This window comes from Cherax quadricarinatus, chromosome 12 (assembly GCF_038502225.1).
Source record: "Cherax quadricarinatus isolate ZL_2023a chromosome 12, ASM3850222v1, whole genome shotgun sequence".
Taxonomy (NCBI): Eukaryota; Metazoa; Arthropoda; class Malacostraca; order Decapoda; family Parastacidae; genus Cherax; species Cherax quadricarinatus.
In genome coordinates this window covers 33,820,773-33,892,861 of record NC_091303.1, presented here as the reverse complement: position 1 = coordinate 33,892,861, position 72,089 = coordinate 33,820,773, and positions in this window count along the sequence as shown.

Below are 72,089 nucleotides of genomic sequence, written 5' to 3'. Positions count from 1 at the left end.
TGTGCTCCTCTTGTTACCTTTACAACTTTGAACAAGGATACATCAGACTTTTTCTCTTCTAACATACCTTTCACTTAAACTAGAAACAGTACTCTGAGGTCAGTGGTCAGTACGCTGAGGTCAGTGGTCACCTGCGGTCATACCTGCTCTTGGGAGTTAGCGTGGGCTGTTACCAAGTACATGGCTTGTTGTAGTGTTTTAGAATCTCAGGTTCAAGTGTTGAAGAAGGAGATTCCACTTCTTCAGGAGGAAAATAGGAGGCTGAAGCTTCGTATAGATGAGTTTGGGAGCGAGTGTGAGAAGGATTTAGCTGGTAAGGAAGGAATGGTCACCTGCAGTGATAGTGGCAGCTGCTTTAAGTGGCAAGTGGTTCACAGTTCAGGAAGAAGGAAGATGAGGAGAGTTAATAGAGAAGATGTGAAGGTATGAAATCGATTCTCTGTTCTCCAAGATGAGTGTACTTCAGTGGTTAGTGGGGTTGAAGGTACCACTTATTCCCCTGCTAATCAATGAAAGAATAGTTTAATAGTAGGCGATTCTCAGGTATAAGATATATGGACCGTGCATTTTGTAACAGAGACAGCAAGGTCAGACAGAGAGTGTGCCTTCCTGGAGCTGGTGTTGGTGACATAGTCAGCAGGTTGGATAATATTATGGTAGGTAATGGGAACAAGCCCATTATCTGTCTTAGTGCTGGGAGTAATGACATTGGGAAGGGCAGGAGAGAGGAGCTGCTGGATAAGTACAGGTCAGCCATAGAAGTAGTTAGGTCTAAGGGAGGGATCCCAGTCATATGTAGCATCTTGCCTAGAAAGGGAGTGGGCAATGAATGAATGTCTAGAGCAATTAGTAAAAATTGCTGGCTAGACAGGTACTGCAAGGAACTTGCAATCCCATTCTTTGATAACTGGGACCTATTCTTTGGCAAACATGATATGTATGCAAGGGATGGGGTTCATCTCTTTGGGGATGGAGTGGTTGCATTAGCCAATTCAACTGAGAGGGTAACTAATGACTTATCTAGGAATTTAAACTGATAGATTATAGAGGTATGGGTGTTTGCGGGAAACAATCAGGCTGCAGCATTAGGGTTAAAAACAGCAGTTATTACCGGGATATCTCAGGGATATGTTTAAAAGACAATATTTAAAATAAAGTTGCTAGTAATGGCAAATCAATTGATCAACAAAGAGAGATAGTAGAGGGCAACGAGTGACTAGCTCCCTTAAGGTTTACTATACAAATAGTAGGAGTCTAAGAAATAAGATAGATGACATAAGATTACTTGCAAGTGTAGGTAATATAGATATTATTGGTATAACAGAGACCTGGTTCAACCTGAAAGATAGAGAAATGCTTTCTGAATGCAACATACAGAGTTATAAACTATTCCACACTGATAGGATCAAAAGGAAGGGTGGTGGTGTGGTGATGTGTCAGAGAAAATTTAAATTGTCTTAGACATGATATAAGATTAGAAACATCGAACACAGAATCTGTGTGGCTACAGTTTCTCGAGGGACGTGAAAAATTATTTTTGGGTGTGATTTATAGGCCTCCACACCTTGATAGGGAGGGCAGTAAGCTGTTATGGAACGAAATTCATAAGGCATCTAGATATGAAAATGTTGTGATAATGGGAGATTTTAACTTTAGACAAATTGATTCGAACAATATGACAGGAAATCTAGAGTCTAATGACTTTCTTGATATGGTTCAGGATTGCATTTTAGAACAGGTTGTGACAGAACCAAGTAGAGGAAACAATCTGCTTGACTTGGTTCTTGCCAACAAAGATTCACTAATTAATAATCTTGAGGTTAATGATGAGCTTGGGGAAAGTGATCACAAATCACTTAGTTTCAATATATCATGGAATTACCCATATAACTGCAATAAAATCTGTGTCCCAGATTTTCGCTTGGCCGACTTCGTGGGACTGAAAAATTACCTGGGTGGGCTAAATTGGGATGTCCTGACTATGGGTCAGGTAGGTGATCTTGGTTGCCAATATGACGTTTTTCAGAGCATAGTTCTAGCTGCCCAGACAACTTTTGTTCCGAGTAGGGAAATTAGATGAAACAAAAATGATCCCAAATGGATGAACAATAGATTAAAACATCTCATTGGTCAAACGAGAGGCATATATAGACGTATCAAAAGAGGGGATGGGCTGTTAAGAAATCAATATATTCAATTAAAGAGAGAAATAAAGAAAGGAATAAGAAAAGCAAAAAGGGATTATGAGGCAAAGGTCGCAAGGGATTCAAAGACTAACCCAAAAGGGTTCTTTCAGGTATACAGAAGTAAGATTAGGGACAAGATTGGCCCACTTAAGAGTAACTCTGGTCAGATCACTGACAGTGATAAGGATATGTGTGAAATTCTCAATACCTACTTCCTCTCAGCTTTCACCCAGGAAAATACTAGCGATATTCCTGAAGTAATAGATTATGTAGAACAGGATGATAATAAACTATGTACGAGTGACATGGTCCTCAGACAAATAGAGAAATTAAAACCTAACAAATCCCCAGGCCCTGATGAACTGTTTACAATTTTGCTAAAGGAATGTAAAAAGGAACTTAGCATTCCTTTGGCTAATCTTTTTAACATATCGCTACAAACTGGCATAGTGCCTGATAAGTGGAAAATGGCAAATGTAATACCTATTTACAAGGCAGGTGACAGGTCCTTGGCTTCGAACTATAGACCAATAAGCCTTACCTCCATAGTGGGAAAATTTATGGAATCAATAATTGCCGAAGCAATTTGTAGCCATCTTGACAGGCACAGATTGATTAATGAATCTCAACACGGTTTTACAAAGGGGCGTTCCTGTCTTACGAATTTACTAACTTTTTTCACTAAGGTGTTTGAGGAGGTAGATCATGGTAATGAATATGATATTGTGTATATGGACTTCAGTAAAGCTTTCGATAGAGTTCCACACCAGAGGCTATTGAGGAAACTTAAGGCACACGAAATAGGAGGAGAAATTTTTTCCTGGGTAGAGGCATGGCTGAGAAATAGACAGCAGAGAGTTTGCATAAATGGGGAAAAATCAGAATGGGGGCAGGTCACAAGCGGTGTTCCTCAGGGGTCAGTGTTGGGCCCGTTGATGTTCACAATTTACATAAACGACATAGATTAGGGAATAAATAGCGACATAAGCCAATTTGCTGATGACACCAAAATAGGCCGTCCAATTAATTCTAATGAGGACACTAGAGCACTCCAGGATGATTTGAATAGACTGATGCAATGGTCGGAGAAGTGGCAGATGCAGTTTAATATTGACAAATGCAAATTCTAAATGTTGGACAGTTAAATAACCATGCCACATGTAAACTAAATAATGTAGATCTTAATAATATTGATTGCGAAAATGATTTAGGAGTTCTGGTTAGCAGTAATCTAAAACCAAGACAACAGTGCATTAGTGTTCACAATAAAGCTAACAGAATTCTTGGCTTCACATCTAGAAGCATAAATAATAGAAGTCCTCAGGTTGTTCTTCAACTCTATATATCCTTAGTTAGGCCTCATCTAGACTATGCTGCTCAGTTCTGGTCACTATTACAGAATGGATATAAATGCTCTGGAAAACTTACAGAGGAGGATGACAAAGATGATCCCATATATCAGAAATGTTCCCTATGAGGATAGACTGAGGGCCCTGAATCTGCACTTTCTCGAAAGGCGTATAATTAGGGGGCATGTGATCGAGGTGTATAAATGGAAAACAAGAATAAATAAAGGGGATGTAAATAGCGTGCTGAAAACTTCCAGCCAAGACAGGGCTCGCAGCAATGATTTCATGTTGGAAAAATTCAGATTCAGCAAGGATATGGGAAAGCACTGGTTTGGTAATAGAGTTGTGGATGAGTGGAACAAACTCCCGAGTACAGTTATTCATGCTAAAACGTTGTGTAGTTTTAAAAATAGGTTAGATAAATACATGAGTGGGTGTGGGTGGGTGTGAGTTGGACCTGACTAGCTTGTGCTCCTGGGTCTGGTGCAGTGTTCCATCCTTGAGTAGAGGTGCCCAGACTGGGTGGGTCATTGGGCTAATCCGGGGAGGGTTATTGGTCTACTCCGGGGGGGGAGGACATGGACCTGCTCCGCATGGGTCAGTAGGCCTGTTGCTGTCTTCCTTCTTTCTTATGTTCTTATGTTCTTAATTCTGGTCCTTGTGATACCCCAGCTCAGTACGCACTGAATTGTGCACTTAGACTGATACTTTTCCCTTCCAACTGGAGTTCCCATTAGTCCCTACGCTGTTTATTAACAATTAAAGAGATTTAGTTAGAAGAACCCAAGTATCTTGCTGATATGCTTGTATATTTAACAACTGACTCAGAAATACTTATGCGAATTTTTGCGGACCTTATGAGACTGACTGAGCCTCGTACTGTTGAGGAAAAAATCCTTTGCAGAAATATCCTTTTCTTGTGTAGTTCCCAGACTCAATGGTTTCCAATGTCTGTTGAGTCAGGAATATGTTCATGTTTTTAAGTCGCAGCTGACAGTACATCTCTTGTTTTATAGAGCTCAAGATACTAATGATCAGACTGTCGCTCTTAAAAACATTTTTTTTTATCGTAGCGTTACCTATTTTACATGCGAGCCGTTGTGAATTTATCGAAATAATAGGCGCTCAAGAATTGTAAAATTCAAATTATCATCATTATTATTATTATGTTTTCTCTTATCCTCATGAAATTATTCCAACGCCCCTTTCTCTCTCTCTCTCTCTCTCTCTCTCTCTCTCTCTCTCTCTCTCTCTCTCTCTCTCTCTCTCTCTCTCTCTCTCTCTCTCTCTCTCTCTCTCTCTCTCTGTCTCTCTATCTCTCTCTCTCTCTCTCTCTCTCTCTCTCTCTCTCTCTCTCTCTCTCTCTCTCCGTCTGGCACCATAAATTTTCTGGTTCATTCCACCGAGCTGACACTCCCAGGCCGACACACCATTAGTATTCCTCAGGTAAACGTTGAAACTTTCCCGACTTCTCGGCGCTGACGGGATGAAGCAGCCCAGGCCTTCCAACACGCTAAAACTAATTTTATAAATGACATTCAAGCACACGGAAAATTTCAACTTTAAGAGGTGAAAGCATACACACAGGCTAGCACAGAGATAATATATATATATATATATATATATATATATATATATATATATATATATATATATATATAGCGTATATATATATATCATATATATATTCATGTTTAAAATGTATTTTGTTTATTAATAAATGTTCACATAGAATAAAAAATATATAGGGGGTGGTAGGAGAAGAAAATATTCAAACAGCTCCGGGGAGAACCTTGAGTTTTCTCTGAGGTACGTTTATTGTCTTCTCTGAGGATGAGGGTCCCCATTCCAGCTATAGAGGTGGTACTTCCCTATATATTATATATATATATATATATATATATATATATATATATATATATATAAATATATATATATATATATATATATATATATATATATATAACCTGCCTGAGGACAATGCAGTGGTAAAATTAGATTTGAAGAATGCATTTAATCCCCTATAAAGAGACGTGGTATTAGCAGCTGTACAAGAACATCTCCCTGATCTCTTCCCTTTTGTTTCAGCTGGATACAGAAAGGAATCAATGCCCCTGTTTGGAGAGCATGAAATCACATCATCAGAGGGTGTCCAGTAAGGGGATCCTCTCGGACCATTTCTCTTCTGTATAGCGGTTAGGGAAATCACAGTCAGACTGACCAGTGAGCTACACATCTGGTTCCTGGATGATGGCACACTAGCAGGTACAAAGGAGTCCCTTCTAGATGATCTTACACAGATGATGACACGGGGACAGGAAATGGATCTCATCCTGAATCCATCCAAATGTGAAATCATCTCAGTTAATCAACTAGTGATAGATGCAGTGAGATCAAAACTACCAGGAGCGTCAGTCATTGCCCCCTCAAATAGCGTCATGCTTGGAGCATTTCTGGGGATGATACCATTGACACAATTCTCAGGGAGAAACTGGAAGAGTTGAAGGGAATGGAACAACGAATAGGCAATCTTGACATCCACGATGCCTTGTACCTTCTCACAAAGTGCTTTAGTCTGCCCAGGTTGACATATTTCCTACGATGTGCACCTTCATATGATAACCCTATACTGCATGAATATAACAGCATCCTGAGGCAGATTTTTTCTGAAGTTTTTAACCTTACTTTAGAAGATGGGCAGTGGGACCAAGCCACACTTTCAATCAGACTAGGAAGCACTGGTGTCCGTAAGTCATCACAGACTGTGCTACCTGCTTTTCTGTCCTTATGCGTTGCATCCAGATAGCTTGTAGCAGCGGTTCTCCCTGATTGGAGTCCAGGACCAGAAGTTCATTAATAGAGCCATGATCTGGGATAATCTAACCAGACCTGCTCCCCGTCCCCCAGCAACTACAAACCTGTCGCACTGGAATGGCCCAAAAGTGGAGAATATAGCCTCAACAGTGATTCAGAGTGTGTCAGGGAAGGAAGAGCCCGCCTTCTGGCAGTGAAAGCTCCTCATGTAGGGGGCTTTCTGTTGGCTGTTCCCAGCTTTAGCCTTGGCACACGCCTCGACCCACAGACCATCCGAATTGGTGTTGCCCTTCGACTTCCGCCCCTATTCTCGCCGAAGAGTGGTGTATTTGTGTTTGTGGCAGTGAAGCAGCAGACCGGCACACAGACCATGGTCTTGTGTGCCGTAAATCCGAGGGAAAGATTGCAAGACATGAGGTTAATAGCATTATCAAGAGGAGCCTCACAACAGCCGGATGCCCAGCAGTAAGGGAGCCACCCCAGTTATGCAGATCTGATGGCAGCCAAAAGCGTCCAGATGGTATCACCCTTCAAACCTGGACAGACGGCAAGCAGGTGGTGTGGGACTACACATGTACATCTAATTTCGCTTATACCTATCTTCAATACTCCAGGGAGGACGGAGGGGCAGCTGCCAGCTTCAGGGAGTCTTAAAAGTCTAAAACATATGGAGAACTTGCCCATCATTATATGTTTGTTCCCATAGACTCGGAGACCCTTGGCTGATGGGGAAAGAGTGCATTTAAGTTTCTTAAGGAGCTAGTCAAAAAACTCATCAGGGTAACTATGGATCCCAGGGCAGCTAGTTCTCTATTCCAGCAACGCAGCACTGCTGTTTAGAGGGAAAAGGCCTGCTGTATTTTGGGCACGCGCCCCAGCTCTGAGGAGCTGGATGAGATTTTCGCATTATAATCAGTGACAAACAAGTAACAATATGTACTAAACATGTTATCTCTCACACCTCATGTACTGTATATGCCATCATTAAGTCAACAATGTATCTCTTATATCTTTTGTACCACATTATGTAATAAAATATACTTATTGGTAAAAAAGAATAGAAATATGGGGTGGTAGAGGAAGTGGAATATTCAAATGGCTTCTTCCTTGAAGCCTTTTTATCCACTTCTCCGAGGCTATGGGCCCCACAACTTACACCAGAGGTGGACTTATATATATATATACATATATATATATATATATATATATATATATATATATATATATATATATATATATATATATATATATATATATATATATATATATATATATATATATATATATATATATATATATATATATATATATATATATATATATATATATACACATATTATGGTGGGGGCCTAAATGCTAAAGTGGGAAATGCTGTTGTGGAGTGTCAGGGGTAAATAATAATACGCCTTTAATTGAACTTTACATACGTTTGGTAATAGGTAATACATAATATAAGAAAAAGAGGATAAAATAAGTATGCAAGATATGATAAAGGGCAAAATGAAAATAACTGGATTATATGTTGTTGGATAAAAGATTAATGGGTAGACTTCAGGATCTTCATGTTTATAGAGGGGCAACAGACATATCAGAGCAATGTATTAATATTGGTAGAATTACCGACAATATGTTACGTAAAAAGACACAAATGTCACATTAGTTGTATTTGTGTCCTTTTACTTAACATATCACAGCATTATTTAGCTGTAACTAGTTAGAGTAAGAGGTAGATGGAGCAGAGGGCAAATGGCACCAGCAGTAAGAGAGAGGTGAAAGTTTTTATAAACTAAGGGAGGAAGAAGTTAGGTTGAGATATGAGCAACTACTAGGAGAAAGGTGGGATGATGGGCTGGAAAGTTTTAAAAATGCTGTGACAGAATGTGGGACAGAGGTTTGTGGATATAGGAGGGTGGGTGCAGGAGGAAAGAAGAATGATTGGTGGAATGAGGAGGTAAAGGGTGTGATAAGGAAGAAAAAAATTGCTTACGAGAAGTTTTTACAAAGAAGAAGTGATACAAAAAGGATGGAGTATATGGAGAGCAAAAGAGAGGTGAAGAGAGTGATAAGGGAATGTGAAAGTAGAGCAGATGATATAGTGGGTGAGGTGCTCTCAACAAATCTTGCTGACAATAAAAAGAAAAAAAATTGAAGCGAAATAAATTGAAAAAAAAAAAACTAGAGAGCGAATGGATTTAACAGTTAAAAATAAAATAGGAGAGTTAGTAGATGGGGAGTTGGAGGTATTGGGAATATGGTGGGAATATTTTGATGAAGAGAGGGAGGCAGTAATTTCATGCATTGGCCAGGGAGGTATAATATCTTTTAGGAGTGAAGAAGAGCCAGATGTGAGTGTGGGAGAGGTGCTTAAGACATTGCATAGAATGAAAGATGGTAAAAATAGCTGGAATTGTTGGGATCATGACAAAAATATTAAAAGCAGGTGGGGATATAGTTTTGGAGTGGCTTGTGTTTTTGTTCAATAAATGAATGAATGAGGGGAAGGTCCCTAGCGATTGGCAAAGAGAATACTTAGTTCCTTTGTATAAAGGCAAAGGGAACAGAAGTGAGTGTAGAAATTATAAGGAAATAATCCTACTGAGTGTGCCATGCAAAGTGTATTGTGGAGTTATTGCTGTAAGAATTAGGGGTAAGAAGGAAAGCAGGATCACAAATGAAGAAGGATGCTTCAGAATGGGTAGGGAATGTGTATGTTGAAACATATAAGTGAACTATATTTAGATAAAGGCAGGGAAGTTTTTGTTGCTTTTATACATTTAGAAAAGGCATATGATACTGTGGATAAGGGAGCAATGTGGCCGAATTTGTAAGTGTATGGAATATATAGTAACTTGTAAAGAGTTTTATGAGGATAGTGAGGCTCAGATTTGGGTAAAAGTAGGTGTTAGACAGGGATACGTGATGTCACTTTCGTTGTTTAACATATTTATAGTGGGGGTTGTAAAAGAAGTAAATGTTAGGGTGTTGGGGAGAAGGGAGGTATTAAATTATGTGGAATCAGATACTAAATGGGAGTTAACAGACACTTTTTGCTGATGATACTGTCCTTTTGGGAGATTCTGAAGAGAAGTTGCAAAAGTTAGTGGACGAGTTTGGGAGGGTGTGTAAAGAAAGAAAGTTGAAAGTGAACATTGTTACGAATGGTGCTGCAGAAAAAAAGTATTTTATAAAATAATGCTCTATAGTTCCAGGATTGTACTGAATCTGGACGCATATTATTCCTGGTCAGTCAGGCAGTGGCCAGGAGACAGGATCAGATGAGATGTTTGTGAGTTAATAGGAGACGGTGACGGAGTGAAGTCATCATGTTTGGGTGATAGTGTGAGTAGGTAATTTTGTTAAGTTTTTTAGTGTATACTATAGCTTTGGTAGTGTTTAAGCTCTCATGTTTTTTGTAAGGTCCTAGTGTGTGCAAGGGCCTATGTTTTGGAGAGTATTTAATGTTTTAACTGTAGGCTAAGTAACCTGCAGAAAGGAGGGGGTGTTATGTCTCACCTGTGTGATGTTGGTGTATGGACTGTTGGACCACAGGCAGAGGTACGGTGTTGGCGGTGAAGCCTCACCATGTTTGGGTTATGAATAGTGATCCTGTGTGTTTTGTGTGTTTTCTCCAGGACCCACCTGTTTTATTTTTTGGATCACCAACTAGGGTGACTCCAGGGTTCCTTGGAATGACTGTGTAAGTGAAGGCCTGGGAGATCCACCTTCAGATGGGTCAATGGTGATGACTCCAGTGTGTTTTTCAAGGTCACAGTCCCACTGAATAATTTTATATATGACTTACTACCCAGGTTTGGAGTCTGGTAATTTTCTCTCCCGTGTTTTCCAGTTTCTCCCAGTGGTGTGCTTTGCATAGCCAGTTTTGCTCTCATTGTATATTGCTATGAGACACAGAGTTGATATTGTCTTTTCTTTTTTAATATGTACACTAAAATTTTGCACTGTTTCTGGAGACTGGTTATACATTTTCATAATTTGCACGTTTTATTTTTGCAAACAGAGTTGTGTGCTAATGAACACTTCTGATGTTTTTCTCAGTTTATCATACGTATCCTTGTATATATATCTTGCGTAAACTTTTTATATAACATGTACAGAGGTACCCCAGTCAGCTCTTTAATTGTCTGTCATGTATTCTTGTTGTTATTGTTGATTCGCCGGTATTCTCCCGGCCTGGGCCTCTTCCAAGTGGTGGCCCGGCCTTGGCTCCTTGTCGAGGGAGTGTCTGAGACCTAAGTCTCCCAGGGGAGGAGGCACAAGTATCCCCTCATCGTTGGGGCCAACTGTCCCCAGACATAGCCACATTCCCCACCCTCACGGGCTCGTAGGGAGAAGCTAGGCCTCTCTGGTCTGCCATCCCTGTCTCAAGGAGGCCAAGGGAATGACAGTCTTGTGAGCTGCAAACTTTGGCTCAGGCACATACCCTGCCCTAGAAGGGCTGGGCATGGTGTCGATCTTGTTGTGTCATGTATTGAAAATGCATCACCGTAGGTGTTTGGCCAATGCACAAATAACCCGCACATAGAAGAGAGGAGCTTACGACGACGTTTTGGTCCTACTTGGACCATTTACAAAGTCACACTGTGACTTTGTAAATGGTCCAAGTCGGACCGAAACGTCGACGTAAGCTCCTCTCTTCTATGTGCGGGTTATTTGTGTAACGTTCCAGTCACGGTATTGTGCCTTTTTTGTGTTGTAATGGTGCATTTTCCTGTTTGTTTCAGAGTGCAGCTATAAAGCATGACTGTGACTCATTTAGCGTAAAACCTGATCACTTTTATGTCAAGCAGGTTTCACACGACTGCGGATTAGCAGTGCTCATTGTACAGTTACGTTTTCCGTTAATAAATGCTTCTTCTGTTTTTCTATGTACAAGTCAATTGCATCAAGATAGTGCTTGATGCAATTTTCTTACTCTTTGGAGCACATTGTGTTTCCCCAGACCTAGGGTTCATTTCCCATTTTCCTTGACTAGTTGCACCCAAGTGGGTTCAAGCTAGCTCCACTCTAGGGGAGGGGATGCTCCATAGTTCCGGGATTGTACTGAATCCGGACGCTTATTATTCCTGGTCAGTTAGGCAGTGGCCAGGAGACAGGATCAGATGAGATGTTTATGAGTTAGTAGGAGACGGTGGTGACGGAGTGAAGTCATCATGTTTGGGCGGTAGTGTGAGTAGGTAATTTTGTTATTTTTTTTAGTGTATACTATAGCTTTGGTAGCGTTTAAGCTCTCATGTTTTTTGTAAGGTCCTAGCGTGTTTAAGGGCCTGTGTTTTGGAGAGTATTTAACGTTTTAACTGTAGGCTAAGTAACCTGCAGAAAAGAGGGGGTGTCATGGAGCCTCCCTGTTTATAAATGTTCATTTTATTCACTAGTACCAATGTTCTAGTGAGCTAATGTAAACTGGAGTTAAGGTGATGTTGTAGTGGAGTGTATATATATATATATATATATATATATATATATATATATATATATATATATATATATATATATATATATATATATGTATATATATATATATATATATATATATATATATATATATATATATATATATATATATATATATATATATATATATTATATATAGGCGAGTTTTCGTGTCTTTCCTTATAATAATAATTAATATTGTTTAACACGTGAGTGTATGCTGACCCGAGAGTTGCTGTGCTTTTCAGTGTCATTTAAATGCCCTTAGACAGCAGATTGAGCAGCCATTTAGGAGCCAGAACATTTTATTTAAGTTACGATACCGAAGTCGTTATAAACATGGATAAGAGCAAAGTAGTGAGGGCATCAAATGAGATATGTAAGGAAAAATTTGATATCAGATTGGAGGGAGGGAGTATGGAAGATGTGAATGTGTTGAGATATTTGGTAGTGGATGTGTCGGTGTTGCAACCCCTGAATGGGTTACAATGTATATATATTACATGTATATTACCTTTTCATGTAATTTTATATTGCTTATATTTGCGATAATAGCTAAATCGTAAATATATTGCTTTATATTATTATTTGAGTTAGTTACGTTGTTAGGTAGGATGTAACATATTATTATGTGCTCATAGTTTAAGTCTTGATTGTCTAACTACTGTATTTATCACTTGTGGCTCGTTACTCTGCCGGCTTCTCACTGCCGGCTTCTCACTGTCCACGGAGCTATCACGTGATCGAGGGGGGTGTACTCACCTCGCCTGAAATATTCAGTCTGGTCTAGACTCGCTTGGTGGTTTGACGTATTCCTGACAAGTGCCTAAATCTCCCTTATTGGCTCTTGTTGGAAGATCGTCTCTTGCCTCATTGTTGTAGGCTCTAAGGGACTCTGTTCACAGAACATTGTATAGACTTAGTGATTTTCGACGTTGTACTGAGGTTGTGTGTTGCATAGACGCTCTGAGCAACTCAGGTCCTGAGCTGTAGCTTCTGACCTAACTTGCACTGGTATCTGTGTACTATCACAGTCGGTGATTTTCTTATGCTGAACTTCAATTCAGTATTATGGGAGCTTGGTGATCTGCTGATGGTCCCTACTTAGTGTCGTTATATTATCTCCTTGTTCCTGATTCTGTGTCGCAGTCGCTTGTTATATTGCTATTGGGCTTAGCATTCTTTTTATTGTTCAAGCAGGCTGTTCTGACTGCCATTTGGTCAAGAAGTTAGTTTATTTGAGGACTTTGTCAGTCACTTGTTTAAGTCTAGTCGAGTCATGAGACACAGTGAACTACTTAGAGCACTTACATACATACACACAAACTTATTTGTATATTGTATTATTAAATGTTTATGTACCAGACGGTACTTAAGACATAAAAATGTGATATGTGCTTTCAGCACAATAATGCTGTACACGAGAGAAATGATTAATATTTTGATTACTGTGATTAATTTAATTTAATTTAATTTAATATACGTCTAGACAACTTAATTAATAAATTTATTAAATTTTAATTTCTCTAGTTAGTAGCCTACCAGTTGTAATCCTGAAGCACTATTGAATCATACTGAATTCTAATGGATAATTGGACAAGGATACTGACTAATTGTTACGAAAACCCAGTAACAGGCTGGATGCTAGAAGGGCAGTCCTTTCTAGCATTCACTGGAGATCTCTAAGCTTTTAGAATCGCGTTTTTTGTAACAGTCGGCGGAGGGGTATATAAAGTACAAGGTAAACCGTAGAATTGATGAGAAAAAAGGTGGGTAGTGCATCGAGGAATCTATGGAGAAAAAAAAACGATATCTATGGACGAAAAGGAGGGAATGTATGGGAATATAGTGGTACCGACACTTTTATGGGTGTGAAGCATGGGATGTGAATGTTGCAGCAAGGAGGCGGCTGGAGGCAGTGGAGATGTGTCTGAGGGTAGTGTGGTGTTAATATTATGCAGTGGAGCTGAGAATCAAAGCTGCACAGAGAGCGTACAGCCGCATTTGAAGCTTTAAGTCGGAGCAGTGAGTGAAAGCTGCCTTTACACACGAAGCGAAGGTAGGGATGAAAGACTACAGGCTGCTTTTGAGAATGAGCTAATGAAGGAAAGAGTAGGTGACTCTTCTTAGGTTATGAACACACACATACCTCACAACCGCCTTGCACTGTTGAAGTGAAGCCAACCTAACACAATACCGCAGGTGAAGCAATTGATGTGGAGTGGCAAACACGATGCTCTTGTGGCCAAGGTAGGTCTTTTCCTTATGCTTGGGATGAAGGATCTTACCTGATCCCAATGGACTCAGAGAAAGATTGACAGTTACCATACAGTTAAGACACAATATCTGGGCATCTTTATTGTAGTCGTTTTGCCATCCAGTGGCTTTATCAATACAGATTCTAGGACATAACTAGAAGACAGTGCAACCATGTACAAAAGATGAGGTAATCACCGTGGCTGTAGAGATTCTGTAGCACAGACAAGGAGTCTGGCGCTTATACGCGTCAGTGGATAGGGATGGGTAGCAGACGAGAGCATAGTCACTGGTAGGCGGAATTCCCCAGTGGAAGTAGGTCATACCCAAAGGGATGGTTTAGTTGTAGCCGTAGTTGTAGTAGCCGTGAAGAAGGTCATGTAGATGTCCTCTGAACCAAGATCCCTGATGTTGCAGTGTCTGACAAGCTGTGCAAGAAAGGTGTACAATACTGACATGATGAAAGTTAAGACACATGTGCAACATCTGGGTATCTTTATTGTAGACGTTTCGCCATCCAGTGGCTTCATCAATACAGATTCTAGGACATAACTAGAAGACAGTAGAACTATATACGAAAGATGAGGTAATCAGTCCCTCAGCCATGGAGTTGGTGTGAAGATCACCGTGGTTGTAGAGATTCTGTAGCACAGGCAAGATCACTGGATGGCTAAACGTCTACAATAAAGATACCCAGATGTTGCAGATGTGTCTTAACTTTCATCATGTCGGTATTGTATACCTTTCTTGCACAGTTGCCATACAGTGAAATACTTATACAGTAAGCTGGAGGCCTTTAAAGAAATTAGTTTGAAATAAAAATATTCCTAAACAAAGGTCAAAAGTCAAGATAAGTAACAGATGTAAAAAGACACGATCCAGCACCAAGATAAACTGAGGAAGGAGTCAGTCACCTACAAGCCACAAGGAAAGTTTCAAGTGGTGGCCAACACTCTGCGCTGAAGCAACATACTTATGCAAATCAGCGTAAACAGAGGCAAACGACCTGCAGTACAGTCATTGACACTGGGGTTAATATATACAAGTGAACTTTTTCTTCACATATTTCTTTCCAAGTTCAGATACCGTAACTTCTTGCCTCCAGAGCTTAGTTACAACTGAATAGTTTCTTAAGAACATAAGAACATAAGAATGTAGGAACACTGCAGAAGGCCTACTGGCCCATACGAGGCAGGTCCTTATCAAAACGACATCTACCTAAAGCTAGCCAAGAAATAACTCCCGTACCCCATGACACCAATCAAACCCAGCCCCTCCCACTCATATATTTGTCCAGTCTCTTCTTAAAGCTACCCAAGGTCCTAGCCTCTATCACCCCACTGGGAAGACTGTTCCACGCATCTACAACTCTGTTAGAAAACCAGTACTTACCTATGTCCTTTCTAAATTTAAATTTATCTAACTTAAATCCATTATTCCTGGTTCTTACCTGGTTCGACACCCTCAGTACTTTATTAATGTCTCCCTTGTTTATGCCCGTCATCCACTTATACACTTCAATGATATCTCCCCTCATTCTACGCCTCTCCAGAGAGTGGAGATTTAAGGCTTTAAGTCTGTCTTCATACGGGAGGTTCCTTACACAGTAAATCATTTTAGTCATTCTTCTCTGTATGTTCTCTAATGAGTCTATGTCCATCCTGTAGTAAGGGGACCAAAACTGAGCAGCATAATCTAAATGAGGCCTCACTAGTGATGTATAGAGCTGAAGATTGAGACACTTATGCAGCATATGGGAATCTTTATTCAGGAAACGTTTCGCCACACAGTGGCTTCATCAGTCCAATACAAAGAGGAAGGAGTAAGGAGAGGAGGAGTATGAGGTAATCAGTCCCTCAACCTGGAGTCGATGTGTTCAGTCCATCAATCTTGTAGAATGTACAGCATAGGGCCGTAGACGTGGCTTATATACTGTAGTGAGGTGACTTGAAGCAGACGGAGGCGGGATCATAGTGGTACCATCCACTAGTCGAAGTAGGTCTTTGTCCAAAGGTTGAACAAGCGTTGAAGAATTCTTTGTAAGAAGATCCCATGATGCTGCAGTGTCTGACAGTTGTGATGAATGGTTTGAAAAACCGACAAGTTGAAGATTGAGACACTTGTGCAGCATATGGGAATCTTTATTCAGGAAACGTTTCGCCACACAGTGGCTTCATCAGTCCAATACAAAGAGGAAGGCGTAAGGAGAGGAGGAGTATGAGGTAATCAGTCCCGCCTCCGTCTGCTTCAAGTCACCTCACTACAGTATATAAGCCACGTCTACGGCCCTATGCTGTACATTCTACAAGATTGATGGACTGAACACATCGACTCCAGGTTGAGGGACTGATTACCTCATACTCCTCCTCTCCTTACTCCTTCCTCTTTGTATTGGACTGATGAAGCCACTGTGTGGCGAAACGTTTCCTGAATAAAGATTCCCTTATGCTGCATAAGTGTCTCAATCTTCAACTTGTCGGTTTTTCAAACCATTCATCACAACTGTCAGACACGGCAGCATCATGGGGTCTTGTTACAAAGAATTCTTCAACGCTTGTTCAACCTTTGGACAAAGACCTACTTCGACTAGTGGATGGTACCACTATGATCCCGCCTCCGTCTGCTTCAAGTCACCTCACTACAGAATATAAGCCACGTCTACGGCCCTATGCTGTACATTCTACAAGATTGATGGACTGAACACATCGACTCCAGGCTGAGGGACTGATTACCTCATACTCCTCCTCTCCTTACGCCTTCCTCTTTGTATTGGACTGATGAAGCCACTGTGTGGCGAAACGTTTCCTGAATAAAGATTCCCATATGCTGCATAAGTGTCTCAATCTTCAACTTGTCGGTTTTTCAAACCATTCATCACAACTGTCAGACACGGCAGCATCATGGGGTCTTGTTACAAAGAATTCTTCAACGCTTGTTCAACCTTTGGACAAAGACCTACTTCGACTAGTGGATGGTACCACTATGATCCCGCCTCCGTCTGCTTCAAGTCACCTCACTACAGTATATAAGCCATGTCTACGGCCCTATGCTGTACATTCTACAAGATTGATGGACTGAACACATCGACTCCAGGCTGAGGGACTGATTACCTCATACTCCTCCTCTCCTTACGCCTTCCTCTTTGTATTGGACTGATGAAGCCACTGTGTGGCGAAACGTTTCCTGAATAAAGATTCCCATATGCTGCATAAGTGTCTCAATCTTCAACTTGTCGGTTTTTCAAACCATTCATCACAACTGTCAGACACTGCAGCATCATGGGATCTTCTTACAAAGAATTCTTCAACGCTTGTTCAACCTTTGGACAAAGACCTACTTCGACTAGTGGATGGTACCACTATGATCCCGCCTCCGTCTGCTTCAAGTCACCTCACTACAGTATATAAGCCACGTCTACGGCCCTATGCTGTACATTCTACAAGATTGATGGACTGAACACATCGACTCCAGGCTGAGGGACTGATTACCTCATACTCCTCCTCTCCTTACGCCTTCCTCTTTGTATTGGACTGATGAAGCCACTGTGTGGCGAAACGTTTCCTGAATAAAGATTCCCATATGCTGCATAAGTGTCTCAATCTTCAACTTGTCGGTTTTTCAAACCATTCATCACATGTATAGAGCTGTAAAATAACTTTTGGACTTCTGTTACTTATACTTCTTGAGATAAATCCAAGTAATCTGTTGGCCTTGTTGCGCACACTAAGGCACTGCTGTCTTGGCTTTAGATTTCTGCTTACCATGACTCCCAAGTCTTTTTCACATTCTGTATGACCAAGCTCTACTTCACCTAGATTATAGCTTCGAGGGTTATTTTCATTACCAAGGGCAAGTACCTTACACTTATCCACATTAAACTTCATCTGCCATTTTTCAGACCAAGACATTAATTTGTTCAAATCGTCCTGGAGTTCATTGTTATCCTCCTCAGAGTGAATTATACGGCCTATCTTTGTATCATCAGCAAACTTACTCAAGTCACTAGTAATCCCTTCATCAAGGTCATTAATGTAAATTATGAACAGGAGAGGGCCTAAAACTGATCCTTGTGGAACGCCACTAGTGACTAATCCCCATTCAGATTTCACTCCATTAATGGTAACTCTCTGCTTTCTATTGGTAAGCCATGCCTCAATCCATGCTAGAACTTTACCTCCTATACCACGAGCTGCCACTTTTCGTAAGAGTCTCTTGTGAGGTACTCTGTCGAAGGCTTTACTAAAATCCAAATAAACAATATCATATAAAAGGACACAAGTCCTTATCACTGTCAACTGCCTCAAATGTTCTTTTGAAGAACGTCAGCAAGTTTGTCAGGCAGGAACGACCTCTCGTGAATCCATGCTGAGATTCATTTATCAAGTTATGCTCTTCAAGGTGACTTCTGATAATGTCAGCTATAATTGATTCTAATAACTTGCCCACTATAGATGTCAGGCTTATTGGACGGTAATTTGAAGGAGTGGACTTATCCCCTGATTTGAATATAGGAACCACATTAGCCATCTTCCACAACTCTGGCACAACACTGGTAAGGATGGACGCATTGAATACATTTGTTAATGGCTGACTAAGCTCCATCTTGCATTCCTTAAGTACCCTTGAAAACAACTCATCGGGTCCCGGGGACTTATTTTGTTTCAGTTTGTCTATCTGTTTAATAACCATGTCCCTCGTGACAGTAATATTAGTTAACTTAAATTCATCAGGAACTAAATAATTGTTAATTACTGGAATCTCATTTACATCTTCCTGTGTAAAAACTGACAAAAATTAGTCATTAAATAAGGAACACATTTCCAGTTCATTATCCGTCAGCTGTCCATTCCCAGTTTTCAGAGGTCCTACTTTTTCCTTCACCTTCGTCCTATACACTTGAAAGAACCCCTTTGGATTAGTCTTTGATTCATTAGCACTCTAATTTCATAGTCACGTTTAGCCTTTCTAATCGCCTTTTTTACTTCTCTTTTAAGCTGAACATATTGGTCAGTAAGGTTAACCTCTCCTCTTCTGATGCGCCTATAAATTCCCCTTTTCTCCCCTAATAGATGCTTTAGCCTCCTGTTAACCCATTTGGGATCGTTATTATTAGACCTAATTTCTCTCTGGGGAATGTATATACTCTGGGCACTGTGTACATTATTAAGAAAACAATCATAAAAGCAGATCCCTTCATATTCATAAGTATGATTATCGTCAATAAAATCATTAGCTAGATAACCCCAATCAAGATTAGACAGATGTTCCCTAAGTCCATTATAATCGGCAGAACGAAAATCAGGGATTTTTACTGTATTATCATTATTCTTGCATTCCCAATTAATGCTAAAAGTGATGGATTTGTGATCACTTGCGCCAAGCTCTTCAGTGATCTCCAGATTATTCACGAGTGTTTCCTTATTTGACAAGACTAGGTCTAGCAAATTATTACCCCTGGTAGGCTCAGTTACGCTCTGTTTCAGAAAACAGTCCTGAACTGTTTCCATGAAGTCACTGGACTCTAGATTACCTGTCAAAGAATTCCAGTCAATTTGACTAAAGTTAAAGTCCCCTACTATGACTATGTTACTGTGTCCAGAAGCCCTAACAATTTCGTCCCAAAGAAGTCTCCCTCTATCGTGATCCAAGCCTGGAGGTCGGTATATTACACCTAGAATTAGTTTTTCTTGACCCTCCACGAACTCTACCCAAACAGACTCTGTTACTGCTCCATCTATTTTTATACCTCTGAGTTCCTTCATAAATGTAACCTTCGTTACACTCCAACAGTCCATCAGAGCCCAAAAGCATTTGCTTCTATCCACTTCGATTTAACATTTTCAGGTATGCCCATAGTAACTTGAGAAATATGTAGTCTGGTATCGGGGCAGCAAGCGGCAGTGTTAGGGTTAGGGAACAATAGATGTCTAATCGAAGTTCTATCTCAGCTAGTCTTTTCACGGGGGGAGAAAGGGAGTGCATTGATTCTGGTGAAAGTTTCTGGGTACAAGGAAATGGTGCTAACATTCCCTTCCTTAGATTTCCAATCACCGCTCGCTTTCCCAGGCTCTGCATGACCTTGCATGACCCACTAACCTAACTAGATGTGTTTCAGTCATAGGAGAGGAGTTGCAGCTCAGTTGTCTCATGAGATCTTGGAAGTATACCTTAACACTTTCAAAATGTTTTGAAGTCCAAGAGCTTTAGTTAAATAAACTTAATATATTTACCAGCCTCAAAGGGCCTAGGAGATATGTATCAATAGCTCAGAAGATCCGGTAATAAGTAGGCCAATGCCATCAAGAGGCACAGGAGCTGTTGATCAACTGCATGAAGATACTTAGAATCTTGAACTCAATACAGTTATACATTTAAAATACAAAAAACCGGTGAGACGAAACTCTGCTGTATCATCAGTATTATTTACTGCACAACCAAGTGTTAGTTACTACACAACCAAGAAGGAGGGAGATAATAGTGTTAGTTACTACACAACCAAGAGGGAGAGATATAATAGTGTTAGTTACTACACAACCAAGAAGGAGGGATGTAATAATGTTAGTTACTACATAACTAAGAGGGAGGAAGACAATAGTGTTAGTTACTACACAACCAAGAAGGAGGGAGATAATAGTGTTAGTTACTACACAACCAAGAGGGAGGGAGATAATAGTGTTAGTTACTACACAACCTAGAAGGAGGGAGATAATAGTGTTAGTTACTACACAACCTAGAGGGAGGGAGATAATAGTGTTAGTTACTACACAACCTAGAAGGAGGGAGATAATAGTGTTAGTTACTACACAACCTAGAGGGAGGGAGATAATAGTGTTAGTTACTACACAACCTAGAAGGAGGGAGATAATAGTGTTAGTTACTACACAACCTACAGGGAGGTGTTAGTTACTACACAACCTAGAGGGAGGGAGATAATAGTGTTAGATACTACACAACCTAGAAGGAGGGAGATAATAGTGTTAGTTACTACACACCCTAGGAGGAGGGAGATAATAGTGTTAGTTACTACACAACCTAGAGGGAGGGAGATAATAGTGTTAGTTACTACACAACCTAGAAGGAGGGATATAATAGTGTTAGTTACTACACAACCTAGAAGGAGGGAGATAATAGTGTTAGTTACTACACAACCTAGAAGGAGGGAGATAATAATGTTAGTTACTACACAACCTAGAGGGAGGGAGATAATAGTGTTAGTTACTACACAACCTAGAAGGAGGGAGATAATAGTGTTAGTTACTACACAACCTAGAGGGAGGGAGATAATAGTGTTAGTTACTACACAACCTAGAAGGAGGGAGATAATAGTGTTAGTTACTACACAACCTAGAAGGAGGGAGATAATAGTGTTAGTTACTACACAACCTAGAGGGAGGGAGATAATAGTGTTAGTTACTACACAACCTAGAAGGAGGGAGATAATAGTGTTAGTTACTACACAACCTAGAAGGAGGAGATAATAGTGTTAGTTACTACACAACCTAGAGGGAGGGAGATAATAGTGTTAGTTACTACACAACCTAGAGGGAGGGAGATAATAGTGTTAGTTACTACACAACCTAGAAGGAGGGAGATAATAGTGTTAGTTACTACACAACCTAGAGGGAGGGAGATAATAGTGTTAGTTACTACACAACCTAGAAGGAGGGATGTAATAATGTTAGTTACTACATAACTAAGAGGGAGGAAGACAATAGTGTTAGTTACTACACAACCAAGAAGGAGGGAGATAATAGTGTTAGTTACTACACAACCAAGAGGGAGAGATATAATAGTGTTAGTTACTACACAACCAAGAAGGAGGGAGTTACTACACAACCTAGAAGGAGGGAGATAATAGTGTTAGTTACTACACAACCTAGAAGGAGGGAGATAATAGTGTTAGTTACTACACAACCTAGAAGGAGGGAGATAATAGTGTTAGTTACTACACAACCTAGAGGGAGGGAGATAATAGTGTTAGTTACTACACAACCTAGAAGGAGGGAGATAATAGAGATAATAGTGTTAGTTACTACACAACCACAGAAGGAGGGAGATAATAGTGTTAGTTACTACACAACCTAGAGAGGGAGGTGTTAGACTAATAGTGTTAGTTACTACACAACCAAGAAGGAGGGAGATAATAGTGTTAGTTACTACACAACCAAGAGGGAGGGAGATAATAGTGTTAGTTACTACACAGCCTAGAAGGAGGGAGATAACAGTGTTAGTTACTACACAACCTAGAAGGAGGGAGATAACAGTGTTAGTTACTAGAAGGAGGGAGATAATAGTGTTAGTTACTACACAACCTAGAAGGAGGGAGATAATAGTGTTAGTTACTACACAACCTAGAAGGAGGGAGATAATAGTGTTAGTTACTACACAACCTAGAAGGAGGGAGATAATAGTGTTAGTTACTACACAACCTAGAAGGAGGGAGATAATAGTGTTAGTTACTACACAACCTAGAAGGAGGGAGATAATAGTGTTAGTTACTACACAACCTAGAAGGAGGGAGATAATAGTGTTAGTTACTACACAACCTAGAAGGAGGGAGATAATAGTGTTAGTTACTACACAACCTAGAAGGAGGGAGATAATAGTGTTAGTTACTACACAACCTAGAAGGAGGGAGATAATAGTGTTAGTTACTACACAACCTAGAAGGAGGGAGATAATAGTGTTAGTTACTACACAACCTAGAGGGAGGGAGATAATAGTGTTAGTTACTACACAACCTAGAAGGAGGGAGATAATAGTGTTAGTTACTACACAACCTAGAGGGAGGGAGATAATAGTGTTAGTTACTACACAACCTAGAAGGAGGGAGATAATAGTGTTAGTTACTACACAACCTAGAGGGAGGGAGATAATAGTGTTAGTTACTACACAACCTAGAAGGAGGGAGATAATAGTGTTAGTTACTACACAACCTAGAAGGAGGGAGATAATAGTGTTAGTTACTACACAACCTAGAAGGAGGGACTATACAACCAAGATAATAGTGTTAGTTACTACACAACCTAGAAGGAGGGAGATAATAGTGTTAGTTACTACACAACCTAGAAGGAGGGAGATAATAGTGTTAGTTACTACACAACCTAGAGGGAGGGAGATAATAGTGTTAGTTACTACACAACCTAGAAGGAGGGAGATAATAGTGTTAGTTACTACACAACCTAGAAGGAGGGAGATAATAGTGTTAGTTACTACACAACCTAGAGGGAGGGAGATAATAGTGTTAGTTACTACACAACCTAGAGGGAGGGAGATAATAGTGTTAGTTACTACACAACGTAGAAGGAGGGAGATAATAGTGTTAGTTACTTCACAACCTAGAGGGAGGGAGATAATAGTGTTAGTTACTACACAACCTAGAGGGAGGGAGATAATAGTGTTAGTTACTACACAACCTTGAGGGAGGGAGATAATAGTGTTAGTTACTACACAACCTAGAAGGAGGGAGATAATAGTGTTAGTTACTACACAACCTAGAGGGAGGGAGATAATAGTGTTAGTTACTACACAACCTAGAAGGAGGGAGATAATAGTGTTAGTTACTACACAACCTAGAAGGAGGGAGATAATAGTGTTAGTTACTACACAACCTAGAAGGAGGGAGATAATAGTGTTAGTTACTACACAACCTAGAGGGAGGGAGATAATAGTGTTAGTTACTACACAACCTAGAGGGAGGGAGATAATAGTGTTAGTTACTACACAACCTAGAGGGAGAGAGATAATAGTGTTAGTTACTACACAACCTAGAGGGAGGGAGATAATAGTGTTAGTTACTACACAACCTAGAAGGAGGGAGATAATAGTGTTAGTTACTACACAACCTAGAGGGAGGGAGATAATAGTGTTAGTTACTACACAACCTAGAGGGAGGGAGATAATAGTGTTAGTTACTACACAACCTAGAGGGAGGGAGATAATAGTGTTAGTTACTACACAACCTAGAGGGAGGGAGATAATAGTGTTAGTTACTACACAACCTACAGGGAGGGAGATAATAGTGTTAGTTACTACACAACCTACAGGGAGGGAGATAATAGTGTTCAGAGTCGTTATTCTCACCGGTATATCATCAAACTTGCACCAGTTAATATTTTTTGACAGAACATATGTTATGAGGTAAACATTGTTTATAATGTGTAGTAGAATTTAGTTAAAATATTGTTTGAATGGCTGAAGGGAATTACCTGCACTGAGATAACATTAATGTACAAGGTAACTCAGGTTATGGGATCAAGGAACATCCTGTCTTTGTTGTGGGATGTAGGATAAAAATTAACCTCTCCTATGCAGCTAATGATAAATGTGTCTTAAAACACATATGTGATGTAGACCTAGGACAGTAAGACATTCAATTTCAAAGAAAACACTAAAGGCGAAAATTATTAAAAAAAAAATATAGATTTTAATATATTTAATGAAAGATTTTGCTTAAGAAAAATAATAAAATACTGTACAGTTACCATAATTTTATACCGCAAATGCATCAATGGTTTGAAAATATTTTATTTAGTGTTGTGGTTGTGTTGTTTTGTTGTGGTAGTGTTGTGGTAGTGTTGTTTTGTTTTGTAAGCGTTGTGATTGTGTTTTTTTGATGTGGTAGTGTTGTGGCTGTGTTGTTTTGATGTGGTAGTGTTGTGGCTGTGTTGTTTTGTTGTGGAAGTGTTGTGATTGTGTTTTTTTGTGGTAGTGTTGTGGCTGTGTTGTTTTGATGTGGTAGTGTTGTGGCTGTGTTGTTTTGTTGTGTAAGCGTTGTGATTGTGTTGTTTTGTTGTGGTAGTGTTGTGGCTGTGTTGTTTTGTTGTGGTAGTGTTGTGGCTGTGTTGTTTTGATGTGGTAGTGTTGTGGCTGTGTTGTTTTGTTGTGGTAGTGTTGTTTTGTTGTGGTAGTGTTGTGATTGTGTTTTGTTGTGGTAGTGTTGTGGCTGTGTTGTTTTGATGTGGTAGTGTTGTGGCTTTGTTGTTTTGTTGTGTAAGCGTTGTGATTGTGTTGTTTTGTTGTGGTAGTGTTGTGCCTGTGTTGTTTTGTTGTGGTAGTGTTGTGGCTGTGTTGTTTTGATGTGGTAGTGTTGTGGCTGTGTTGTTTTGTTGTGGTAGTGTTGTTTTGTTGTGGCTGTGTTGTTTTGTTGTGGTAGCGTTGTGATTGTGTTTTGTTGTGGTAGTGTTGTGGCTGTGTTGTTTTGATGTGGTAGTGTTGTGGCTGTGTTGTTTTGTTGTGTAAGCGTTGTGATTGTGTTGTTTTGTTGTGGTAGTGTTGTGGCTGTGTTGTTTTGTTGTGGCTGTGTTGTTTTGATGTGGTAGTGTTGTGGCTGTGTTGTTTTGTTGTGGTAGTGTTGTTTTGTTGTGGCTGTGTTGTTTTGTTGTGGTAGTGTTGTGATTGTGTTTTGTTGTGGTAGTCTTGTGGCTGTGTTGTTTTGATGTGGTAGTGTTGTGGCTGTGTTGTTTTGTTGCGGTAGTGTTGTGATTGTGTTTTGTTGTGGTAGTGTTGTGGCTGTGTTGTTTTGTTGTGGTAGTGTTGTGATTGTGTTTTGTTGTGGTAGTGTTGTGGATGTGTTGTTTTGTTGTGGTAGTGTTGTGGCTGTGTTGTTTTGTTGTGGTAGTGTTGTGATTGTGTTGTTTTGTTGTGGTAGTGTTGTGGTTGTGTTGTTTTGTTGTGGTAGTGTTGTGGTTGTGTTGTTTTGTTGTGGTAGTGTTGTGGCTGTGTTGTTTTGTTGTGGTAGTGTTGTGGTAGTGTTGTGGCTGTGTTGTTTTGTTGTGGTAGTGTTGTGGTAGTGTTGTTTTGTTGCGGTAGTGTTGTCGCTGTGTTGTTTTGTTGTGGTAGTGTTGTGGCTGTGTTGTTTTGTTGTGGTAGTGTTGTGGCTGTGTTGTTTTATTGTGTTGTGGCTGTGTTGTTTTGTTGTGGTAGTGTTGTGGCTGTGTTGTTTTGTTGTGGTAGTGTTGTGGCTGTGTTGTTTTGTTGTGGTAGTGTTGTGGCTGTGTTGTTTTGTTGTGGTAGTGTTGTGGCTGTGTTGTTTTGTTGTGGTAGTGTTGTGGCTGTGTTGTTTTTTTTGTGATAGTGTTGTGGCTGTGTTGTTTTTTTGTGGTAGTGTTGTGGCTGTGTTGTTTTGTTGTGGTAGTGTTGTGACTGTGTTGTTTTGCTGTGGTAGTGTTGTGGCTGTGTTGTTTTATTGTGTTGTGGATGTGTTGTTTTGTTGTGGTAGTGTTGTGGCTGTGTTGTTTTATTGTGTTGTGGATGTGTTGTTTTGTTGTGGTAGTGTTGTGGCTGTGTTGTTTTGTTTGGGTTGTTTTGTTGTGGTAGTGTTGTGGCTGTGTTGTTTTGTTGTGGTAGTGTTGTGGCTGTGTTGTTTTGTTGTGGTAGTGTTGTGGCTGTGTTGTTTTGTTGTGGTAGTGTTGTGACTGTGTTGTTTTGTTGTGGTAGTGTTGTGGCTGTGTTGTTTTCTTGTGTTGTGGATGTGTTGTTTTGTTGTGGTAGTGTTGTGGCTGTGTTGTTTTGTTGTGGTAGTGTTGTGACTGTGTTGTTTTATTGTGTTGTGGATGTGTTGTTTTGTTGTGGTAGTGTTGTGGCTGTGTTGTTTTGTTGTGGTAGTGTTGTGCCTGTGTTGTTTTATTGTGTTGTGGATGTGTTGTTTTGTTGTGGTAGTGTTGTGGCTGTGTTGTTTTGTTGTGGTAGTGTTGTGGCTGTGTTGTTTTATTGTGTTGTGGCTGTGTTGTTTTGTTGTGGTAGTGTTGTGGCTGTGTTGTTTTGTTGTGGTAGTGTTGTGGCTGTGTTGTTTTGTTGTGGTAGTGTTGTGACTGTGTTGTTTTGTTGTGGTAGTGTTGTGGCTGTGTTGTTTTGTTGTGGTAGTGTTGTGACTGTGTTGTTTTGTTGTGGTAGTGTTGTGGCTGTGTTGTTTTCTTGTGTTGTGGATGTGTTGTTTTGTTGTGGTAGTGTTGTGGCTGTGTTGTTTTCTTGTGTTGTGGATGTGTTGTTTTGTTGTGGTAGTGTTGTGGCTTGTGTTGTTTTGTGTGAGTGTTGTGACTGTGTTGTTTTGTTGTGGTAGTGTTGTGGATGTGTTGTTTTGTTGTGGTAGTGTTGTGACTGTGTTGTTTTGTTGTGGTAGTGTTGTGGCTTGTGTTTTGTTGTGGTAGTGTTGTGGCTGTGTTGTTTTGTTGTGGTAGTGTTGTGGCTGTGTTGTTTTGTTGTGGTAGTGTTGTGGCTGTGTTGTTTTGTTGTGGTAGTGTTGTGGCTGTGTTGTTTTGTTGTGGTAGTGTTGTGGATGTGTTGTTTTGTTGTGGTAGTGTTGTGACTGTGTTGTTTTGTTGTGGTAGTGTTGTTTTGTTGTGGTAGTGTTGTGGCTGTGTTGTTTTGTTGTGGTAGTGTTGTGACTGTGTTGTTTTGTTGTGGTAGTGTTGTGGCTGTGTTGTTTTGTTGTGGTAGTGTTGTGGCTGTGTTGTTTTCTTGTGTTGTGGATGTGTTGTTTTGTTGTGGTAGTGTTGTGGCTGTGTTGTTTTGTTGGTAGTGTGTGTGTTGTTTTGTTGTGGTAGTGTTGTGGCTGTGTTGTTTTGTTGTGGTAGTGTTGTGACTGTGTTGTTTTGTTGTGGTAGTGTTGTGGCTGTGTTGTTTTGTTGTTTTGTTGTGAGTGTTGTGGTAGTGTTGTTTTGTTGTGGCTGTGTTGTTTTGTTGTGGTAGTGTTGTGGCTGTGTTGTTTTGTTGTGGTAGTGTTGTGGCTGTGTTGTTTTGTTGTGGTAGTGTTGTGGCTGTGTTGTTTTGTTGTGGTAGTGTTGTGGCTGTGTTGTTTTGTTGTGGTAGTGTTGTGGCTGTGTTGTTTTCTTGTGTTGTGGATGTGTTGTTTTGTTGTGGTAGTGTTGTGGCTGTGTTGTTTTGTTGTGGTAGTGTTGTGGCTGTGTTGTTTTGTTGTGGTAGTGTTGTGGCTGTGTTGTTTTGTTGTGATAGTGTTGTGGCTGTGTTGTTTTGTTGTGGTAGTGTTGTGGCTGTGTTGTTTTGTTGTGGTAGTGTTGTGGCTGTGTTGTTTTGTTGTGGTAGTGTTGTGACACTGTTGTGGGGGTGTAGTGTTGTTTTGTTGTGACAGTGTTGTGGCAGTGTTGTGACAGTGTTGTGACAGTGTTGTGGCAGTGTTGTGACAGTGTTGTGGCAGTGTTGTGACAGTGTTGTGACAGTGTTGTGACAGTGTTGTGACAGTGTTGTGACAGTGTTGTGACAGTGTTGTGACAGTGTAGTGTTGTGGCAGTGTTGTGACAGTGTTGTGGCAGTGTTGTGACAGTGTAGTGTTGTGGCAGTGTTGTGACAGTGTTGTGGCAGTGTTGTGAAAGTGTTGTGACAGTGTTGTGACAGTGTTGTGACAGTGTAGTGACAGTGTAGTGTTGTGACAGTGTTGTGGCAGTGTTGTGACAGTGTTGTGGCAGTGTTGTGACAGTGTTGTGACAGTGTTGTGACAGTGTTGTGACAGTGTTGTGACAGTGTAGTGACAGTGTAGTGTTGTGGCAGTGTTGTGACAGTGTTGTGGCAGTGTTGTGACAGTGTAGTGTTGTGGCAGTGTTGTGACAGTGTTGTGGCAGTGTTGTGACAGTGTTGTGACAGTGTTGTGACAGTGTAGTGTTGTGGCAGTGTTGTGACAGTGTTGTGGCAGTGTTGTGACAGTGTTGTGACAGTGTAGTGTTGTGGCAGTGTTGTGACAGTGTTGTGACAGTGTAGTGTTGTGCCAGTGTTGTGACAGTGTTGTGGCAGTGTTGTGACAGTGTTGTGACAGTGTAGTGTTGTGGCAGTGTTGTGACAGTGTTGTAGCAGTGTTGTGACAGTGTTGTGACAGTGTAGTGTTGTGGCAGTGTTGTGACAGTGTTGTGACAGTGTAGTGGCAGTGTAGTGTTGTGGCAGTGTTGCGACAGTGTTGTGACAGTGTAGTGTTGTGACAGTGTTGTGGCAGTGTTGTGACAGTGTTGTGACAGTGTAGTGTTGTGACAGTGTTGTGGCAGTGTTGTAACAGTGTTGTGACAGTGTAGTGTTGTGGCAGTGTTGTTACAGTGTTGTGGCAGTGTTGTGACAGTGTTGTGACAGTGTTGTGACAGTGTAGTGTTGTGGCAGTGTTGTGACAGTGTTGTGGCAGTGCTGTGACAGTGTTTTGACAGTGTAGTGTTGTGGCAGTGTTGTGACAGTGTTGTGGCAGTGTTGTGACAGTGTTGTGACAGTGTAGTGTTGTGGCAGTGTTGTGACAGTGTTGTGACAGTGTAGTGGCAGTGTAGTGTTGTGGCAGTGTTGCGACAGTGTTGTGACAGTGTAGTGTTGTGACAGTGTTGTGGCAGTGTTGTGACAGTGTTGTGACAGTGTAGTGTTGTGACAGTGTTGTGGCAGTGTTGTAACAGTGTTGTGACAGTGTAGTGTTGTGGCAGTGTTGTTACAGTGTTGTGGCAGTGTTGTGACAGTGTTGTGACAGTGTTGTGACAGTGTAGTGTTGTGGCAGTGTTGTGACAGTGTTGTGGCAGTGCTGTGACAGTGTTTTGACAGTGTAGTGTTGTGGCAGTGTTGTGACAGTGTTGTGGCAGTGTTGTGACAGTGTTGTGACAGTGTAGTGTTGTGGCAGTGTTGTGGCAGTGTTGTGACAGTGTTGTGACAGTGTAGTGTTGTGGCAGTGTTGTGGCAGTGTTGTGACAGTGTTGTGACAGTGTAGTGTTGTGGCAGTGTTGTGACAGTGTTGTGACAGTGTAGTGGCAATGTAGTGTTGTGGCACTGTTGCGACAGTGATGTGACAGTGTTGTGGCAGTGTTGTGACAGTGTTGTGGCAGTGTTGTGACAGTGTTGTGACAGTGTTGTGACAGTGTTGTGACAGTGTAGTGTTGTGGCAGTGTTGCGACAGTGTTGTGACAGTGTTGTGACAGTGTTGTGGCAGTGTTGTGGCAGTGTTGCGACAGTGTTGTGGCAGTGTTGTGGCAGAATTGTGACAGTGTTGTGACAGTGTTGTGACAGTGTTGTGACAGTGTTGTGGCAGTGTTTTGACAGTGTTGTGGCAGTGTTGTGACAGTGTTGTGACAGTGTTGTGACAGTGTTGTGACAGTGTTGTGACAGTGTAGTGTTGTGGCAGTGTTGCGACAGTGTTGTGACAGTGTTGTGGCAGTGTTGTGACAGTGTTGTGGCAGTGTTGTGACAGTGTTGTGACAGTGTTGTGGCAGTGTTGTGAGTGTTGTGACAGTGTTGTGGCAGTGTTGTGACAGTGTTGTGACAGTGTTGTGACAGTTTTGTGGCAGTGTTGTGACAGTGTTGTGGCAGTGTTGTGACAGTGTTGTGACAGTGTTGTGGCAGTGTTGTGGCAGTGTTGTGACAGTGTAGTGTTGTGGCAGTGTTGTGACAGTGTTGTGGCAGTGTAGTGTTGTGGCAGTGTTGTGACAGTGTTGTGGCAGTGTTGTGACAGTGTTGTGGCAGTGTAGTGTTGTGGCAGTGTTGTGACAGTGTTGTGGCAGTGTTGTGACAGTGTTGTGACAGTGTAGTGTTGTGGCAGTGTTGTGACAGTGTTGTGACAGTGTAGTGGCAGTGTAGTGTTGTGGCAGTGTTGCGACAGTGTTGTGACAGTGTAGTGTTGTGACAGTGTTGTGGCAGTGTTGTGACAGTGTTGTGACAGTGTAGTGTTGTGACAGTGTTGTGGCAGTGTTGTAACAGTGTTGTGACAGTGTAGTGTTGTGGCAGTGTTGTTACAGTGTTGTGGCAGTGTTGTGACAGTGTTGTGACAGTGTTGTGACAGTGTAGTGTTGTGGCAGTGTTGTGACAGTGTTGTGGCAGTGCTGTGACAGTGTTTTGACAGTGTAGTGTTGTGGCAGTGTTGTGACAGTGTTGTGGCAGTGTTGTGACAGTGTTGTGACAGTGTAGTGTTGTGGCAGTGTTGTGACAGTGTTGTGACAGTGTAGTGGCAGTGTAGTGTTGTGGCAGTGTTGCGACAGTGTTGTGACAGTGTTGTGACAGTGTTGTAGCAGTGTTGTGACAGTGTTGTGACGGTGTTGTGACAGTGTTGTGACAGTGTAGTGTTGTGGCAGTGTTGCGACAGTGTTGTGACAGTGTTGTGGCATTGTGACAGTGTTGTGACAGTGTTGTGGCAGTGTTGTGGCAGTGTTGCGACAGTGTGGTGGCAGTGTTGTGGCAGTGTTGTGACAGTGTTGTGACAGTGTTGTGACAGTGTTGTGACAGTGTTGTGACAGTGTTGTGACAGTGTTGTGACAGTGTTGTGACAGTGTTGTGTCAGTGTTGTGACAGTGTTGTGACAATGTTGTGACAGTGTAGTGTGACAGTGTTGTGACAGTGTTGTGGCAGTGTTGTGACAGTGTTGTGGCAGTGATGTGACAGTGTTGTGACAGTGTTGTGGCAGTGTTGTGGCAGTGTTGTGACTGTTGTGACAGTGTTGTGACAGTGTTGTGGCAGTGTTGTGACTGTTGTGGCAGTGTTGTGACAGTGTTGTGACAGTGTTTTGGCAGTGTTGTGACAGTGTTGTGGCAGTGTTGTGGCATTGTTGTGGCAGTGTTGTGACAGCGTTGTGACAGTGTTGTGACAGTGTTGTGACAGTGTTGTGGCAGTGTTGTGGCAGTGTTGTGACAGTGGTGTGGCAGTGTTGTGGCAGTGTTGTGACAGTGGTGTGGCAGTGTTGTGGCAGTGTTGTGACAGTGTTGTGACAGTGTTGTGGCAGTGTTGTGACAGTGGTGTGGCAGTGTTGTGGCAGTGTTGTGACAGTGGTGTGGCAGTGTTGTGGCAGTGTTGTGACAGTGTTGTGACAGTGTTGTGGCAGTGTTGTGACAGTGTTGTGACAGTGTTGTGGCAGTGTTGTGACAGTGTTGTGACAGTGTTGTGACAGTGTTGTGGCAGTGTTGTGACAGTGTTGTGGCAGTGTTGTGACAGTGTTGTGGCAGTGTTGTGGCAGTGTTGTGGCAGTGTTGTGGCAGTGTTGTGACAGTGTTGTGGCAGTGTTGTGGCAGTGTTGTGGCAGTGTTGTGGCAGTGTTGTGACAGTGTTGTGACAGTGTTGTGACAGTGTTGTGACAGTGTTGTGGCAGTGTTGTGACAGTGTTGTGACAGTGTTGTGGCAGTGTTGTGACAGTGTTGTGGCAGTGTTGTGACAGTGTTGTGGCAGTGTTGTGACAGTGTTGTGACAGTGTTGTGACAGTGTTGTGGCAGTGTTGTGACAGTGTTGTGGCAGTGTTGTGACAGTGTTGTGGCAGTGTTGTAACAGTGTTGTGGCAGTGTTGTAACAGTGTTGTGACAGTGGTGTGGCAGTGTTGTGGCAGTGTTGTGGCAGTGTTGTGACAGTGGTGTGGCAGTGTTGTGACAGTGTTGTGACAGTGGTGTGGCAGTGTTGTGACAGTGTTGTGGCAGTGTTGTAACAGTGCTGTGGTGATGTTTTGATACTGTTATTGTGGAAGAGATGTTGAGGGATTACTGCTGTCGTAGTGTTTATATGCTAGCGTTGCCGTGGTAATATTAGTGTGGTAGTGTCGTTGAGGTAGTGTTGTTGTGGCAGTGTTGTTGTGGCAGTGTTGCAGTGGCAGAGTTGTTGTCTCAGTGTTGTTGTCTCTGTTACAGTGGCAGTGTTGTTGTCTCAGTGTTGTTGTGGCAGTGTTGTTGTGGCAGTGGTGCAGTGGCAGTGTTGTTGTGGCAGTGTTGTTGTGGCAGTGTTGTTGTGGCAGTGATGTTGTGGCAGTGATGTTGTGGCAGTGTTGTTGTCTCAGTGTTGTTGTGGCAGTGCTTTTGTGGCAGTATTGTTTTGGCAGTGTTGTTGTGGCAGTGGTGTTGTGGCAGTGTTGTTGTGGCAGTACTGTTGTGGCAGTATTGTTGTGGCAGTATTGTTGTGGCAGTGTTGTTGTGGCAGTGCTGTTGTGGCAGTATTGTTGTGGCAGTATTGTTTTGGCAGTGTTGTTGTGGCAGTGCTGTTGTGGCAGTGTTGTTGTGGCAGTACTGTTGTGGCAGTATTGTTGTGGCAGTATTGTTGTGGCAGTGTTGTTGTGGCAGTGCTGTTGTGGCAGTATTGTTGTGGCAGTGTTGTTGTGGCAGTATTGTTGTGGCAGTGTTGCTGTTGCAGTATTGTTATGGCAGTGTTGTTGTGGCAGTGTTGTTGTGGCAGTGTTGTGGTATACTGACACGTTGCAGTGGTGGTTCAAGCTTGCTCAGAGATAACCAACATATCACAGGCGGCCAAACGTAAAACGGGATCATTATGGGTGAAAAAATATAAGTGATGACAGAAGAAAATGTAAACACGGAATGTGGCCCAATGAAGGCAGGAGTAGAAGGCAGCCTTTTTATTAAGAAGGAAGGCAGCCCAGGAAGTCAATCTAAGAAGGAAAGCAGCCTAAGAACTGTGTCTAAAAAGGAAGGTAGTTCAAGGAGATAGGCAGCCTAATGAGGAAGGCATCCTAAAAACAGCAGTAAAATAGCCCAGATAAGAATAACAGCATAAGCAGGAAGGCTCTCAAAGTAGGGAGGCAGTTCAAAGAGGAACTCAGCCTTAGGAGGAACGTAACCTTTCCAGGAAGGCGACCCAGAGAAGATACTAGGATAGAGGTTGTGTTGGTGTGGGCAGCTGATTGCCAGATAAATCTCGTTACTACGCCCCAATGGTGACCCAGTTTATCCCCCTTCCCTTCTGACTTTTTCCCTGTTGTTGGTAGTTACATAATTATTTATACTTGTATTAAATTATTTATAGTCTATACAAGTGGTTTTATTTGCAAGAAGAATTATGTACAGAAGAAAAAGACACTTGAGTTGACCTGAAATGACTTATATTTGTATTCTATAAAACATTACTTTAATTTAAGCCAAATAGTCAAATCTAACATAGCCCTAAATTTTACAATAGGAACTTAAATATTTTAAATATTTCTTATCTATCTATATACCACGTCCAAAGATTTATATGTAAATATTTTCTGATCAGCGAGACGAATAGATTTAGTGTGACTAATGTGTCATCGATATACCGTGTCATTGGAGATGGTGGATTAAATAGAGTAAGTAGAACTGGTTTATTATTAAAGACACACAGTACATCAACGTCAAACAGTATGATTGGTAGTCGTCGCAAAATCTGGATACTGTGAGGGAAAACCCCGAAGAGATATTAACAAGAGAATTAATATCTCACTCTTTATAACCAAGCCCCATTATTTGGAAAATATTTTCCTCATATTTCATCCCATGCAACATTTTCCCAGTTTTCTAGTCATAACTTTGATTTTCTCCCGTAAATGTTGCTTTCCCCCAATTTGGTAATCCTAATGTGCAGGCGTGAAGAGCCATTATACTTCCCCACAAGACAGGACACGCACAAATATTCATCCAACTCTCCTCTCTCTCTCTCTCTCTCTCTCTCTCTCACACACACACACACACGCACACACACACACACACACACACACACACACACACACACACACACACACACACACACACACACACACACACACACACACACACACACACACACACAAATAAACTTTGACAGGGTGAATAGGGACAGACTGAGAGATGGGAAACAGAAACACGAAGGTACAACTGGAAGTTAAAAACTCAGATGAGTCATAGGGATGTTAGGAAGTATTTCTTCAGCTTCAGAGTAGTCAGGAAGTGGAATTAGCTGGAGACTGAAGTGGTGGGGGCAGGATCCATACAAAGCTTAAGGAGAGGCACGATAAAGCTCTCGAAGCCACGAGAGAGTGAACCTAGAAGCGGCCAGCGAAAAGGCGGAGCCAGGAGGTGTGAATCTCTCTAACACCTCAGAAACAGTTGTTGGAATGTGCGTACCATTCAAATAATGCCATTCATTAGCCGTTCGTTTTTGCCTTTGTGTATGTGTACCACCTATATGTGATTGCAGGGGCCGAGTCTCAGCTCCTGGTCCCGCCTTTTTGTTGGTCGTTATTAGGTTACCTCTTGGCCTCAATAGCCTTATCGTACCTTTTCTTCATTCGCACCTCTACATTTTTTCAGGTCGCTCCACTTCCTGACTGTTCTGAGACTGAAGAAATATTTTCTAAGAGCCCTGTGAATAATGTGTGTATTCAACTTGCTGCTGTGCCCTCGTGTTTCTGTTTCCCGTCTCTCCAGCAATCTGTCCCTTTCCAATCCATCAATTCCTCTCAGTATTTTGTACGTTATATCATCTCTAGTCCTTCTTTACTCTAGTGTCATCAGACTGAGGTCCCTTAACCTCTCCTCGTAGGACATACCCCGTAACTCTGGAATTAGTTTCGTTGCAAATCTCTGCGCTTTATCCAATTTCTTGACGTTCTTGACCAGGAATGGGTTCCAAACTGGTGTTACATACTCCAACAACTGCTGCATTTGCGGCAGCAATTATTCAATACTTACTCTGAGTTCCTCCATGAATGATGTTAGCAGCCTTGGCTTCCCCTCCTGAGCCTGTACTCCGTCTGTCGTCTTCTTGGCCCTTTCTCAAACTTCATAACTTACTCTTGCTGGGGTTAAATTTTAATAGCCACTTGTCAGACCAGACTTATAGCCTCTTTATCTGTAGGCGTTCCTGGTCCTCATGTGCTTGTATTTCCATTAGTTTCACATTTGGGAAGAGGGATATCCATGACTGTCCCTTCTGTAAAGTCATTCACGTATACAGGAAATAGTACCGATCCTAGTACTGATCCTTGTTTAATTCCCGCTCGTTCCATGCACCTATTTTGGCACCACTGAAACGTGTTCCCTGTAATTCCTGTCTGCTCCTCTAGCTATTGTCACAGACAGACTCTTGTGCGGTACTGTGTCAAAAGGCTTGCTATAGTCCAAAAATATGCAGTCTACCCATTCTCTTTCACCTGCCTTACTTCCGTTACTTTGTAGAACTCCAGTAGGTTTGTGAGACATGATTTACTGTCTTTTAAGCCGTGCAGAGCCCAGCCCTTACTAGGTGCTCCACCATTCTTCTGATAATCTTATCCATAACCTTGCATTTTTGTAAGTCAATGACACCGGTTTATTGTGTAATGCTACCTGTTTCCTTTCTTCAAAAATGGAATTTCATGCTAAAACCGAGGAAAATAGCCTAAAATGGCTACATAGAAAAGGACTTATAACTCTAGACGAGAAATTAATCGATCTGAGATGTAATTTTAAGAAAAAGTCGAATTTTTGGCACTTAACTGTCGGTGTTTGTTGGGGCGTGAACATAAATTTCTGATTAGAATGGTAATAGACCCAAATAAATAGTCAGTGAATGTTATATATATATGGGGTCCACCTCTGGTGTAAATTGTGGGATCCATTGCCTCGGAGAAGTGGATAAAAAGGCTTCAAGGAAGAATATTTGGATTTCTTCCTGACACCGTTTGAATATTCCACTTCCCCTACCACCCCATCTTCTCATATAAGAGAAGCCTCGCCACAGCCCGTTGCCCAGCTCAATGGAAACCCCAAGTGCAGAGGTGTGACGGAACTCAAAAGCGTCCAGATGGAGCCACTATGCTACCTTGGAAGGACGGAAAGCAGATTGCCTGCAACTACACCTGTGTCGCCACACTGGCAGACACCTACTTGCCATACTCCGTAGTGGAAGGGGGTGGAGCTGCGAGCCACAGGGAGACCCAGAAGTTCCGCAAATATGAAGACCTTTCCCCTTGCTATAACTTCATCCCAATAGGGTCGGAGACCCGTGGAGCATGGGGCAAGTGTGCTCTAAAGTTCTTCAAAGAGCTGGGTGAAAAGCTCATCATAGAAACCAAGGACCACAGGGCGACCAGCTTCCTCTTTCAGAGACTCAGTGTTGCGATCCAGAGAGGAAATGCCTGCAGCATTCTTGGCACGCGGCCCACCGCCGGGGAGCTGGACGAAGTATTCGAGATGTAGCTCTGAGTTACCTATGTTGTTTTACTTTCTATTGTAATTTTGTGAATGTCTTGTCAATGTATTTTGTCTTTAAATAAAATATATATTAAATATTGGGGGTGGTAGGAGAAAATTCTCAAACAGCTTCAGAAAGAACCTTGAGTTTTCCCTGAAACAAGTTTATTCTTTTCTCTGAGGATGAGGGTCCCCAGGACAGTTTTAGAGGTGGAACCTTTTATTAAATATATATATATATATATATATATATATATATATATATATATATATATATATATATATATATATATATATTCCAATACTGTATACATAGTATGTTAATGTTCGTTTAACTTTCTACTCAGTATTTTACTTGAAATCGTGAACTGCCCAACTACCCATTGATCAATAACACATCTGGCATTTACCAAAGGGCTTATGAGGATCTGTTTCTCTCGGTATATGTTTGTGTGTTTGTGTCGTTAGTGTCATTATACAGAGACAGAACGGGTGATGATGCTCACCCAAAGATCCTTTTCCATGAGTGAAGTTTGCAACCTTTATTACCTGAGCATGTACTCGGTCTGTGGTTTTCTTTATCCTTCCCCCAAGCTTCATGACTTTGCACTTGGCGGGGTTCAACTCCAGGAGCCATTTGTTGGATCAGGCTTACAATCTGTCCAGATACCCTTGTAGTCTTACCTGATCCTTGTCTACTTGAATTCTCCGCATTAGCTTCACGTCGTCAACAAACAGAAACACCACTGAATCCATCCCTTCCGTCATGTTATTCACATATACAAGAAACAGCACCGGCCCTAGGACTGACCCTTGTGGAACCCCACTAGGAATATGCACCCACTCTGACACTGTCCCTTACCATCACGCGTTGCTTCCTTCCTGTCAGGTATTCCCTGATCTATTGCAGTGATTTCCTTGCTATTCTTGCCGGCTCCTCTAGTTTCTGCACCAGTCTTTTGGGTGGTATGTTCCAAAAGGTACCTTGCAGTCCAAGAAAATGCAGTCTACCCATTCCACTCCTGTCTTTTTTTGTGTGTATACTCACCTATTTGCACTCGCCTATTTGTGGTTGCAGGGGTTGATTCACAACTCCTGGCTCCGCTGATTCGCTGGTCGCTGCTAGGTCAAAAAAAAAAAAAAATGTGGAATGATTCAGGATTTTGTGTGTGTGTGTGTGTGTGTGTGTGTGTGTGTGTGTGTGTGTGTGTGTGTGTGTGTGTGTGTGTGTGTGTGTGTGTGTGTGTGTGTGTGTGTGTGTGTGTGTGTGTGTGTGTGTGTGTATAGTTAATTAAAAATATATTAGAGATACATAGATCTAATAGTTTTATTTCTTAGAGAATAAATTTATGGGTGATATAAGTTTTATTTGTTATACACAGATTAAACTGAACTGAATGACACGAGAGATAATATTGTGCGGGTTAAGTGGTCGTTGGAATTAAGCAAGAACTTTGAGACTCGTGTTGCCTCATAAAATGAGAGAGGAAAAAAAACAGGAAACAAGGATACGTGAAAAGATGAAAAACGCGTCAAGTAAATCTGAGGAGAGAAAGAAAAGAGAGACGAAAGCGAAAAGTTGAAGAGATATGAGAAAAAGGAAGAAAAGAGGCGAAAGCTAGAGAGTTGAAATGGAGACAAGAGAAAGATGAAAGCTGTAGAGATGAAAGGAAAAATACGAGAGCTGGAGAGATGAAAGGTCTTTAGTGAGATGATTATGTTTGAAATACTGATAAAGCAGAAAAATGACGAAAACAGAAAAGGAAAACAGAGATTTAAATTGAGGGAAGTAATGCAAGGTGTTTATAATGGAAGGCAGGAGGAGAGAGTATACGTGTGACGCTCTTTGTATAGCCATACACACAGTGATTAATACGGGAAAAGGAAACTACTTCTAATTTTGTTCTTTTTGCTTTGTTTTTTGGCACATCGGCCGTCTCCCACCGAGGCAGGGTGACCCGAAAAAGAAGAAATACTTTCACCATCGTTCACTCAATCACTCTCTTGCAAGAGAGGTACCAATACAATGGAAATAAGTCACTCTGTTTGACTTTTTTTGGGTTATCCTAGGTTCTCTACACATATGCTGCTATGTATGATAATCTATGTAACTATTTGTGTATACCTGAATAAATTTACTTACTATTCAAAACTGCAAATATCTCCACCCCTCCGTCAGAGTGCAAGCACTTTAGTTTCCACCTCCAGGACTTAAGTCCGGTTAACCGATTTTACCGAATCCCTTTACAAATACTACTTTGCTCACACACCAACAGCACGTTAAGTCATAAAAGCCATTTGCCTCCATTCCTATCTAACATGCTTACCCACGACTGCTGGATGTCTGAGCTCCTCGCACAAAAAAACTCCATTACCCCTCCCCCCAACATTTCCTAGGACGACCCCTACCCAGCCATCTCTTCCACTACAGATTTATACGCCCTCCAAGTCATCTTATTTTGCTCCATCCTCTCTAAAAGTCCAAACTACTTTAATAACCCCTCCTCAGCCCTTTAGATAATACTTCTAGTAACACCACTTTTCTTTCTAAAGTTGAAACCACGAATTTTCTGCATAATAGTCAAATCACAAATTGCCCTCAGACACGACATTCCACTGCCCCCAGCCTCCTCCTCTCTGCAAAATTTAAATATCATACATAACACCCATATAAAAGTGTTGGTACCACTATACTCTGGTACGTGACCCTTTTTGCTTCCAGGGATAATGTTCTTCGTCTTCACAGATTCCTCAGTGCACCACTTACCTTTTTTTTCCTCTCCAATTCTCTAGTTCACTTCGTCTTTCATGGACCCATCTGCTGACAACTCCATTCCCAAATATATAAACACGTTTAATTCCTCCATACTCCCTATTTTCCATCTGATATCTTGTTTTTCATTTCCTATTTCTTTTGTTACTCTCACTACCTTGCTCTTTCCTATGCTCACTTTTAATTTCCTTTTACATGTCCTCCCCAATTCGTTTGCCAACCTTCGTAACTTTTCTTCAGAATATCCCAAAAACAGTGTCATTAGAAAAAAAAATACCTAGCTGTGACAACCCACTTTCTCTTAGATTCTTTATCTTTTAATCCCATCCTTCTTCCCAACACCTTAGCATTCACTTCTTTTTCATTCTCATCCATAAATATTTTAAACAACCAATGTGACATCACATATCTTCGTCTAATACCTATTATTACTAGAAGCTAATCTCTCACCATCATACCCTAAGCTGAGCCTCACCATCCTCATTAAAAACTTGTGGTGCTTGGTTACCCTAATCCATATGAGAGCTACATTGTTGCCCCTAACACTGGCCATTTCCATTTCATATTTCATTACTAGGCATGGGTTGCATGCAGGAGATAATGAAATCTGTCACCCCGACCTGGGAGTCTTACGTAGCGCAAAATATTCAGCTACGTAAGAGCTTAAAAATCTTCGTTTCAGGAATGCTGGAGTTTACTATTCCGTGAGAATTACCATCACTCGGAATAACATAGCCAACTAGTAATAGAATTTAAGAAAATCATCATTACAGAAAAGAATAATGTATTTTACACACACACACACACACACACACACACACACACACACACACACACACACACACCTCTCCCTACCTACCTCCCCATCCCCCCCCCTTCATTTCTAGAGAGCATGGAGGTACGACGGAGCGAGGCAGCTCCGCCAAGTGCATTACCTCGCCCGCTACCTTAACACTGTTCACCACCGTCATCAAACACAATTCTACCTACTATCAGCAGGTATTAGAGATTTTGCCACAGTAGACTACTACCTCAGCCTAGTGCCAAATCAACCAGCCCTATGACGGCTATGTGGCCAGCGGACCACCAACATCAACACCCTAGTTGATCAGTCCCAGACCGGACTGCAAGGGTAGAAAACCAAACGATACCGACCAAAGATATATCATAGGTTTATCAAAGGCATGTCACAGGAAAGATACCCATTGCTCCTCTCCCCTTCCATCCTTCACCCTCAGAAAAGTGTTATCTTCATATTAATTATATTATTTTTCATGTACTATCTTTGTTTCCGTTTTTTGTATTGATCTCTATGGTATATTAATGAGTGATCATTGAGGCGGAGACACGTCGCAGTGCCAGGGACACATGGTCAGTCTCATAGACACGTAGTCAGTGCCAGATACACATGATCAGTCTCGTAGACGCGTAGTTGCGGGAAAATTGTGGTCAGTGGTTTAGGAGGATCACGTCTCAAAGAAGTGTCTCCTGGTGACCCTGGTGACGGGCTCCTGAACGTCAGTGTCCCCTTCTCACTGTTGAATCTGCTTATTTTTAATAAAACCAGCATGTCTGATTCACAGGCTGAAAAACCTTACAGCAACTGGTCAAGCTTATGTACAATAGCTGGCCAAGCCTATGTACAGCATATTGTTCAAGCTTACATTCAGCGGGTGGACAAGCTTACATGTAGCGGCAGGCTAAGTTTACATGCAACCTCCAGTCAAACTAAGTTTTTTCTAAGCATTGACATGAGGTAATTTGAGCATGTGTGAACAGAATACAAATTTATAAAAATTCATTTCTTTCGTTTGATTGTTGCTGGGGTCATTGCTGGGGCGGTCGTTGTTAGGGTCGTCAGTGCTAGGCTGATAATAAAATGGATTATCATTGTTGATTTATCGTTGCTGGGAGTCATCATTGCTGGGTTCATTTCTGGCTTTATCATTGCTGGGGTAATTATTGCTGGGGTAATTATTGCTGGGGTTTTTGTTGCTAGGGTCTCCATTGCTGGGGCCGCAATTGCTGGTGTTATTACTGTTGGAGTCATTATACTTTCAGTGATCATTATAGTGTTAATATCACAACTGCGAGGAAAATGCTAGGAAGGATAATGAAAACCTTCAAAATAAAGGATGCCATGCCAATGTGATGACCATCTTTAAGTCACTTGTTCTCTCCAGACTATAAAACTGTTGTGCACTTACAACCCCAGTCAAGGCAGACAAAATAGCAGATTCTGGAGAATGTTCTAAGAATCTTCATCGCACATATACGTTCAGTCAAGCACCTTAATCACTGGGAACGTTTAAAGTCCCTTGTCCTGTATTCTCAGGAAAGCAGGCGAGAAATATATGTCATAATTTACACTTAGAAAATCCTCGGGGGACTGATTCCATATCTACACACAGAAATCACTCCCTACAAAAACAAAAGACGTGGTAGACGGTGCAACGCCCTCAGTGAAAAACAGGGGTAACGTTCAACAGTCATGCATCACGCAAATGGGGGGTTACTAACAGCTCCCTGGCTGTCTTCAAGTCAGTGCCTGACCAGCTGAAATGTGGTTCGTACGTTGGATTGCGTGCGGGCAGCAGTAACAGCCTGCTTGATTAAGCCCTGATCCACCGGGAGGTCTGGTCATGGACCAGGCCGCCGTGACCTTGACGTCCGGAACAGCCTCCAGGTAGTACAAACCTCCACAACTGTTGTGTACAGTATTAGGCTTTGAAAACCTTTGCGATGTATGTCTATAATCAAATATTTTCCATGAAATTACCTACACAGTTTCTCATTTATAATTTATGTTGTGTTGCATGTGCAGTTAGGTAAATTGTGTTGCATGTGCAGTTAGGTAAATTGTGTTGCATGTGCAGTTAGGTAAATCGTGCTGCATGTGCAGTTAGGTAAATTGTGTTGCATGTGCAGTTAGGTAAATTGTGTTGCATGTGCAGTTAGGTAAATAATAAAACAGTAACAGCATCACAAATTATACTCGCATATAAAAAATACATCAATTACGAAAATGAAACAATACAGTGTTCTAAATGTTCCATATACATGAGGGACAACATTGGTGCCTCGTTTATCACGTGAATACTTAAGCTCTCAGCACTTTAGTCGTAGGGTCTGCGTTGGATAAAGAGAAAATTAGCGTAACAATCCGAGAGAGGTGTCCCTATTGACCCAATACACTAGCCCACTGTACCTCCGTGCATGGCACAGGCATCGTGGTTATACTGTACCTCCATGCATGGCACAGGCATCGTGGTTATACTGTACCTCCGTGCATGGCACAGGCATCGTGGTTATACTGTACCTCCATGCATGGCACAGGCATCGTGGTTATGCTGTACCTCCACGCATGGCACAGGCATCGTGGTTATACTGTACCTCCATGCATGGCACAGGCATCGTGGTTATACTGTACCTCCATGCATGGCACAGGCATCGTGGTTATACTGTACCTCCATGCATGGCACAGGCATCGTGGTTATACTGTACCTCCATGCATGGCACAGGCATCGTGGTTATATTGTACCTCCATGCATGGCACAGGCATCGTGGTTATACTGTACCTCCATGCATGGCACAGGCATCGTGGTTATACTGTACCTCCATGCATGGCACAGGCATCGTGGTTATATTGTACCTCCATGCATGGCACAGGCATCGTGGTTATACTGTACCTCCATGTATGGCACCGGCATCGTGGTTATACTGTACCTCCATGTATGGCACCGTCATCGTGGTTATACTGTACCTCAGTGCATGACACAGGCATCGTGGTTATACTGTACCTCCATGCAAGGCACAGGCATCGTGGTTATACTGTACTTCCATGTATGGCACCGGCATCGTGGTTATACTATACCTCCATGTATGGCACCGGCATCGTGGTTGTACTGTACCTCCGTGCATGGCACAGGCATCGTGGTTATACTGTACCTCCATGCATGGCACAGGCATCGTGGTTATACTGTACTTCCATACATGGCACAGGCATCGTGGTTATACTGTACCTCCATGTATGGTACCGGCATCGTGATTATCCTGTACCTCCGTGCATGGCACAGGCATCGTGGTTATACTGTACCTCCTTGCATGGCACAACCATAGTGGTTATACTGTACCTCCATGCATGGCACAGGCATCGTGGTTATACTGTACCTCCTTGCATGGCACAACCATAGTGGTTATACTGTACCTCCATGCATGGCACAGGCATCGAGGTTATACTGTACCTCCATGCATGGCACAAGCATCGTGGTTATACTGTACCTCCATGCATGGCACAGGCATCGTGGTTATACTGTACCTTCATGCATGGCACCGGCATCGTGGTTATACTGTACCTCCATGCATGGCACCGGCATCGTGGTTATACTGTACCTTCATGCATGGCACCGGCATCGTGGTTATACTGTACCTCCGTGCATGGCACAGGCATCGTGGTTATACTGTACCTCCATGCATGGCACCGGCATCGAGGTTATACTGTACCTCCGTGCATGGCATAGGCATCGTGGTTATACTGTACCTCCATGCATGGCACAGGCATCGTGGTTAAACTGTACCTCCATGCATGGCACAGGCATCGTGGTTATACTGTACCTCCATGCATGGCACCGGCATCGTGGTTAAACTGTACCTCCATGCATGGCACAGGCATCGTGGTTACACTGTACCTCCATGCATGGCACCGGCATCGTGGTTAAACTGTACCTCCATGCATGGCACAGGCATCGTGGTTATACTGTACCTCCATGCATGGCACCGGCATCGTGGTTATACTGTACCTCCATGCATGGCACAGGCATCGTGGTTAAACTGTACCTCCATGCATGGCACAGGCATCGTGGTTATACTGTACCTCCATGCATGGCACCGGCATCGTGGTTATACTGTACCTCCGTGCATAGCATTGGCATCGTGGTTATGCTGTACTTCTATGCATGGTACAGGCATCGTGGCTATACTGTACCTCCATGCATGGCACAGGCATCGTGGTTATACTATACCTCCATGCATGGCACAGGCATCGTGGTTATACTGTACCTCCATGCATAGCACAGGCATCGTGGTTATACTGTACCTTCATGCATGGCACAGGCATCGTGGTTATACTGTACCTCCATGCGTGGTACAGGCATCATGGTTATACTAGTAGTACATCCATGCATGGTACAAGCATCGTGGTTATACTGTGCCTCCATGCATGGCGCAGGCATCGAGGTTTACTGTACTTCCACGCATGGAGCAGACATCGTTGTTATACGTACTTCCATGCATGGCGCAGACATCGTGGTTATACTGTACTTCCATGCATGGCCCAGGCATCGTGGTTATACTGTACCTCCATGCATGGCACAGACATCGTGGTTATACTGTACCTCCATGCTTGGCACCGGCATCGTGGTTATCCTGTACCTCCATGCAAGGCACAGGCATCGTGGTTATACTGTACCTCCATGCATAGCACAGGCATCGTGGGTATACTCTACCTCCATGCATGGCACAGGCATCGTGGTTATACTGTACCTCCATGCATGGCACAGGCATCGTGGTTATACTGTATTTCCATGCATGGCACAGGCATCATGGTTATACTGTACCTCCATGTATGGCACAGGCATCGTGGTTACACTGTACCTCCATGCATGGCACAGGCATCGTAGTTATTGTTGCGAATAAGAATTTTTTTTAAAGAACTCCAGAATGTGGCCTGTTACCATTTATTTCTTATGCAACAAGTTTTTAGATCCGAGTTATAGGTAATTTAGAGTCTAGGGGAAATAATTTCAACTGGGAAACTCCATAGAATAATATTCAAATTTATTAAAGTATTTAAATACAATACTTTATCTTCTCTTTGTAGTTAATGTAACTTAATACTTTGTACAATAAATTTATCATATACATTTAGTTCAAAATCATGGAAATGTCACATTAATAAGGAAGTTTAATTATTCTTCCTGTAATTCAGTTTTCAATAACATTTACGTCTTTGTCTTAACAAGACTGTAAACTCAAAATACAAAAGGTACAAGATTTAAGAAGACCTTTGAATCTGGCAGTAAAGTATCTCTATGGATTACTGAACTGACCAAGAATATAAATATCAAAAGAATCTTTCAGAGCATTGAGGAACAAACTGAGTCAACTCTAGAGTCCAATTCTCAAAACCATTCAACTGTACACCGTAAGAACCAATATACGATCAGTTGTCAGGGCTAGAGCAGGGAGCAGACTGACTATTTGCCAGTCTGTTGACGTGTCGTCATGTTGGATCACCTGACCCAACGTCAGTCAGCCGGACATAAACAATTGAACAATTCACCGGATGGTTCCGAGACTTAAACTCTACAAGAAATCCTACTTAACAATAATAATAGAATAATAGTGATAACAAAATAGTGATAATAGTGATAATAACGATAATAGTGATAATAACGATAATACCATGGTATTTTTCATATATTAACAGATAATAATGTAACGCCGAAAGTCTCTATTTTAGCTATAAACGGGAACTTTCGCGCTATAATAATAAGTGATGAACATATTCTCTTACAATAGTTAAATAACACAGGATGACCAATTTCGAAGATATAACCCCCCCCCCCAACCGTACGACAATAAGTCGCAGTAGGGAGTTTGCAAGCGTCCTTGGTAATATCTCCTTTATAATAAGCGTCCTCTTGGTAAACAACGCAAGTAGTACGACGGAAGAATGGAGAAGCAAGAACTAGAACAGCATGGTTATTTGCCAGAGGATGAGCTTTTGGATCAATGGCCAGAAGAACTATCTGGAGTGGCTTCCATCACAATCCGAGAATAGGAGTCTCGGACATGACTGTCAGGGTCATCCATGTGGACTTAATACATCGTCCCATCAACGAAACGGCTTTCATAGTCATACTGTCAATATAAAAGAAAATCATTAACAAATATATATATATATATATATATATATATATATATATATATATAAATTATGGTCTAAGAGTACTCATTTCTTAACTTTACATTTTAAGGTATACATTTTTTTTTTCAAGGGCGAGAAAGGACATCAGCAATTATGTTAAGGGATCCACTTAAGTGTTGAATACTAATCAGATAAGGTTGGATCCTCAGAGCCCACCTGAGGATTCGGGTGTTCTTTGATTTCATAGAATTAATATAAATTAAAGGGTTATGATCAGAAAATACCATAATTTTATGGGGAGAGGTTCCAAGATAAATGTCAAAATGTTCCAAAGATATTACTAGGGCAAGAGCTTCTTTCTCTACAGTTGCGTAATTCTTTTGGTGACGTTTTAACTTTGAAGAAAAATAAGATATAGGATGCAAAATATCAGTAGAGGGGGATTTCTGAAGTAACACTGCCCCCACAGCATAACCACTGGCATCGATGTGTAAATAGAAGGGTTGATTAAAGTCAGGACTTTTCAATATGGGTGACGAAGAAAGCAACCGCTTCAACCGATTAAAAGCTATCTCACAATCTTTCGTCCAGCAAAACTTCATCTTACTACTGGTTAACTCAGTAAGAGGAGATGCAACCTGAGAAAAATTAGGACAGAAACGTCGATAATAACCAGTCATTCCAAGGAACCTCTGTGTAGACTTTCTATCATGAGGGATAGGAAACTCGGCAATGGCCCTAACTTTTACATCAACAGGACGTACCTCGCCCTGACCTATACAAAAACCGAGGTATTTAATCTTGGCTTGTCAAAACTGACACTTGGCTAAATTTATTGTGAAGTTGTACTTTTCTAACTTCTTAAATAAGGTTTCCAGGCGAATTAAATTTTGCTCCCACTCATTGCTATATATAACAAGATCATCTAGATATGCATCCACTCCTAAATCATTGGTCAGCAGGTTCATCAGGCGCTGAAAGGTAGAGGCCGAGTTACACAACCCGAAGGGCATAACACGATAATTGAATAATCCGACTTGTATAGTAAATGCGGATATTTCTTGGGCTTGCTGGGTAAGTGGCACTTGGTAATAGCCCCTTAATAAATCCAGGCAGGTGACATAGGCGGCTCCTGAAACTCTGTCTATTAGATCATCAATACGGGGTAGTGGGAAACCATCTGGTTCCGTAAGAGCATTAACCTTACGATAATCAGTGCACATTCTAGAAGTTCCATCAGGCTTGGGAACTAATATACAGGGCGAGGCCCACGGACTTTTACTCAGTTCTATGAGTCCATGGGACAACAAAAATTCTACTTCTTTGTTTAATGTTTCTTGTTTGAGTGGACTTGCCCTCTAAGGTGACTGTTTGCAAGGCTTTACTCCTTGCACATCTATGTCGTGAATTCCCAATGTACAACACCTAGGGATGTCATCGAATAAAACCTCATAACGTAATATCAAGTCTATGATATCTTTGGCTTTCTTCAAATCAAGGTCCATTAGAAAGGTATCAAGAGATTGCAATGTCTCTGAATTTTTTAAACGTACTTCTATCGCTTTAGAGATGCTGGGCAGATTTACATTTTCAGTTTCAGCTAAAGGAAGAACTGTCGTAACTGGTACGATACTAGGGTGGTAAGCCTTAAGTTGGTTTATGTATGTTTTGTATGTTGGTTTATGTATGTTTTGCTTTTCTCTTTCCTGGAGTTTGTAGTACATAATTTACCTCATTGAGCCGCTCAATCACTTCCAAAGGAACTTCGTATCTAGGTTGCAGAGCGTGTCCAGGTAAGAATTTCTGTGCCATCACACTGTCACCTGGTTTGAAGAAACGAGAGCGTGTGTGTTTGTCATAACAATGCTTCGTCTTGGATTGGGCCTTAGCTAAGTTTTTAGAGGCTAATTCCCTCAGTTGTGACAAACACTTTTGCATTAGAGTTGGAGTTGTTTTAAACGAGGGTGTCCGTAAAATAATTCAAATGGACTAAACCCAGTGCTTTCTTGTTCGCTTTCCCTTAAGGCGAAGAATGGTATTCCTTCGTCCCAATCTCTGGAAAACTGCTCGCAGTACGCTCTCATCATTGATTTTAATGTTTGATGAAATCGTTCGAGGGCTCCTTGTGACTGAGGGTGATAAGCAACAGAAAATACGGACTTAATTCCGAGGCGAGATAAGGCATCGCGAAAAATCTTAGAGGTAAAATTTGAACCTTGATCGGATTGAATTATTCGGGGAATCCCCACCTGTGAGAAAATTTTTTGCAAAGCTCGAACAATGATGCGAGAATTAATTTTTCTCAAAGGGATAGCCTCCAGATACCGAGTAACGACATCCATGACTGTAAACAGATATTGATTCCCTTGTTTAGTCCTGCGTAACGGACCAACACAATCTATTATCAGGCGTGAGAAGGGCTCACCACTGACCGAAATCGGAATGAGGGGAACTGGTGGAGGTGTGTGCGAAGGTTTGCCGGTCACTTGGCAGACTTGACAACCTTTTAGATAGCTTTCCACAGTCTCCTTCATTATGGACCAATGAAAATTCTTGGCTATTTTGCCCAGCATTTTCTTTACTCCCAAATGTCCTCCCATGGGACTATGGTGGGCGAAACTAATAGCCAATTATCTAAAGGTGCTAGGCAGCACTACTAGATGTTTGCTGGTAGACAGATGATCGTCGGAAGACAAAAGAGACTTTTCCTTTCTCATTAATATACCTTTAGCAAGATAGTAATAATTGTCCAGGTCTTGGGCGTTGTCTTCTGAAATAGCTATCTCTCGTAATTTCTCTAGGGATGGATCAAGGAACTGATCCCTTATTAAATCTTCTTTCGATAGCATTTTAATATCAAAATCTTGAAAAGGGCCGATCATAGAATATTTCAGATTTGAAGATCCGGGTTGTAAGGATCTGCTGAACAATAAATCGAGACCTAAATCTTCGCCTTCACTTAGGACTTCAGTTGGTAAAGGATTTTGAGGCGCTCTAGACATTGCTCTAGTTATCACATTGAGAGGAAATAAGGTAGGAGCCTCTTTTCGAGCTTCTATGGCATAGTTAATGTCAGTAGAATTATCAATAACTAGAGGCTCTCGGCTTATACCCGGATAGTCAAGATCATTGCTTATGAGTAAGTCAACGCCCTGAATAGGAAAAGTTTCACTGGATATACCTACCGACACAAAGCCAGTATAGGTTGGTGTTTGGATGTATATCCTGTGAAGAGGCACTCTTACAATGGCGCCTCCATAGGCTTCTAATAAGACATCTAGCTTTGTGAGAGTCATATCACTTACGGGAAGTATGTCCTGCTTCAACAATGTTAAATAACTTCCAGTATCACGGAAGGAATTAATTTCAACTAATTGAGTCTAGTCTATTCCAACTTTCACTTTAGTAAAGTAGGGACTCATAGCTGAGTGAATATCTTCTGAAACAGCTCTAGTATTGAGTCATCTAGAATGACTACTGATTCGTTCTTGTGAACCTTGTTCGGTACTAGGGTTCAGTTTCTTTTGAGTTGTCGATGAAGATATTACCTGAGTTGGGAAACGTAGTCGCTCGTTCCTGGTATCCCTTTCTAGCCAATAACAGTGTTTCCTTAAATGCCCTTTCTTATTACAATAAGTGCAGTTCAACTCACTGTTATGCCTTAGTGGTTTTGAACTTTTCCTAGAGTTAGATCTAAATTTATTATTAATGGGTGTGGAGGCATCATAGGAGGTCGGGTAAGGATTCTGTATGCGACGCATCTCTGTAAGATTGATTGGATCGTCCTTTCTTAGGGGCATATTTAGTCACTGTTTCCTTACTTTTTGTTTCGCCAATCAATTGCTGAGATATTTCATAATTATCGGCGAGCGAGGCTGTTTCTAGTATATTTACTATGGGGCAACTAATCAAATACCTATGCAAGTCTTCTGGTAAATTATTACAGAAATCCTCATGCATGATCAATTGGGAAAGACTTTCCATAGATTTACAGTTAGAAGCTCTACACCATCTCTCAAAAGCGATTTTCTTTTCACGAGCAAAATCCACATACGACTGAGTTGGCTGGCGTTTTAATGCTCTAAAGGTTTTTTGATAACTTACTGGGAGATCATAAGCCTTTAGGATAGTCTTCTTAACGGAATCATAATCCACATATTTCTCAAAAGGTAACGTAGCCGTACAACTTTGAGCTTTACCAGACAACGAAGTATGTAGTAAGGTTGCCCAGTGTTGTCGGGGCCAGCTCATAGCATGTGCTCGATTCTCAAAGACTTCAAAATAAGTATCTAAATCTCCGTCATTAAATCTTGGAACCATAGATGCAGCTTTTTGTATATTGAAAGAATCATTTGAGGATTCAGTACATCTTTCACTCACATTACCTTGTTGTTGTTGTCTTATATAGCGGAGCGTTTCCCTTTGAAAGTCTTCTTCATTTAATTTACGCTGATCCTCAATTTGAGCAGTCTGTAAAATAAATAGTCTCTCTAATTTCTCAAACTGACTTCGAGAAATATGCCCCGATGGTATCGAAAATGAGGGAATTGAACTGGCGGTATGTGGATATTCCTTTGGACGTGCACCTTGGTGAGGGCCAGGCTGACCATTAATAGGAATTCCTTCAGTAACGGGCGAATGCCTAACAGCGGCTGCACCCTGCAGTACTTCATATCTCGACTGGTAGCTTACTTGAGAAACTAAACTTTCAGAGTCAGAATCTCCTGCTACATGATGGTTAGAGGCCCCTGGAAACAATTTGTTTCTAATTACTGCCCTTACGGTATTGGTTGTGTAATATCTATCGTAAGGTACTCCCAATTTATGGGATATCTGCCAGCACGTTTGAAGTTTCAAGGAGTCCAGCTTTGACAATGTTAAATCTTCAAATAACTCTTTAATGTGATCTTCCATGATCAATATTTTGAAATTAACTAAAGATAAATTCCCTGTATATAACTTCAATATTGTTCCTTTGATCAATGTCTTAGAACAACAGAGATCCCGGACGGGTACCCCATTTGTTGCGAATAAGAAATTTTTTTAAAAGAACTTCAGAATGTGGCCTGTTACCATTTATTTCTTATGCAACAAGATTTTTGGATCCGAGTTATAGGTATTTTAGAGTCTAGGGGAAATAATTTCAACTGGGAAACTCCATAGAATAATATTCAAATTTATTAAAGTATTTAAATACAATACTTTATCTTCTCTTTGTAGTTAATGTAACTTAATACTTTGTACAATAAATTTGCCATATATATTTAGTTCAAAATCATGGAAATGTCACATTAATAAGGAAGTTTAATTATTCTTCCTGTAATTCAGTTTTCAATAACATTTACGTCTTCGTCTTAACAAGACTGTAAACTCAAAATACAAAAGGTACAAGATTTAACAAGACCTTTGAATCTGGACGTAAAGTATCTATGGATTACTGAACTGACCAAGAATATAAATATTAAAAGAATCTTTCAGAGCATTGAGGAACAAACTGAGTCAGCTCTAGAGTCCAATTCTCAAAATCATTCAACTGTACACCGTAAGAACCAATATACGATCAGTTGTCAGGGCTAGAGCAGGGAGCAGACTGACTACTTGCCAGTCTGTTGACGCATTGTCAGGTTGGATCACCTGACCCAACGTCAGTCAGCCGGACATAAACAATGGAACAATTCACCGGATGGTTCCGAGACTTAAACTCTACAAGAAATCCTACCTAACAATAATAATAAAATAATAGTGATACTAAAAAAATAGTGATAATAGTGATAATAGTGATAATAGCGATAATAACGATAATAGTCATAATAACGATAATAGTGATAATAACGATAATACCATGGTATTTTTCATATATTAACAGATAATAATATAACGCCGAAAGTCTCTATTTTAGCTATAAACGGGGACTTTCGCGCAATAATATTAAGTGATGAACATATTCTCTTACAATAGTTAAATAACACAGGATGACCAGTTTCGAAGATATAACTGTACCTCCATGCATGGCACAGGCATCGTGGTTATACTGTACCTCCATGCATGGCACCGGCATCGTGGTTATACTGTACCTCCATGCATGGTACAGACATCGTGGTTATACTGTACCTCCATGCATGGCACCGGCATCGTGGTTATACTGTACCTACAGTTCTCACCCAGCTGTTGGTGAGGGCGGACGCAGAGCGTGCGGCTGGTGCCCTCTGGTGTCTGTATTGAGAAGTTTTGTTTCTCAAGATGGCGGAACGCAGGAAAAGAGTCAACACTGTCTGTGTGGAATTATTGAAAGGTGCAATATACCAGGACACCGCTGACGTCATTCTGCCTCTTGTGATAAGAGATACCTATGGAATCCCACGTGAGGATTTATATGGGATTTCTCTGAACGGCAACGCAAGAATTTTTGTGAAATTTGTGTCGTCTGCTGCGTATGTGAGTGTTGTGGATGCCTTTCAAGAAAAACGGATTGTTATCAACGCTAGTCTGGAGGTGCGCCTGCGTGATGTATCGACAAGTTATACGTGGGTTCGTCTACGTAATATCCCCTTCGAGGCAGACGAGGTGGACATCCGTCGGACTTTTGGGCGCTATGGCACCGTACAAGCTGTCCAAATTGGGCGTTGGTCCCAGGGTTTTTATGCTGGTATGCTCGCAGGTTCCTTTTCTATGAAAATAACATTGAGACATCCAATTCCCTCGTTTGTCATGTTGGAAGATTTTCAGACGCAGGTCTACGTAACCTACCCGGGCCAGGTTCGGACGTGCCGCCTGTGTGGTGCAACGGGTCATATGGCAGCGTCTTGTGAGCACCGACGAGGGAAACAACGGTCGGACCTGACAGACACTGCATCCAAAGATACGATGGAGGAGGGTGAGCTGGGCCATCAGAAGCCCACAATGGTGGACAACGTGCTGCAGATTTTACCAGCGGATGTAAAGTGGAGTGAAGCAGTGGATGCTGCAGAGGGGATCGTCTCGACGCTACCACCAGCGTCGGAGATCGAGGCGATTGGGTGCGTGGACAGTGCGTCACCTCAGGTGGAAGAGGAGGCACAAACGCCCTTGATATTGCCCAGTTTTGAAGACTTACAGAGGATCCTCGATAGCCCGGCGACAGAGGGATTACCGCCTACATTAGCGGTGTCGCCTGTGGTCGACCATGGTCTAGCGGGACGTGTGGGCGGTGAAGATAGGCGTACGATTTTTACGTCTGTGGTGGTGACGGATGTCGAGGTACATAGAACAGACAGCGATGGGCCTATGGACTATGAGGGAGTGTCACGGAAGAGGCCCAGTACACACGTGGAGGACGATGTCTTAACACCGGGTCAAAGGTCTGGTAAAATGGTGTGGGCTGACATAGCCAAGGGAGTTAAGGGACCCCCCTTAGAGAAGTTAAGTGGGAGTGTGGGGAAAACGGGCAGGTGCAGCAGTGGCAAGTCCAAGTCAGGTATAAAGGTGATGGGAAAACGAAATGAGAAAACCTAACCAGAGAGTTCAAGTGTATAACAATGAATGTCAATGGCCTCAGAGCAGAGGTCAAGAGACGTTGGGTAGAGGTATCGCTCAGACGTATGAATGTTGACGTTTTTTTTATACAGGAACACAATTTTCGGTGTGGTAGTGAATTACGTGTGCAAGGGTATAAGTGCTATGCGGGAAATTCGGATAATCTCAAAGGTGGGGTTGTGATAGGCATAAGGGAGACCAGCCCTTTTAAGCTTGTAGCATGGGAGTGGGGCGGAGGGGGCCGGGTTGTGCGTGTGGTGGGTTTGTGGGGGAACATTCAGGTGGGTTTCGTGGGAGTATATATGCCAGCGACAACAAATCGACGAGTAAAAGAGGATTTTGTACGTGATGTTTTGGTTTATTTTCTCAGAAGTCTACCCTTAGTTTCTGTCGTGGCAGGTGATTGGAATTGTGTGATCCGGGAAAAAGACGTCGAACCGCGTGGTGGGGGGTGTAATTTAAGGGTTTTACGTGAGGTATTGCAAGCGATTGGTGTAGTGGATGTTGTGGGTAGAGACGGGTGGAATGTGGAACATACGTTTTGTAGAAGGGGTTACGCTGCGCGGTTGGACAGGGTTTATATCGCCAACTTAATCCGTGGGACCACCAACTTAATCCGTGGCAGGGTCAATTGTGTTGATCTGGGTTTCTCAGATCACCGTGGTGTTCTGGTAACACTGGAGTGGGAGGGCGCTATCCGTGTATTTACTAGTTATTGGAAATTAAATGTCAGCTTGTTGCAAGGAGTCGATGCTGTGGAAGCTTTCAGGTTATGGTGGGTTGACTTCTGGAATAACGGGAATGGGATAGAGGATGTTGTAGAGTGGTGGCATTCAAAGGCGAAACATGCAATACAGGGTTTTTATAGACGGTTAGGGAAGGAGGAGGCGTGTTATAGATATGGGAAGCAAAAATATTTAGAGGGACAGCTGAGGGATTGTTATGGTACAGGCGGGAGGTATGACCTAGCAGAAATAGAGTGTCTACATAGTCAATTACGGGAAATTCAGAATGATAAATTTCAGGCTTTGAGGGTGCGAGCTGGGATTGAGGAGGTGCTTTGGGGGGATAAACCCTCAGTTGGGGTTCTGCGTAGTTTCAGAATGCGACGGATGGCGACGACAGTTTTGTCAGTAGTGGTCGGTGATGACTTGGGTGGTTATCATAAAGGACAAAGGCTAGTTACTACTGAGAGCATTGGGACCTATGCAGACCAATGGTTTGAGAGAAAATGGAAGGGTAGAGAGGGGAATCGAGAGGCGAGGGAAGCTTTACTGCGTGGCATAGTGGCAAATTTGAGAGACGTGGATCGAGAGGACATGGAGGGTTGTATATCGGAGGAGGAGGTTTCCAAGGCTGTTCAGGGACAGGCACTGAGGAAATCACCTGGTTGGGATGGGATACCAGGTGATTTTTATGTCGTTCATTGGGAACTGTTAAAACACATGTTGGTTCGACTTTATAATTCAATGAAAACTAGAGGTAGCATGGGCGGTGAAGCGGGGTTGGGTGTTGTAGTATTGGTACCAAAGGCCGAGGTCTGTGAATCTTTGGAGGCATATAGGCCCATCATATTGATGGGGGCGGATTATAAGATTTTTGCGCGTGTTTTGGCAAACCGGATGAAACGAGTTTTGGACAAGGTAATATGGGAAGGGCAATACGGGATTCCTGGCCGATCTATGAGAGATGGTCATCGACGCCTCAAAAGTTTCGTGAAAGATTGTAGTGGAGGCGGAGTCGTAGGATTGGATTGGGAAAAGGCTTTTGACAATGTGGATAGGGAAACATTATTAGCTATATTATTGAAGCAGGGTTTCGGGGAAGAAATAGTAGCGTGGGTACGTATGTTATATACGGAGGCACAGGTACGAGTCCAGGTTAATGGGAGGGTGGGGTCCGCGATAGGCATGGGGTGGGGGCTGCGGCAGGGGTGTCCCCTCTAGCAGCTTTTGTTTGCCTGTTTGCAGGACCCCTTTTATAGATTGGTAATGGGTGGGGTGGGGGGGGGAGGATTGTGCACAGGAAGAAGCAGTAGAAATTTTAGGTTATGTGGACGACACCACCATCTTGGTGCAGAGTAGGAATGGTTTAGCGTTCATAAATAAGGTTATAAGGTTTTTTAGCGATGCGTCTTCCATGCGCATTAATAGAGAAAAATCCAAACTTTTGGAGGTGGGGTCCTGGGTGGGCGGGACGTTAGGTACGGAGTATGGGTGGAGAACCGTTGAGCGGATAAAGATCTGTGGTGTGCATTTTTGCAATGACGAACAGGCAGCGCGTGCATTTAATTCATCCATTGTAGTTACAGCTGCAATTCGTAGGATGGCGGGATGGAGACCAGGTGATGTAACATTACACCAAAGAGTAATTGTTGTCAACGTACTGGTGTATAGTAAATTATGGTTTGTTTCAGCGGTCTATCCATTGATGACGGACGATGCGTTGCGGTTACAGAGGAAGGCTTTGGATTTCATATGGGGTTACCGTAGGCATTGGTTAGGGAAAGACATAGTTATGACGCACGTAACTCGAGGAGGTTTGGGGCTAATACCACTACACAGTCGACTAATGGGCATATATGTACGACAGGAATACCTAACAAGGGGTGGGGTCAGGGGAGTGAGAGTTGATGCAGTGATGAGGGAGGTTCGACGATGGTGGGTGGGGAAGGACCTCACAAGGTGCGAAGCAATGTTACGGCACTTATTGATGGTGCAAAACCCTGTGAGAGTTAAGGCAGGTAAACTAGATAATATAGGTATAACATCGGCGGAAGTCATCGGTGCTGAGGTTTTCCCAGGATATAATTGGAAGACTATATGGCAGGGGTTCAAGAAATTGCGCTTACAACCACGGGTTAGGGAAACTGGTTACCGATTCCTCCTCGGGATTTTGGCGTCCAAGGCACAATTGTACATTATGGGAATGACCCAGGATCAGACCTGTGCGTGGTGTGGGTGGCCGGAAACGGCGTTTCATGTCGTATACTTTTGTGACAGTTTACTTAAGGTTAGGGATTGGTTCAAGGGTGTTCTCCGAAGAGTGGGAGGCGGGGGTTTGTCGATGCTTAGAGTTTTGAGTCTTGAAATGGGAGATTGCTCGGATGCTGTACGACGTTCTGTGTCATATTTGGTACTTGACTATTTATATGTGTCATGGGGTATGCGGGGGCTTAGGGGTGCGATGCGTGTCAAGGCGCTGATGTGTCATGTTTATAGGACGAAATGTAGGAATAGAGAGGTATATGGGCAATGCTGGGAGGGAGCTTTTTCTTTGGGGTATAGGAATCTAACGATGGAAACGTTACGGGAGTAATGAGGTGGGGGTAGGTATAATCGCTTGGTAGGGCCTAGGGGTTGGTCTCCCGGGGGGGGAGAGAAGAGTTAGTTTTTTTTTTTTTGGGCGTCTGGACTGTATGTTTTATTTGGTGTGTATGGTGAATCTGGGTGTAATGTAGGGTGAAGGAAGGGAACCTTGTGTGGTCTGGGGTATAGTGTCTTTCTGGCGTGAATGAGTATCATAGTCTGAGAAAGGGGGGGGGGGGTAGTGGTACTCAGAACCAAGGTAAGGTTTTCTTATGCTGAGTCATGTTGAACCACTAAGTCACCAACAGAGGGTACGCCGTGTTTAATGTTTATGTTATACAAAATTTTCTAATTTGCCAGGTTGGTGTTAGTTGCATATAGTGTGAATTGTTTGGAGTTTTGTAATGCAATTGTTTTTGCGATGTATTCTGTGTGCACCTGTTAGTACTGGTTTTACTAAGTACATAAGAGTCACAGCAATGTATGTCATGCGACCTGCGAGTCGTAAAGTGTGTGCTGGAAGATTTGTGTTTTAATTAATGGTAGAAGTTTTAAGTGGGTAATAGTCTTAACATGTTTGTTTCAAAAAACACTTCTTTCCTATGTTGTGCTATAATTTATATGATGCGGTCTTCTTGAGTGGTCCATTATTGTGCCAAGTACTGTATATTACATGCCTCTCGATATCTTACTGATGATATTGACTATTTCACTTTTGTTACAAGGTATGGATCGGTTGTAAGCACATTTGGTAGTAGGGAATAAATTGGTGGGGTGAAGTGGGTTTCTGCGAAAGGGGGGGGGTTGATGGATGACTGCTTTAGGATAACCATAGTAAAAGTTTCTGTGTATTACGTCAGTTCATTCTATTGTTTATGCCATGCATTATTGTAAGCAGTACGATTATTTCCAGTGTATTATGCAGACACAGATTTTTACATATCGTGGATATTTTTTTTGTGTGTAACCACGGTATAGCTTTGTTTTGCAGGGTAGCTCCATTATGTTTTGTTGATATTATTCGTCTTGGTCTGTATCCTAGGAATTGGGAAGGGGTTTTGCTTTTACACAGAACACTGATGTGTGTATGTAATATTGTTTATTGGATAGCAGTCCTGTAACGCTTTCTCATTTTGATTTATATTTGTTGTATGGATTTTATTAATAAAATATAAAAAAAAAAAAAAATACTGTATCTCCATGCATGGTACAGACATCGTGGTTATACTGTACCTCCATGCATGGTACAGACATCGTGGTTATACTGTACCTCCATGCATGGTACAGACATCGTGGTTATACTGTACCTCCATGCATGGTACAGACATCGTGGTTATACTGTACCTCCATGCATGGTACAGACATCGTGGTTATACTGTACCTCCATGCATGGTACAGACATCGTGGTTATACTGTACCCTCTGCATGACACAAGCATCGTTGTTTTTTTTTTTTTTTTTTTATTTAAAACGTCATATAACAACATATTAAATATATAAAATCCATCCTTCATTAAACAGGTATACAAAACATAATACCCGAACATAATACACCTTATAAAGTACGCTGCAGCACATATCCGATATTTACACCTAAGCCAACTAGTATTTCCCTAAACCATACTTGATTTCATAGGACTGAAAAATTACTTAGGTGGGCTGAACTGGAATGACCTGACTAAGGGTCAGGTAGGTGGTGATGGTTGCCGATATGATGCTTTCCAGGGCATAGTTCTAGCTGCTCAGTCAAATTATGTTCCAAATAGGGAAATCAGATCAAACAAAAATGATCCTAAATGGATGAACAATAGATTAAAATATCTGATTGGTCAAAAGAGAGGCATATATAGGCAAATCAAAAGAGGAGAGGGGCAATTGAGAAATCGATATATTCAGTTAAAGAGAGAAATAAAAAAGGGAATTAGAAAAGCAAAAAGAGATTATGAGGTTAAAGTTGCAAGAGAATCGAAAACTAACCCAAAAGGATTCTTTCAGGTATACAGAAGTAAGATCAGGGACAAGATAGGCCCACTCAAAAGTTCCTCGGGTCAGCTCACTGACAGTGATAAGGAAATGTGTAGAATTTTTAACACATACTTCCTCTCAGTTTTTACACAGGAGGATACCAGCGATATTCCAGTAATGATAAATTATGTAGAACAGGACGATAATAAACTGTGTACTATTAGGGTCACAAGTGACATGGTCCTTAGGCAAATAGATAAATTAAAACCTAACAAATCCCCAGGCCCTGATGAACTGTATGCAAGGGTTCTAAAGGAATGTAAAGAGGAGCTTAGCACACCTTTGGCTAATCTTTTCAACATATCACTACAAACTGGCATGGTGCCAGATAAGTGGAAAATGGCAAATGTGATACCTATTTTCAAAACAGGTGACAGGTCCTTAGCTTCGAACTATAGACCAATAAGCCTAACCTCCATAGTGGGAAAATTTATGGAATCAATAATTGCCGAGGCAGTTCGTAGCCACCTTGAAAAGCATAAATTAATCAACGAATCTCAGCATGGTTTTACAAAGGGGCGTTCCTGCCTTACGAATTTATTAACTTTTTTCACTAAGGTATTTGAGGAGGTAGATCATGGTAATGAATATGATATTGTGTATATGGACTTCAGTAAGGCTTTTGACAGGGTCCCACATCAGAGACTATTGAGGAAAATTAAAGCACATGGAATAGGAGGAGAAATTTTTTCCTGGATAGAGGCATGGTTGACAAATAGGCAGCAGAGAGTTTGCATAAATGGGGAGAAATCAGAGTGGGGAAGTGTCACGAGCGGTGTTCCACAGGGGTCAGTGTTGGGCCCCCTGCTGTTCACAATCTACATAAACGACATAGATGAGGGCATAAAGAGCGACATCGGCAAGTTTGCCGATGACACCAAAATAGGCCGTCGAATTCATTCTGACGAGGACATTCGAGCACTCCAGGAAGATTTGAATAGACTGATGCAGTGGTCGGAGAAGTGGCAGATGCAGTTTAATATAGACAAATGCAAAGTTCTAAATGTTGGACAGGACAATAACCATGCCACATATAAACTAAATAATGTAGATCTTAATATTACGGATTGCGAAAAAGATTTAGGAGTTCTGGTTAGCAGTAATCTGAAACCAAGACAACAGTGCATAAGTGTTCGCAATAAAGCTAATAGAATCCTTGGCTTCATATCAAGAAGCATAAATAATAGGAGTCCTCAGGTTGTTCTTCAACTCTATACATCCTTGGTTAGGCCTCATTTAGATTATGCTGCACAGTTTTGGTCACCGTATTACAGAATGGATATAAATTCTCTGGAAAATGTACAAAGGAGGATGACAAAGTTGATCCCATGTATCAGAAACCTTCCCTATGAGGACAGACTAAGGGCCCTGAATCTGCATTCTCTAGAAAGACGTAGAATTAGGGGGGATATGATTGAGGTGTATAAATGGAAGACAGGAATAAATAAAGGGGATGTAAATAGTGTGCTGAAAATATCTAGCCTAGACAGGACTCGCAGCAATGGTTTTAAGTTGGAAAAATTCAGATTCAGGAAGGATATAGGAAAGTACTGGTTTGGTAATAGAGTTGTGGATGAGTGGAACAAACTCCCAAGTACCGTTATAGAGGCCAGAACGTTGTGTAGCTTTAAAAATAGGTTGGATAAATACATGAGTGGATGTGGGTGGGTGTGAGTTAGACCTGATAGCTTGTGCTACCAGGTCGGTTGACGTGTTCCTCCCTTAAGTCAATGTGACCTGACCTGACTAGGTTGGGTGCATTGGCTTAAGCCGGTAGGAGACTTGGACCTGCCTCGCATGGGCCAGTAGGCCTTCTGCAGTGTTCCTTCGTTCTTATGTTCTTATGTTCTTATGAAATATCATATAAAAGCATACAACAATACGTATAACATTATAACAAAAATTAAAGCCTTAAACATTTTTTTTTTATAATTAAAAAATATACAATACATTAAATAATCATAGGATTACCTATCATTACATTCATAGTAAGTATAATTACAATTGTCAATATATACACTAGAACGGTTATAAATATTCGTCAGTCCCCTATTCATTATGTACCTATCCTAAGGTAACACAAGAATATACAAATTCTTCGTTACCTTAATTAAAACCCTCTTATATACATTATAAACAAAGAGAAACTATTCATCAATAATTTCGTCGCTCAACCTTTGGGACGAGCGGACGTGAGCTGAGCCTGCCCTCTGCTGTCAGCCGGTGACAACTTGGTTTTCTCAAAATGGCGCAGCCGGCAAGAAGAAGGGTCAACACTGTCGGCATAGAAGTGGTGCGTGGGGCTGTGCATGCCCACTTAGCTCAAGTTTTATTACCTGCCATCATCAGGGACACATACGGCATTGCCAACGAAGAGCTGTATGGTGTAGCCTTGAACGGGGCATATAGAATTTTTGTGAAATTTCTCAATGCAAGTGTATATGAGGACATAGTTGCCAGGTTCCAAGATCTTTGTGTACCAGTGAATCCTGCAGTGATGGTAAGGCTACATGATGTGTCCCGCCATTATATGTGGGTGAAGATAAAAAATGTACCCTTTGAGGCTAATGAGGCAGACCTACGTGCCGTCTTCGAGAAGTTTGGGACTGTTCATATGGCGACATTGGGGAAATGGAAGGAAGGATCATATTCTGGGATGCCTGAAGGAAGTTTTTCCTTAAAAATGACATTGAGGCATCCTATTCCTTCCTATATTTTCCTAGAAGACTTCAGGACTCAGGTAATGGTGACTTACGCAGGGCAACAACGTACCTGTCGATTATGTGGTGCATATGATCACATTGCTGCGCAGTGTGTTAAGCAACAGGGTACACAGGCGAAGGAGCAGCATAAGGAGGCATCAGAGGACCTTGGGACGTTGGATTTGGCACGACCTGAGTCGGTTTCCTTGAATAAGGCTTGGAGTGTGGAGGTCGAGGAGGCCTTGAGGGAGGAAGAGTGTATAACTCTTCCGAGAGAGACATGCACTGCCGGGCAGGCACCGGCGACCAAAGATGTGGTGTCACTGGGTGAGGACAGGGCCGTGGAGGCTACCATTGATTCAGTCCTCCACGACCTGTTAGGGACCCCAGGAGAGGTCACAGTTGAGGGGCTTGTGGGTGCCCTGGATGCTGCTGGGGTTCCAGGTGGTGAGAGGGGGGGAGGCATGTCAGAGACCCAGGTTGAGACTGGGTTGCAAATTGGCACAGTGGTGGCGGAAGTGCACGGGGATGGCTACCAGGTGGAGGCGGGAAGAAAGGCTCGAGTGTCACGGAAGAGAGCGGCAGTGCCCTCGGACGTGGACGATGTGGATGTGCTCACTCCGGCACAGCGTTCGGGCAAAAAGGTTTGGGCTGAAGTGGTTGAGCATGGACCTGGGGGGTCCAGGGGCAAGGGGCATGTGAAAGCAGATCACAGAATGGTGATTGAAGATCAAGGGCGTATAAAGGGGAAGGGGGATAAAGGTGGTGCAATACGTAAAGGAAAACCTCCATTGACAAATTCAAGAGTCTCTCTATAAATGTTAATGGTCTGAAAAATTCTAGGAAGTGTGAATGGTTTCATGAGATGCTCATTAGGTATGGTGTAGATGTAGTGTTTGTGCAAAAGCACAACCACAAGCCGGGTTGTATGTTGATTATTGAGGGGTATACTGTATATGCGGCACACTCAACGAGATTGAAAGGAGGAGTGGCTATTTTGGTGAGGGAGGCTAGCCCGTTTACTGTACATCATTGTGAGGAGGGGGGTGAGGGGAGGGTTATAAGAGTGGATGGGACATGGGGAAGAGATAAGATGTCTTTTGTGTGTGTTTATGGTCCGGCGGAGGGGGACAGTCGAGTGAAGAATGAGTTTGTACGTGAAGTGTTGGTGTATCACTTAAGGTCGCTTCCAGCATTAGCTGTGGTGGGAGGGGACTGGAATTGCATTATACGCCGCAAGGATGTGGAACCTAGGGGAGCAGGATATTGTTCTGGCGTTCTGAGGGACCTGTTAACAGGGGTGGGGTTGGTGGATGTAGAGGGGGGGGCGGCGTGGGAGGTGCAGCACACCTTTGTGAGGCAGGGGTATGCTGCACGGCTGGACAGGATATACGTGACAAGGAAAGCTGTGGTGCGGAGTGTAAGGGTTTTGGATGTCTTTTTTTCTGATCATAGAGGTGTTTTGGTGGATTTGGGATGGGAGGGTCGGCCGAACAGGTATAAGAGTTATTGGAAATTGAATGTTCGGTTGCTTCAAGATGTTGAGGGGAGGGTCCTATTTGCACAATGGTGGAAAGGCTTATGGGAAGGGATGGAAGTCAATGGGGATGTGTTGAGATGGTGGGATGTGACGGCGAAGACGAGGATTCGAGAGTTCTATGTCCGACAGGGAAGGCACGAGAATCAGTTGGCTTATGGGCTTATTAGGTATCTTGAGGGGCAGTTAAGGGAGTATTATGAGAGAGGAAGGGGGGGGGATGGGAGCCCCTGTGGCTGACATACAAGGAGTGAAGGAACGCCTAATGGAAGTGCAAAATGAGAGGTTTGATGCGGCAAGGGTTTTAGGGGGGTTGGAGGAGGTCATGTGGGGTGATAGACCATCGGCGTGTGTCCTGCGAGGGCAGGGGCGCCGGCGCGTTGCAATGGAAATGGTGGGTTTGAGAGTTCTTGAGGACATCGAGGGGTATAGGGAGGGACAAGACTTGGTGACAACGGAGGGGATGGGAGGGTATGTTGATTCTTGGCTTAGTGCACATATGAGGAGTGTGGGTGTGAGAGAGGGGGCTTTAAGAGAGACAGTGGGATGGGTACGGAGTGTGATGGACAGGGACGACAGGGAACAGTTACAGGGGCCTATTGTGGAGGACGAGGTGTGGACGGCTTTAATGAGCATGAGCAGGGGTAAGGCACCGGGGATAGATGGGCTGCCTGCGGAGTTTTACATACAGCATTGGGTGTATTAAAAGATTTTTTGGTGCAATTATTTAATATCATAAAAGAGAGGGGTGCGTTGGGACCTTTGCAGGCGACAGCACTAGTAGTTTTGGTGCCAAAGGGTGAAAGTCAGTGCACAGTGAGAGATTACCGGATGATATCACTCATGTGCGCAGACTACAAACTTTTTGCAAAAATTTTGGGAAATCGTATAAAAAAGGTCATTGGAAAGGTAATAGTGAGGGGTCAATATGGGATTCCGGGGAGATCAATGTATGAGGGGCATGGGGTTATTAGAAGGTTTATTGAGGGTCCACAAGAGGGGGAACGTGGGGTATTGGCGTTGGATTGGAGAACGGCATATGACAGTGTCGAGAGGGAGGCTCTGTGGAGAATCATGGAGTGGCAAGGGTTCGGGGAGGACATTGTGAATTGGGCACGTACTTTATATCGGGGAGCTGGGATGTGTGTACAGATAAATGGGAGGGTGGGGTTGCATGTGAAAATGGGCAGGGGATTGAGGCAAGGTTGCCCGTTGTCACAAATATTATTTGCATGTTTACAGAATCCGTTTTATAGGGCAGTGGAAATGTGCATACAGGAGGGGGTAAGGGAGGACATACGAGGTGGGAGTCCCAGTATCATAGGTTACGTTGATGACACAACTGTCCTAGTGAGCGGGAGGGAGGGATTGGAGGGTCTGGAGAGAGTTATAGATGTTTTTGGGATGGCAACAGGTATGGCAGTGAATGTGCATAAATCAAAGCTCATGATATTGGGTGAATGGGATGGGCAGGTGGGCGGGGGTGGGGGGGTGAGGTGGAGTGTCGTGGACCGGGTGAAAATTTGTGGAGTTGTGTATATGGGTAATGCTCAGATGGCGAGGGAGAATAATTCAAAGGGTGTGGTAGATAGGGTATTGGGAAGATTGTCAGGATTGAGGCCGACACATCTTACGCTACACCAGAGGGTCATTGTGGTCAATGTGCTTTTGTACAGTAAAATATGGCATGTGGCAGCTTTGTACCCTTTGGTGTATGGGGATGTCCGGAGATTGTTGAGCAGAGTTTTCCGTTTTATCTGGGGTTCAGGATGCGATTGGTTGAAAAGAGAGGTGGTAACACTTCCAGTGGCCTTGGGAGGACTGGGGTTAATTCATTTGGAAAGAAGGTTGAAGTGTGTATATGTGAAACATGGGTTGCTAAGGGCTCGGGGGGAAGGGAGTGGAGGGTTGGGGATGCTGCAGGGAGATCTTCGGAGATGGTGGAAGGGACAAGATTTGAGAGATGGTGAGGAGTTGTTGCGTCTATTGATGATGGTCAGAGAGCCGAGAAACATGCGGGTAGGGTCCATGGAGAGGAAGATATGGCCTAGGGTGGTAGTGGCAACGGAAGGAGTGTACCCGATGTACGCATGGGAAGACATTTGGGGCCGATTAAAAGGGTTACGCATCCGGCCACGCGTGAGGGAGGTAATGTATAGGTTTCTTCACGGAATATTGCCGTCTGGGGTTGTTTTAACGAAATAGGCGAATAAGGGAGGGTGGGATGTGTCAGGTTTGTGGGGTAGATGAATCAGCTTTTCATGTAGTTTATTTTTGTGAAAGCCTAGGGATTGTGCGGGAATGGTTAGGGAAAGTAATCCGGTATGTGGGGGGGAAAGGGTTGTCGGTTTTGAGAGCTCTTAGTTTAGATGTAGGTGGGGTTGGGGTAAAGGTTCAAAGGGCAGTGGCTTACTTAATGGTTGATTTTGTGTATATATCATGGGCAATGAGAGACAAAGGGGCGGAGGAACGTAGGATGGCCATAGCAGCATCCTTTTATAGGACAAAGTGTCGCAACAGGGAAATATATGGTAGAAGGTGGGAGAGGGATTTCTCGGAGGGCTACAGGGACTTTCTTTTGAGGGATTTATGGTCTTTATAAGCGGTCAGGGGAATGAACGGGCTGGCCTTCCCAGGGGGGGGGGGTGTTGCAGAGGTCGATTGTGTGAGTGTGTGTGGAATTGTGTGAGGAAGGATGTTGAGGTGATATTCAATGTGGTATTCAATGTAATGTCTTGGTGTTATTGTGAACACCGATGATTATAATTTATCAAGGATTCCTTCATGTTTTGTAAGGATGTACATAAGCATGTTAGTATATAAGCATATTTTAACCTGTAATTATACATGTCTACCTATATATGAGCAATGTAACTTGTCATAATAATGAGGTTTCATACCTGTTTTTTAACTATTGGAACGTTTTGGTATTGTATATAATGTAAGATCTTGCCTGGGGTGTTTTTGCTTATATATTGTTACAGATGTTTTTTCACATTTTCATTATATATGTTCAAGTGAATGAGTTTTTGATCTTGTGTATAGCCAGGTGAAACTGGTCAGTTTTTCACTTGGGGGGGGGGGGGTAGGAGTGTAAGTAATCTCTGCAATAGCAGGTCATGTGATACACATGTCATATTATTTTAGATGTCTAATGTTGTCCATTCTCTGTAGGATGTGATGTATAGATTATCTCCGACAGTGTAAATAATCTGTCTGCTGGAGGGAATAATGTGTAAATTTATTTATTATTGTGGAAGGTTACTGTGTGTAGCGTGTTTTTAGGGTGATATATTATAAGACGCTAATTACTATCAAGGACTGTTGGTGGTTGAGTGGTGATGGCAGACACAGTTACTAGGCATGGGGGGGGGGGGGTTGAAGTGTGCACGATATTAATTATTACCATAGGGTATATGAGGGTAGGGTGGATTGTGTTCTATGGTGGATGTGAGCCATCAGGTTCAGACATTCCTTGTATTATAGTGTCAGCCGTTTAGCTGGCTGGATTGTGTTTATATATATATTGTCATTGAAGTTTTTAATGCTTTTACAAATGTGTATGTATAAGAGATTTGTCACTGTGTATCTAAGGTGAAAGTGGCACGTTTTCATGGGGCGGGGAGTGTAAGCTTTACTGGGTGGTTTGTATATGTATGTATGTGTGTGTATATGTATGTATATGTGTATATGTATATATGTGTATATGTATATATATGTATATATATATATATATATATATATATATATATATATATATATATATATATATATATATATGTATATATATGTGTGTGTATATGTATATATATATATATATGTATATGTATGTATGACCACCTTTTCATGTGAAGCACAGTACGTACAGCGGTGTTTGATTTGAGTGCAGCAGCCAGTTCTGTCATTATATATGTGCTTCTTCAGTACTGTGTAGTCACAGTTGATTATTGTTCACTGCCTGTATCTTGTTACATATTGATTATGTACCCATATATTTTGTACCTGAGTTTTAAATAAAATATAAAAAAAAAATACATAAACAAGTGCATATATAACAAAATATCCAAAAACGAACGATATGTAATGAAACTGGTAGTCAATTTTTTGGCAACTGCAAAGATACAAAAATATTCAGTACATTACACAAAGGGTTCCACTTAATAGCATGAGATAATTATGAATTGCCAAACAAGTAACATTATGCAACATACACACACCACATTCTTATCACATATACACACACACATGAGAGATTATGTACACATAATACAAAATTGTTACCCTCATATCTGATCACATTCCAAAACATATATCCCAGGAGACCCCAAGCAGAACGTTACCAGGTATCATCCACATGGCTGATACAAGGAAAATATAAAATGAATAACTATTTATATAAGTTGCTCAAGGTGCTTTTACATAACACCTGTCATGCAGTTCATGAGTTTGCTTCACAAGAGACCCACTCTCTTAATCACGTCAATTTAAGAACAAAAATTAGTTTCCAAGCAATAGTATATATATTTGTTTGAATAAAACATCATCCAAACTAACGATCATACCTATCATTTATACATTAAACCACACCCATACCAATCGTATGCCACCTTCACTCACACATATTCAAGAAGCCAGCCTCGTGTACCCTTTAAGGTATTAACTCCCATAAATCCCTGACCTTGAATCTGCAATATCCCTTTGAAAATAAGAAAAACCATCTATTTCCCGTAATGTCTTTATTTCTCTGTTGTGTACCATAAAATATCGCTACCAGTGCTCTGATTCTCTCCCTCACAGATAAATGCCTATATACCCATGACGTATATACAAAATCCGTCACTAAATATCCGATTGCATTCTGTACCGGTGTTTCGACCCCCCCCACATCTAAACTTAAAGCTCTTAAGACACTAAACTCACCCCCACCCACCATTCTTAACACCTTACGCTTTTCATCATATGGATGTAACGGATAAATACATGCCACATGCCACAACTTACTGAACAAAATCACATTCACCACAATTGCACGCTGATGTATAGACAAGCCTCCTTCCCTCAAACCTGTTAAACGACCTAAAACCCTCTCTACAGCCTCACTTGAATTCACCTTCCTCGCATCCTGTATGTTATCCCTATGCACAATCTCCCACACCTTAATTTGATTTACTAAAGGCCAGCCTTCACTCTGGCCTAATACCACACCCGCACAATCCCCCACCTCCATAAGCATTGATTTTTCCTTATTAACCGTCATTCCGGTTGCTTTCCCGAAACATTCCACCAATTCGCTCACTTTTCCTAAAACCTTGGCTCCACGAAATAAAACCGTAGTGTCGTCCACGTAACCTATAATTCCTGATTGTACCCCCACCCAACCTTGCTTGTCATCCTGTCGTACAATCCCCCTCACGGCTCTAAAAAACGGGTCCTGAATCAACGCAAAAAGAATTTGTGATATAGGACACCCCTGCCGTAATCCCCTATGCATCCTAACAACTTTTCCCAACCTACCGTTTACCTGCACCCTAAACGTAGCCTGCTCGTACAAAACCTGTGCCCAACTAACAATTTCCTTTCCGAAACCTTGCCACTGCATAAACTTCCATAATGCATCTCTCTCCACGCAATCGTATGCAGCGTGCCAATCTAAAGCTAATATTCCACCCTTATTACCCCTCCCGCTTTCCTCAATGAACCTGGGAATAATTCCTTGTCCCACACACATAGATCGTCCTGGCACACCATATTGTCCCTCGTCCAGAACTCTCTCCAAAACCCGTTTTATCCTATTTCCTAATAATTTCGCAAAAATTTTATAGTCGCCACACATTAATGAAATTGCCCTATAATTATGTATATAATTCCCAGATTCATTGTTCGCATCGCTGTTGGGCCGTGCGGACGCACTGTGCAGTAGCTCCCACTACAATTGGTTTCTGCGCAGTTTTCACTGTTCAGACATGGCGGAGTACACCGGCAGGAGGATAAATACAGTTTGCATTGAGCTGTTGAGGGGTTCTCTGAGCCCTGCTACTATGAACGTCGTTCTACCTGCAATTATTAGGGATTTATATGGTATCCCTAATGAGGAACTGTATGGTGTGGCCCTTAATGGGATGAAACGAGTATTTGTAAAGTTCCTGAGGAATAGCTACTACAGCAGTGTGGTGGAGGAGTATCAGGAACGGCGAATGTGTCTCAACTCGACGATGGATGTGTGCTTGCATGACGTATCTACATTCTACACGTGGGTACGAGTGAGGAATGTACCCTTCGAGGCAACGCAGTTTGGTATACAGGAAGTTTTTCGCAAGTATGGTGTCATTCATGTAGCCAGAGGTGGGGTTTGGCAGGATGGACCATATGTGGGCCTCCCGGAAGGGTCATACAATATCAAGATGACTTTAAAGACGCCTATACCTTCGTATGTTATGTTGCCAGGCACCAGAAACCAGGTATATGTGTCGTATGTGGGGCAAAGGAGAACGTGTCGTCTTTGTGGCTCTTTTGACCATATAGCGGCACAATGTGCACGTAGAGTTGACCCGGGGGTGTCAGTCCCGGTGGAGGACATCCAGCAGGCGAGTGTGGTGGCGGCGGCGAAGAATGGGACTACTCTATGGAGTGAGGAGGTGGAGAAGGAGGGTGAACAGATGGGGACGTGTGTCACACTCCCGGTGGAGGAGGAAGTTCCTTCTCCAACATCTGAGGTGGTGGAGGAAGTGGTGGAGACGACACAGGAGGTGTCCTTGGAGTCAGTGCTCCAGGAATTCTTGGAGGAGGCCTTGGTAGAAGGGGACATAGATGAACGGATCAATGAAAAGCAGCAATTGCAAGGCCTGAGTGAGAAGTCGGAAGTAGTAGGGAACACTGGAAAGGATACACTTGTAGTGGCAGAGGTACACAGGGAGGATGTGCCTGAGGAAGAGGTGGCTTTGGGAGGCAGCTCTAGGAAGAGACCAGCGGGGCTGACTGAATTAGATGATGTTTTAACACCTGGGCAAAGACCAGGTAAGAAGGTTTGGGCAGAGGTGGTCCGCAATTCACCTACAGGGGGGGGAGTACAGGGAAAATCGGGGGAGAGACAAGGGGGGGTAGGAAGTTCTATTAAAAAGAGTAATAAGGAAAGTGTAAGCAGCTTGAAGGGAAGTGTGAGCAAGCCACAGCGGCATAGGGGTAAGCCGCCTCTCCTTGGTCATTCAGGTGTGTAACGATAAATTCTAATGGCTTAAAAACTGAGGTTAAAAGGGTGTGGTTGGAGTGGTTCCTTAAAAGGTACGATGTTGATGTTGGTTTCCTACAGGAGCATAACTATAAGTCAGGTAGTGAGTTGAGATTGAGAGGATATAAGTTGTTTGTGAGCATGGCAACGCTTTTAAAGGGCGGAGTGGCTGTTTTAGTAAAGGAGACCAGTCCCTTGCGAGTCATGGGGTAGGAGGAGGGGGGTGGGGGAGGGTTGTTCGGGTGGATGGGTGGTGGGGGGAGAGTAGGGTATGTTTTGTGGGAGTTTATATGCCTGCGATTGGTAACGTAAGGATAAAATCAGATTTTGTTTGTGACGTTTTGTTATATCATCTCAGGGGTTTACCTGCCATAGCGATAATTGGAGGTGATTGGAATTGTGTGATTAGGCATGTAGACGTAGTTCCTAGGGGGGCGGGGTGTGTGTTGGGTGTTTCAAGGGATGCATTGGGTGATGTCGGGGTGGTAGATGTGGTTGGCAGGGGGGGTATCAGGTTGAGTATACCTATGTACAGGGGAGTTATGAGGCAAGGTTGGATAGGATTTATGTGAGGCAGGGGATAGGAGTGGAGAGAGTTAGAACAGTAGACGTGGGTTTTTCAGACCACAGAGCAGTGTTGGCTGATCTTAGGGTGGATGGTATTCCGAGAATATATCAGGGCTATTGGAAATTAAATGTGAGGCTTTTACAGGAGGAGGATCAAGGTCGGTCTTTTCAGTCATGGTGGAAGGGCTTTTGGGAGGCTAGGGATGAGGAGGTGGATTTGTTAGATTGGTGGGAGTTGCAGGCAAAGGTGAAAATTGTAGAATTTTTTAGGAAGAGGGGCAGGGAAAGGGCACGTTGGAGGTTTGGATTGCAGAATTATTTAGAGGGTCAGTTGAATGATTGTTATGCGGGGGGGAGTAGGGAGGGAGGGGAAGGAGTTATGGGGGAACTTAGGAGTCGTTTAGTAGAGATGCATAATGAACGTTTTGATGCACTCAGGGTCAGGGCAGGATTGGAGGACGTACTAAAGGGTGATAAGCCAACCGGGTATGTTCTCAGAAAATTCAAGGACAGACAGTTGAGGACTACCGTGGCGCATATTGCTGTGGAGGGTGGGGAGGGTTATGTGAGGGGACAGGGTCTCACTGACACAGATTCTATTAGTAGGTATGCTGATGAT